The sequence below is a fragment of the Candoia aspera genome, chromosome 4 (genome assembly GCF_035149785.1).
Source record: "Candoia aspera isolate rCanAsp1 chromosome 4, rCanAsp1.hap2, whole genome shotgun sequence".
In the NCBI taxonomy this organism is placed as follows: domain Eukaryota; kingdom Metazoa; phylum Chordata; class Lepidosauria; order Squamata; family Boidae; genus Candoia; species Candoia aspera.
In genome coordinates, this window is record NC_086156.1 from 78737333 (window position 1) to 78809421 (window position 72089).

At 39.5% G+C, this 72089-nt stretch overlaps 1 protein-coding gene across 2 annotated transcripts; it reads left to right on the forward strand.

Moving 5' to 3' along the window:
• Positions 1 to 2987: 2987 nt before the first annotated feature.
• Positions 2988 to 58574, forward strand: JUP (junction plakoglobin). 2 transcript variants are annotated; one of them, XM_063300712.1, is made up of 15 exons: positions 2988 to 3088; positions 41687 to 41916; positions 43606 to 43859; positions 44889 to 45127; positions 48109 to 48310; positions 48665 to 48809; positions 49572 to 49675; positions 50000 to 50338; positions 51270 to 51425; positions 51622 to 51741; positions 52438 to 52588; positions 53787 to 53908; positions 55103 to 55142; positions 55673 to 55851; positions 57608 to 58574. In XM_063300712.1, exons 2-14 carry the CDS (start codon positions 41694 to 41696, stop codon positions 55816 to 55818), a joined length of 2241 nt encoding a protein of 746 aa, XP_063156782.1. In that variant the 5' UTR covers positions 2988 to 3088; positions 41687 to 41693; the 3' UTR covers positions 55819 to 55851; positions 57608 to 58574. The 2 variants fall into 2 exon arrangements, with proteins under 2 accessions (XP_063156782.1, XP_063156781.1); XM_063300711.1 differs by having other exon boundaries at positions 3011 to 3088; positions 57611 to 58574.
• Positions 58575 to 72089: the final 13515 nt, after the last annotated feature.

Consider the following 72089-nt stretch of genomic DNA (forward strand, 5'->3'; position numbering starts at 1 on the left):
AGGAAGTGCTATGTAGGCTGCCTTAGGCTTGTGGAGGAAAGGTGGGATCTGAATCTGAATCTGAATAATAATAATAATAATAATAATAATAATAATAATAATAATAATAATAATAATAGTAGTAGTAGTAGTAGTAGTAGTACTTGCTGCCATGGTAAAGCTCATAGCTGACCTTATAGAGAACAAAGTTCTAAATGGGAGGGTGGCATCATGTAAAAGGAAATGATCACTCTGGTAGTCTAGATCAAGCTGTTAATTTCACAATAGCAATTGAAAAAGGAGAGGTGCAATATGTTTCAAATAATTGACCTCCGATCTTATTTTGGCAGCAGCATTTTATACCAGATGCAGTTTCCAAAGATTTTTAAAGACAGCACTGTTATTACAGTACACTAATTTGTAAAACATGGCCAGGTCCACCATCTGCAGGAGAGGCTGAGCTTAAAGCCCCTATCAGAGTAACATAACCACAGTCCAAGCTATTGTTATCACCATCACATCAGGGGTAAAGGGGGACTCCCAAATTGTGCATCTGATTCTTCAAAGGAAGTGAAAGTTCAGAAGGACTCTGGTAGCACATTTTCAGATTAACACATACTACTAAAGCAGTGTTTCTCAGCCTTGGCAACTTTAAGCTGTATGGACTTCAACTCCCAGAATTCCCCAGCAGGCTGGCTTGGGAATTCTGGGAGTTGAAGTCCATACAGCTTAAAGTTGCCAAGGTTGAAAAACACTGTACTAAGGTGTAAGCTCTCGTGAGCTATGTCTCACCTCATCAGCATCTGATCTTGTCCCAGCAGGATATATATGGTATAAAGTTAAAACGTGACTCCCTAAAGGTATGTTTGGGCATCAGGCAGATCCCAGGACTGAAAAATATAAGGATTGCTAATCAAGTAGTAGCTTTTACAATGAAGTTGTAAAGATCATGGGCAGCAGGAAAGATCTTTGAAAAATCCCAGAGGAATCAAACACTAGCCTTCCATTTTAACTGTACAGAACTTAGCTTCCACATTGGACCAGGATCAATACAAGATGGTGTCAAGTCATCCAGCCTTAATCCCCCAAAGTGGTCCAGAACAGTGTCATGGTCAATATGCCTCAACTGCCACTATGAGACTTGTGAAACCATTGAGGTCTCACTCCTCTTCTCCAATTTAAGTGCTGATTATTAACCAGGGCAGTTTCCGTCCTTATGCAACCAATTGGGAAAGTTATAATTCCATTTCATCCTGAGATATTCTTATTAAATTTTACTAAACCATATATTTCCTCAAAATACACTGAACCAGCATTGTATATATTGATAGCTGTAAGGATTCTATTCACTTTCTAGTGGAAAACATATTTTGCCTTCCTTGATGGAAAGAATAACCACCTGCTTTAAAGGGGAAGGAATCAAGGAGAGCTTTTATCTTGGGGGTGGGGGGGGGGGGAAGAACAAAACGAAATGCAGGAGGAGATTGAGCAGGAATTTCCCTAGTGAGGAATATCATATCATTAGAATATTTGCGGAGTAAATTGTAGAGAGATAATTTAAAGGGGGAGGAAAATTTGGGAGTGTTGCTTTTTATTACATTAAAATGGTGCTTTTATGACTGTTCTTTTAGGAATAGATAAGTGCTGTCTGTATTCTTATATATTAAACAATCATTTTTGTTTGTCACTTTTGAGTTCTTTCTGGAAATAAATCAGGGTATAAGCATTTAAATAAGGAGAAAGCCATGAGGTGGAAAAGATTGTGGTGGAGGACAAAATGTGAAATGTACTGAACAATGAAGAGCCAGTTTGGTGTAGTAGTTAAGGCATCAGGCTAAAAACCGGGAGACCCTGAGTTCTAGTCCTGCCTTAGGCACAAAGTCAGCCGGGTGACCCTGGGCCAGTCACTCTCTCCCAGGAGCAGGCAATGGCAAACCACTTCCAAAATCTTGCCCCAAAAACTGCAGGGACTTGTCCAGGCAGTCGCCAGGAGTCAACGCTAACTCAAAGGCGCACGCACATAAACTGAAGGATGAAGATAACAGTTTTAGAGCTGAGCCGCAGACTAAAGAAAAATGGGAAGCAAAGTTGTAGGGGGAAATTTATGTACAAGAAGAAACGGAACAATGGAGGGAAACCAGTGAAAGGGCTGGAGTCAGCAGGACTTATTCAAAGAAGGACGGGGCATAAAAATAAAGGGTAAATCACGATGGCTACAGATTACCAAGAAAGCCAACGTGCATCCGAATACCCGTAGTTGGGTAACAGGAAGAGGAGGCGCGATTGCTTTCACGTCCTGCCCAGGTGTTTCCAGAAGCACCAGGATGGTCACTGTTAGAGCAACATTCGGGACTGGATGTTTGTTTGATCCAGCGACTTTGTAGAAGGAACTTTGGAGGGCGATATTTATGACGTTGGATTGAGAATCCAATAGGAGAATTTAAGGGGACTATTTATTGAAAGCGTTGTTTATTGAAAGGAATTCGTAAGGAAAGGAGCGCACAAACTTGCGGAGAGGCAAAGGTGACGAACGATCGTTTTGCTATTTCCAATTTTATAATTTTATTTGCAAGATGTCAGGTTACTCAGCCCAATGTCATTTCTGGAGTCCCACAGGATTTCAAGCAGAGGTCTTCGACATCGCTTGCTACCTGAGACTGAATTTGGGACTCTCCTTCCGCTAAGCACGTGCACTGCTTCTCTTCAAAACCAGCTTCCCTACCCCGTGCGGTCACTAAACCCGCCCACCTTGCATCAGGCCCCGCCCACACCTGCCGGTCGCTGAATCCTCAGCTCGCCTTTCTAGTTCGCGCGAGAGCTCCTTCCGGCCTCTTATCGCCACCTGCTCTTCGCCTCTAATCAGGAGACTTGGGTGGTAAACACCATTCCAGGGCAGGGAGAAGCTGGGCGTGGCGGCGAAGAGGTGACCGCGCCCGCTCACGACAGAATCGGCCAGTCAGAGAACTGGGGGCGTGGCCTGTGTCCATGGGGACCAGGGCTGGGCTCTGCCAAGCTCTCTGTTCACCCTCATTGTTCGGTGGAGCGAGTCGCTCGGAGCGGGGCGGAGTGGAGCGAGAGGCGAGCAAGGCGGTGGCGACGGGGCCTTCAGGTGGGTCTGGAGGGGGAGGGTCAGGGAAGGGACCCCCGGGCAGGCCGGAGAGGTCGCTTTGGGGGCGTGTGGCGGCAAGCGAGGCTTCTGGGGAAGTGGGTTGGGAAGGCAGTCCCGAGCGAAGCAGCACGCCTAGAGGGGAATGGCGAGGGAGCACCCCTCCCGCTGAAGGAAGCTTCGGGCGCTGCCCCACAGCCATAAAGTGACATGCAGGGGGAAAACTGGATTCGTGCTAGGGAAGGGAATAAGGGGCGAGTTGAGCTCCACATCCAAAACTTATCCTCCCCTTTCCACCATATGTCGGGGGGGGGTTACCCTGCTCTCAGAGGGATCTTGGGGGAAAGTGGAGCCCCTTGAGGTGGGTTGGGAGAAATGGAGGGATGGGTAAAAAGGAAGCGGCCGTGGGGCGAGGGGTTGAAAATACGGCTGTGGCTGAATGAAATTCAGTGGGGCTTTCTCTGGAGTCTGAAGGGAAACGAAGGAACTTAGTGTGAGGACGTGGTAGGGAGGCCTGCTGGATAAATGGAGGGTAACTGATAGGATGGGGCTGCGAATCATCTGAAGATTCGCTTATTGGAGGAGGAGGAGGTTTGTCCTTTTAAGATTTGGGGAACTGTTCTTGGGTCCAAGATGGTTTTGAAATGGTAGGAGGGTGGAGTGGGAAGCTCATACCAGTTGAGGTAGTTTTCCGATGAGCCGGGACAGAGCTGAAAGAAACAGGACTTTTGCCCAAGGGAATAGGGAGAAGGTGCTGGAAAAGAGCTATAGTACTGTATGGAAATAGTGGGACTAGGTAGCACAAGGACAATTTGAAGCAGAAAGGTGTGGGATAAGATTGAGCGGGGCATTGATTCTAGCACTGCGGAGGAAACCTTGGAGGTGAGGTTTTGTCAGTGGTGTTTGTGATGGTGATATACAATCCAGGAATTGTAGAGAGAAGCAGGGCAAGGGATTGTAGAGTAAGGTTAAGAGAATGGAGAAATGAAGACAGTAGAGGAGGCCATTCTGATTAATGGAGGAGAAAGATAACTTGGGGGGAATTTGGCATCGATCTAAAAAGATTTCTAGTTGTCAGCTGTTCTGGTTCTGTTTCAAGGTCAGTGTTTTAAAAGATGTCATGTGTATGTTTTGGCCCAAGAATAATATCAGATATTGGCGGTATAGGGACTGAAACCCTATAAGATGGTTTATTATCTTACGGATTCAGGTTTCCTAACCGTAGTATGTGTCTACTGTCAGAGGGGTTGAGTATGTCTGCTCTTTTGTTTAGTTTTGGATTGCAGGAATCTGTTTTCATTAAATTGTGGATCTTTGTGTACATTTTAAAAGATAGCTAAAATAGTTAATATGTATTAATTATAGATGAAAAGCAGTCTCCTTCTCTAGCAATGATAGGAGAAAGCACTGTGTATGAATGCTGGTTCATAGTAAAGTATGCTGTATGCTCAGTTATGTGACTGGTTTGTGAACAAAGGGAGGCATACTCCTTGGCTTTTTCATACTTTGATTTCTGAAGTGTGCTAATTAAATTTGGCTCTTGTTTTCTCAATTTGAGCTATTGTATTTAAAAGTCTCATAATCCAGTTTCTCTCCCAGACGACCCTTCAATCTGTGTTGTCCCAGAAGTGAATTGTTCATTATCCTTCAGCCATTTTAATAGTCCTCTATTAAAGTAATGTTGTGACCTCCTAAAGTGTAAATAATGAGTGGAATGAAGATCATGGCAAGTGGGGTTTCCAGCATATTTGTATTCACTGAAATTCTCTTTAATCTGCAGATGTGTTCTTAGATGTTTTTTTGGTTATTGTTATTATTAGTAACTTGGTATAAACAAAGTAAAAATAAAACTGATACACTTCCTGATTTTGGTTGATGTGTATAGATGTGTAAGGAGTCTCTATTCCTTTAAAAGTTGCCTTTTAAAGAATCTCTACCCACTTCACCAACAATAAGATAAATTTGATTTTTAAAAACCCTTTGCTAGCCTCTCTGTAAAAAGCTGTTAATTGACTTATAGTGATTGCTTGGAAGTGTATTGTTTATTATGATAATACATATTGTACAGTATGTTAGAATAGTTAATTGCAGAGTGCTTTTTTTGCATTCAATATGCATATTTGTGATAACAGCCAACACAACAAACTCCCCTTACAAATTAACTGGGTTCTGTGGCTTGGAACAAACCTGAACATGCCCCTTATGGGCAACATGGGGGTGGGGAGAAGAAGGCAATGAGTTCTTATTGCTGTGGAAATCTGCATTACCAATTAAAACGCAAGGGAAGTTACTAGGAATAGTCATACTGATTAGTCATTGCAACTTGATTTACACTTGGTCACTACAAACTCAGAAGAATAATTAGCTAATTCTTGAAATTTTCTGTTTCTGGAGGTTGGGTCTGATTATGTTTCTGTTCTTTTTTGTCTTAAAAGTTTATGAAGAAAGAACTGTACCTCTTCAATAACCACATAGTAACTGTTATAGGAGGAGATACAGTTTTAAGAGTATGAACCCATCTCTCCCCATACTAACCAATTTGTAGATACTCTAAACAACATGGTTTTTGTAGCCGATGGAATTGTGGATCATTGTATATTTAACTTTGTGTTCATTGCTAATACTTAAAGTCTTAATGTGTTTGGTTTCTGAAGCAGCTCCATTATTACTTCATAAAAGATCCAGAATGCCAGACATTTTGCTGCTTTGTCTGTGTACTGAATGAGTCATATGGGAATCTTGGTGAGTTTCACAAGAGGGGGATGGTATTCTGAGGAAGCAAAACTCTCTTATGTCTGCATTTTGTCATGTCTCTTCCAGTTCCCTGCATCCCAACCTCTTTCTCCAGTTTAATAACAACTTTTCCTTTTTATATGATCAGTAGTGTCTTTGTGGAAGTAGGAAGCACAACTTTGTGCTTAGAAAAAAGGAAGTGGAGCATTTGCAACTAAGATTTTCTCTTGTTGGTTCTGCAGTAGAACTTCTGAATGACCTTGGAAGAAACCACTGTATTGTGCTAGGATGATTACTGTACCTTTAGCTTATAAATATGTGATAAAAGCTAAGCATTAAAAGGAAGTTGTATTTTTTTAGTGCAGAAATGAAACCTTATTTTAAATAAATTATGCCAAACCAGCAGTTATATAAGCTTTCTTTTTCCATGTATGAATTTTATTGCCCTGCGGGATCCTTGCTAAAATCAAAATTGGGAACCTGAAACTATAGAACCCTTTGAGTAGAATACTGGACTGAGGAATATGGAAATTAGCCTCACCTTTACCCAGTTGCTGTGGACAACAAGTTGTACTGTATATATTTTTTGTTTTTCCAGAGGAAGTTATTTACAATTTTCCTGTTTTCCCTCATGTAGTATATCAGAAGTGCTCTGTTAATGACACAAAATTGTATGGAACAAATATTTAAAGTTAAGATTCATTTTTTATGCTTCTGATGCCCTGATTTTATGCATGGAGGTCTTCATTATATGCAACTGAAAAACTCCCTCTTTCTGAGGAACTGCAGGTGGAACATGTTCTCTCCATTCTGGAGTCTGCAAAAAGAGAGCTGCTGGGCAGCATCATTTGTCCTAGGTGGCTTGAGTGAGAAGTCTGTAAAAATGGATTCTGATTGCTACCTGAATGCATGGTTGTATAACTCAACTTGAAGCTTGCTTTTTAGCTTGCTCACATATCTTGACTGTTTTTTTAAATAAAAACTTATTTCCTTAAAAAAATAAAGAAGCTTCTCCCAAATATTTTCATGAAAGTCATTATGTTTGCATTTGATACACATGTTTAGCTGTTCTTTGCTTGGCAGAAGTTGGTGAATTTGAGTTGAGGATTCTTTTCTTTTTCAGCTGCCTTTTCATCTTAGCAGAGGGTGAGGCAAAGGGTGTTCTGGTTACATTAGCCAAATGATTCGCTTAATTAATCAGCCTTGCAGCATAGATGAAAGGATAAATGTGGGGAGTTGGCCTGGGAAAGAAGAAGCTGCTTCTAATAAGGTGCTGGAAAAAAGAAGAGCATGTGAGAGATCCAGTTCTGATGGAAAATCAGTATAATAAAATGTGTGTGGACATGTATATTCAAGCATTACACTATAGTTTCTTCTATAAACTATGTCTTGACTCCAAGATCACACCAAGCCAGTACATAAAAATAGTTGCTTGTATTTAAGTTCTGCCTAGAGTGCTATGATTATATTTAGTCCAGAATGGGAAAGAAACTTGGGTGGGTTCTTCCTGCTTTTCCTTTCCTTCTTCCTTGAATGTTCCATCTGGTGTCACTGAATTAGATTGTTTGCCTGAGCACTGCTAAGGTCCTTCTCCCTTTTTTTGTCCTTGTCCACCACCTTTTAATACCTATTTGAAGGATGCTCTTCAGAGCTTTAAGATGAAGGTGAAAAATATGTGGTAAAATGCATTGTATCAAACCTGGTTATGCATATTTGCTCTGTTTCTAAGACAGATCAATGAACCAGCCTATCATTTTGCTCATGAAGAGTTTTTGTATCTTGTGAATGTTCCATAATTGAGACTCTAGAGTTCTCATTTATGAATTTCTATTTCAATTTGATTTTTTTGCAGGAAAAAGATTACAGAGATTACATTATGGTTCTGATGGGATATGCTTGAATACACATTTACTTGATTTAGTATCAGTTACTCTTCAACTCAGTTAAGTTTTTTTCTGTAAGCAAAAAACTGTCAGAAGTTAGTGGTGGTATGGTTACCCTTGCTAAATTATTTTTATGTGTATAGGAAAGCTTTACTGTCCCTTCATTCCTGTTGATTCCATTCATACCAGAGGTTCTCGGATCATTCACATATGAGCAGATTAACTTTTATTGCATTCAGGAAAGTACACTTAAAATAAACTTGCTGCTTGCTGTTTTTTTTTTTTTTGGTTGTTTTATTTTCTTGAGAAGACGTTGAAACAACTAGATTAGCCTTTAAAATAAGTATGATTATCTAAATTGGTTGGATGAAATAGAGAAGATGAAGTTCTGTAGGTATAACTATAAAAGCTTTGTTTCCCAAGGTGTGGCTCTCTTAATGTACATTACCCCTGCTATTTCTTTTGAAGTAATGATGATGGAAGCAATTCTTATTTTAAGTTCCAGAAATAGATTGAATTGGTTCTGAAGGAATAGTCTGTAATAGCCTTCCACACTGTGAGCGGCATTCAGACATATGGAGTTAGATTCTTGGAATTCTCCAGCCAGCATAGGCATTATTGATTATTATGAGAGTTGAAATGCACACATGTTAGGAGGGCACCTAACTTGGGGAAGACTGGTCTGTAGATGGCAAGCTATATACCTGAAATAATTCTAGGTAATCTAGCTGAAATGGGGGATACTCCTGCCTTAGAGTAAACATTATTTAGAATGCATTTCTCCAAACCACCTGTGGAAGGTTCATGTCAGGTACACTTGGGACTGAAATTTAGAAGAACAGCTATCCAAGTGGATGGGATAGGTCTATGGTGGCAAGAAAGATGTTGGTAACTGAGAGCTAGAATGAAGTAATGCCAAAGCTTTCTTTCTCTAGGATGAAAGTTGATGCTCTTAAAAGGTCTGCCAGTAGCTGATTCTTCCATTTATACTATCTGCACTGGAATCATATCATTAAAATTTGTTTCCTGAAGTTTTATGACACACATCCTTATTCAGTTCTTGAGGCTAACATCAAAGATATATTACTGGTGTAATCAAGAAGATGCTCGCTGTTAATAAATGTCTTGTAACCTATCTGAATGGGTTAAAACTGGGCAGATAATTTTCAGTTGGAACACACAGATTTGTCAGCAAATACTTGTAAGATACAGCAAAATAATAAATTCAGTTATACAAGGCCAAACTTGATATCAGTTTCTAAATTAATAGAATATTAGATTTTCTTCCATCAATTTTTTGCATGTAACTTTCTGAAGGGTTAGTACTATGGTAATTTCCAATTTTTCTATTATTCAGTATTAATATGTGTTCTCTCTGTCTCTCTCTCTTTTGTGTGTTCTTTTTCCGTGTCCCTTAGTAGCAAGTTCTCTCAGGAAGATTCAGATATGTACTTGTCATAGACAAAAGGTCTCAAGTTTTCCTGTTTCACTGGTTCAGTAGGTAGGTTAAAAAGCAGCCTTGAGGCAAATACGCAAAAGCTGTAGGACTGGAACTAGGCCTAACCTTACAGGTGTTGTCCTTAATGAGAGTTTTTGCCATTTGGCTTCAAAAGCTGCCTGAGCAGCATTCAGGGATTGGGAAAGACATAAACATCCCTCTGTCGTTCAGCTGACAGTTCTATAAAGGTTAAACTTTTGTTAGTCTCATGTATTTAACTTTAATTGCTACGGGTATTTATACAGAGGATATTGAGTAAAGTTAAGCCCTTTCCCCAAATAGCCACACAAAATCACTTTGTTTAGCAAACCTGAACACAGCCCCTGAACTGAGATACATGGTATATCTAGAGCTATGGCCTTGATGCTCAAGATTCTGTTCAGGAAAGCAAAATGAAGAGGATCTCTAATGTTTTAAAATGCATGTATTGGTTCACACATAAATAGATTTAACAATGGATGAAATGAAAGCTTTTAGCCAGTCTTATTCTTTAGTGATATTTATCAAAGTCGGTCATAAAAGCTCCAACAACTCAATTAAGCTGTCCCTGGAAATGTGGACCCTATAATTCCTCAGTTTGGAAAGCTTCCAGACAATGTCATGAAAAATCAATTTCCCTACATATTTGGCTTAAATGAACTTGGATGCTTTTCTTTTCTAGGGAATGTAATAGCACTTTTTAGTCTAGTGATTGGTTCATCAGGTGTAAGAGATGGCAGGTTTCCTACCAAGCAAGGGGTCCAAAAATAGTGGGCCTTTATAGTAAAAGTTAACTTTCAGTGGAAGAGAATATATGTAACTCAGGGTTGAAATGTGGAGTTCTTGGTACTGTTTAAGCTTGGTTGTCTGCTTGCAGACGTTTCATTACCCAACTAGATAACATCAATGCGAGTTTGTTAAGTATGGCAGTTAAAGGCTGTTCTTACAAATATAATATTTGGAAGCCCCAAAACTTTGTGACAGTGCTGCACAGTAGCTATTTCTAAATAATTTTTATAGTTCATCCTTCCATGAAGAGTGTGTCCATAGTTGCAGGCTGCTACTAAGAGACATGTTAGTTAAGAGTGATAAGCAAATACATTGTCTTAAAATAATTAGAATTAGAATCTGAAGATTGAAATTCATGCATTGAAATTCTAAAATTTTGTAGTTGGAGTTTCTGGCTTTTCAAGGCTCATGTCTTCAAGATAATGTTTTAAGTTTAATAAATCTAATTTGACAGAATAACTGCCAGGGATTAGGATTTCGCAGAAACATGTTTGCTTTTATATTAATCTGTTAGACAATGCAATAGATGCTTGTTCCATTTCTATTACTATGCAGAGCATTTTAATGCTGTTCTTGTGATACTGTAGCATAAAATTGCTGTTCTTATATGTTAAAGAAGGAGTCTAGTAATTATTAGGCACTCTAGAGGAAGTGTTATTTAAAGGATCTTTTCAAATGCAATATGGCAAACATACTTTTTCAAAACAAAAGGCACATTGAGAGAAGCTAGGAACTACACTTCAGTAAAGTCCCGTATGTAAATCTTTAAAGTTATTAATGCTGAAATTACAATGGTAGAACAAGAAAATGTAAATACTATGTATAAAAGACTTGTATAGCAAAGTAATATTTCGACCACAGTGGCCTGATACTGAAGTGGTTTCAGAATATGTACTTAGTCTTTGACTGATTTTTGGTCCATCAGCAGTTTTTATTATGAGAACAGACATTATAACTTGCTATTCTCATTAGGTAGGTCTACCTATACCGCTGTATGTTAGATTAACCTCCTCTAATCTGATTCCTTCTGAAGATACTGAGAAGTTTACAGCTGAAGAAGACCCTAGGTTGTGGTAAACTGTGATAAATATTATAAATAGTGGATAGGTTTTTTACCCCAAATGGGCATTTATTAGTAGTGCTAGTATTCCGCTGTGACAGGACTGTGTTATATGGCAAATATGAGAGGGTCCTGTAATGTAATTTATAACATTTGGGGGCCATTTTTTAAAAGTACTTGGATGCTTTCATCTGATTGGAAGAACTTGTATCTTTCTAAATTAGTACGTTGGGTGAACTAAAAATATTTGTCATGCTCTGGGAGCTGGATCATATGCATTTTGGGTAAATTTCTTTCAGATAAAGCCCCCTTCTGCTTGCCTCAGGTTTTAGAGTTACACTGTAATATTTGGACTGGTCTTGCTAAACTGTATAGAAAGATTAAACTTGCTCAAAGCAGATTCCATAGCTACATCATGCCTGGCTATTAAAAAAAAAAAAAGTAAAATAACAGGTGATATTTCCACCTTCAAATAGCTACTGTGGGAGACTAAAAAAAAGTATTTCCTTCCCTCAGCAACTAGCCATAACATTAGATGTAATATTTCTGGAACTTTTGATACCATAAAGGGCTCGAGCTGAAACATGTTTTTCTCTGTGTTTTTCCTTGGGGGGGGATGGAAGAATTATATATGCAATATATATATGCAATATTTTTATACCACACTTTATTGACCTTAGGTTCCCTTTGCTAAAAGAAAATACCTAATTGCAGGAATTCTTTTACTCTTTCCCATTTTTTTCAGAGGATGGGACTGAACAAACTCATTTTTTCCTGATTCCTTTTTTCTGTTTTTCTTACAAGCCTTTCCATCTTTAACCATTAATGACGTTCAGTAAAGACTGCTGTTACCAGCGGCCAAGTTTGGAAAGCCAAATAAGCAGTTGGCCAGAAACCTCAAGGGCATCTCCAGATATATATGTGCTTGTATTTTTATTTACATATGTGTAATGTTTTCTTATATGTATGGTTCATTTCCTGTTATATAACTAGTTTTGGAAATGCCAGTGGTTCCATCAAGCTAGTTTGTATTGTGCTGAATATAGAGGAGGAAAAATCAGGTAATTAAAAATAGAATGCAGTACTTTGTTTTGCTTTCCCTTCTGTTTTTAAAGATGTCCTAAAAGCATGTCCTTATAACTCAACCCCCTCCCCCAACATTTGTTGTTTAGCAGGGATGGAGAACCTGTAGTGCTTCAGATGTTTCTGAATTTGAACTCTCGATATCTTTCACCATGGATCAGGCTAGCCATGGCTGCTTAATGTTGTAGTTTACTGGAATGTTTTCTATTCCTTATTTACTGACTTTGCGAATAGAAGCAGCTAAGCATTAATTTATGGAGCCAACTCTTTTCATATCATACCCCTGTTTGTAGACTGTCCTCCTTCCACCATTTAATCTTACTCTTTTCCCCAGTATTTCATTAACCGGAGGGTTCCTGGAATATTTAAATTTACCCCAAGGCTAGACTGGCTAACGTCCTTCTTGTGTCATTTGATATGGCTGTGTTCACACACAGCACCAAACTGAGTTTTTAAACACAGTAGTCAAAGTGGTAAGCAAGCTTTTTTGGCCTCAAGGCAGCAACATATTTTTTAAAATGATTTGAGCCTTCAAGAGCTACAGGTGGTTTGTGTGATGATGTGGCAAGGCAACCATTTTTTACTGTTCTTTCCCTCTCTGGGAGTTGTGGGAAAGTTTAAGGGTTTGGGTTTTAAATGACGAAACATTTTATTTGTAATTTGAACATGGTCTGAAGACCATAAAACAGGAACTGGGGACCCATGGGTTATGCTAAGCCAAAAAACCCACATTGTGACTTAGCAATATGTGTGATCCAGTTGCTTGCAAATTGGGTGCATTTTGCTTATGGCATCTTCAGTGTGTATGATATGGGCTTGTGGTGGTGTACTTGTTCAGATGAGCTTCTTTGAGACAAGTGCCTTGATCATGCTACTTTGGTCATGACTTCTTTTCCATTGGTTTCTTAAACTACATACATTCCTATACCGAAAATAATCATTATATTTAAGAGTAGGAAGGGATGTTGGAAATCATTGGGTCCAACCCCTGCCCAGGACAGGAAGGTGAACTGGTGAGACAACTGCCTAATGTTTTGAATTTAAACACAAAATCACCCTTGGGGTTTGAAATCTAGATATTGTTTGGTTTTAAAAAGAGAGCAACTTCACAAAGAGTTAGGAAGCAATAGCAGGATCTGGAGGTCTCATGCCTGAAGGCATATAATGCCATGATGACTGAGCTGCTTGCTGTGTGTCTTGCACTGAGCCACAGGATCATGTTGTTTGTAACTTATAGTAGGGAACAATGCACTTTCATAGCCCTTCAATTCACATTCATGGTTGAGATGATATGCATCAGTCCTATAAACCTTCCTGCTGCTTCAGTGCCCACATGCAGTGAGTAGCATTCCGGGAAATGTCATGCTGTCTTTTTGTTGAAACATTTACAGCATGTGAAGTGCAGAAGTGTTTGAGGCTTGTCGGCTGTGTTTACTTGAACAGCTAGATCACCTCTTTGTCTCCTTCAGTTGTGATGTGACAAGTTTCATTTGCAGAAATCCAAGTTAAGGAGGGGAGTTCACCTTGGCCATGATGATAGAATCACAGAATGTAAGAGTTAGAAGGGATGTTGGAAATCATTGGATCCAACCCCAGCCCAGGGCAGGAAGGTGAACTGGTGTTTTGGATTCATACTCTGTTTTTAACTCACATTCTATCTTGTTCTCTTAGTGAGGAATTCAAGATAGGACAGAGGAAATGAATTAATTTTTAAACTGGTTGTTGTTAGTGTATCTCTTTGTTCATAGGAACATTATCCAAACAGAACTCCTTTTGTTGGTCATGTCTTTTTTTCCCTTCCAATTATAAAGAGAGAACATGATGCTTGTCTGAAGGGAAGTGAGGTAGCCTATCAATGTGTGATCTTCCTTGCCAGAACCGAGAGGTATAAAGGAGGTTTACCAAGCATTCAGAGTTAATGCTTGTCCTTCTCTCTAAGAAGACTTCCAAAATTCTTAGTGACTGTTGACTCAGACTCAGACATTATAATTTTTGAAAGTAAACTGCAATGCTTTTTATTTAGTATCAACACATAGAGTTTGAGAGTCATAGTCGCCTGCTCTCTAGTCAGTCCTTTAGTTTGGATAGTATTTTGTTTGCATGTTATTCAGCTAACCATTTCAAGAATAACTTGTTCAACCATTTGTAATATTAGTAATTAACTTGGGTGTGTTGTTATTCTAGGAATTCTTCCCCCCCTCCCCATTTAGACAAGCCAGTTATGAATTAGATTTTGTAAAGGGTGGAAGTTCAGTATACGCATCATAACATGCAGATTTGCTTCTTGTGAACACATCTTGTAAGCAAACTGCAGGCTCCAGCTGTTCTCTCTCTTTATTTGATGGTTCCTTTCCCCTGAGACATAAATATTCCCAGGCACATTCATGCATGTTCTAATACATCTTTTATAAAGGTTTGGCATAATGTTAGTAATGGAAACATTTGCAGTGAGAAATAGCTGAAATCTCCAAACCAGTTGAAAGGCAAATTCAGCTGGTTTGCAGAGGGCAGGCTTCTGGTATCTCCTGGTAGCTCAGAAGGAAGAAAAAGCCATGCATTGTACTGCACTGGGATGGCATAAATATACAAATACAAATCTTCATCTCATCCATAGAACTAGTAGATCCTAGTAACCTGTGGTTGAGAATTTTGTAAGATTAAGGCTGCATTCCTTTTATTTATGCACATGCTAGAGACCCAGTCCCATAGACTTCAGCAGGACTTTTTTTTCCAAATTAAGTAGATTGAATTGCCTGAAAACATCCAGCACATTTTATCTTGCACATCAAGTGAGTGCAAGATAAAATAAAGCAATTGTTCTCTGCATTTTTGTTTTGTTTTCTATTAATAAACTCCAACAACTAGGATCCAGCTTCAACTAATTCATAGATTTTGGGAAGTCAGTTGTTAGTTGTGGTCTAAAAGTTGAAACTATTTTTGCCTAATATGTTGAAATCATTTTAAGATTGTGTATTACTGTAATGGGGAATGAAGAAATATGATTAAAGATGGGTCTGATCACTACAGATAATTAGGATTGTTTTTTGGTTAGGAAATTTTGGTTATATATGTAGTTTATAATTGGTCCCATCTTGAAGACTTGATAGGTAACAAAACCTATCATGATAAATGAACCTGCAAAAGAATCTGAGCACATACTCAGCTGCACTTGTGTCTTACTAGTTTTCTAAGGAAATTTCAGATAATTTGTTTAGCATTGAGAGCTAATTATTTTCCTCGGAATAACCCTGGTTTTGTCTGAAATAATCTGACAAATACCACCCCTCCCCCAATATTTTGGGGTCATATATATTTCATGAAATGACTCTGCTGGGGGAAAAAATGAAACACATTGGGAGATGCCAAGGTTTTCTAATCAGATAAAGGTTTGAAAGATCTGATTTAAATCTGCCATCTTTGATTGGGTCATGTGTCCTCCCCTCCCCCATCCATGAGCCTGTAGGCATTTCATAACACTGTACTTTAGTTGTTTCATTTTTAAATACCTTTCAATGCAAAAGACAGGAGGTATTTTAAAAGTTCAAACTCTGTAGTACAGACCCAATTGCATAGAAACATGTGGGCATCAGTTAACTAGCGCTGTGTTGGGATTATGCTCTACTCCAATGCAAAGAATGAATCTAAAGGCTCTGTTGCTAAGTATCAGCCAAGACACCTGGATTCTAGCCATGCAAATCTCCTGACATTTAATTGACAGCTTTTTGGTATACTTTACACTCGGATGACCCAGACTCAGCTGTCTGTGAAGATTTGAAAGCTCACTTTCTCAGTGTCCTTTCCTGTGGAGAGTTTGGATGCGAGTTGCTCTTAACTGTTACAATAGAACTGACTTTACTTAAGGCCAAGAATCCTGGTGATACCATGACCATATTTTGGAAAAAAGGCAAGCACCTAAGAATGTGCAGGAAGAAGACTGAAATTGTCCAGGCATAAAATAGTGAGCAAAATGGATCCTGTGTTACAAGTTGAAGATAGCCCTTCCAATCTGAAAGATAATTTCTGTGTTGGAGAGAGTATTAGTTGAAAAGTTGGCTCATATTGTAAGCCCACAAAAAGTACTATAATATTATTTTGTATTGGCTTGCTGGTGCTTTGCATAAGCAAAAGTGTACAGATCTCTACAGTATGAAGGTTTACAGTAGAGAACAAGATTGGGAAGGCATAAATGTGAACAAATATCACTATGAATTATAGTGAATTATTGTTGTTAGTGTTCGTCTGAGGTTAGCTCCAGCCTTCCAGGATTGAGATAGAACTAATGGAAGGGATGGTACCATGTAGATATACTAGAAAGGGAGGAACAAAGGGCAAAATGGACAGTGAGGGGATCAAAAAGTGATGGAAAAAAGTTTCGAAGGAAAGAAACAAGGACTTTGTAGACAAGTGTTAGAACCCAGTATAAATGTTTGAGATGTTTGTCACATGATTAAGGAAGTGTAGTAATATGATCAACTATCTGTTTGCTTTAGATAAGCTGCATCCCTTTAATTGGCCTTTCCTTTATTTTGCATGCCTTCCTTGTAAATCATAGTGGTGGAATTCTGCACTTGGCTACTTTGCTTTTCAATCTTTTATGACCAACTCTCGCCTTAGTAGCAACATTTCTGAGCAAAGTAAGATCTTATGAAGAAGGTGAAAGAAAGTGCAAAAGCTGGGTTGCAGTTAAACCTCAAAAAAACCAAGATTTATGGTAACCAGCTTGATTGATAATTGGCAAATAGAGGGAGAAAATGTAGAGGCAGTGACAGACTTTGTATTTCTAGGTGCAAAGATTACTGCAGACGCTGACTGCAGCCAGGAAATCAAAAGACGTTTAATTCTTGGGAGGAGTGCAATGACAAATCTCCATAAAATAGTTAAGAGCAGAGACATCACACTGACAACAAAGGTCTGCATACGTAAAGCAATGGTGTTCCCCATAGTAACGTATGGCTGCAAGAGCTGGACCATAGGGAAGGCTGAGCGAAGGAAAATCGATGCTTTGGAACTGTGGTGTTGGAGGAAAATTCTGAGAGTGCCTTGGACTGCAAGAAGATCAAAGCAGTCCATCCTCCAGGAAATAAAGCCAGACTGCTCACTTGAGGGAATGATATTCAAGGCAAAACTGAAATACTTTGGCCACATAATGAGAAGACAGGACACCCTGGAGAAGGTGCTGATGCTAGGGAGAGTGGAAGGCAAAAGGAAGAGGGGCCAACCAAGGGCAAGGTGGATGGATGGATGATATTCTAGAGGTGATGGACTTGACCTTGGGGTAGCTGGCGGTGGTGAAGACTGACAGGAAGCTCTGGCGTGGGCTGGTCCATGAAGTCACAGAGTCGGAAGCAACTGAATGAATAAACAAGCAAAAATATTACCTATGTGCTTCAATGCCTTTAAGCTACCAGCAAACTTGAGAAGCAAACAAATTGTAGCAGTAAAGTTTTTCTCCAACAGGGATATACAATGAGGTTGATTTTAATGGAATACAGTACAGTAGCTATCCTGGTAACCATACAAAATTAGATTTAGCGCTCTCTGTATGTGTGAGGTATTAGCAAAAGCAATACTTAATTTACAATTTAATTGTTATAAAATTAAACAATTAAAGGTAATTAAACATTCATCAGCAAATTCCTGGTTTGCTATATAGAATCTTCCAGCATACTGTTGTCCACTTGCTTCCATATGTTCCTTAGAAAGATTGTGGCCCTGGATCTGCACAGTAATCTGACTTTTGTCAGTACCCTTTTTTGAGTTGTGTTGGATTCCACATAGATTCTCATGTAAACTGCTTCCATTCACTCTTAATATCCTTCTCAAGGTGTTGCGATCAAACTTTAATTTTAATCTGATAAATAATTTATTAAATATATGTTTTAGCATGTTTATTTAATATAAATGAATGTATGAATTTTAATTGAACATACATTTAAATAATTTGGCTCCACCTATTACTTGGGCTCTTAGTACAGCACTGAAAGGCCAGATGTAGCCTTAACCCTCCAAAATTGCATCTCTGTGACTTAGTCCATTCTCTAATACTCTACATTCATTGGACTGGAAACCAGTAGATGTAATATACAGTCTGGCTCAATTATAAATTAAGCACCATTGGTCAAGTCTCCACATCTTTGTAGAACTACATTTTTTAGATTTCCAAAAATTCTAGGCTAATACCCGAGTTTATTTGGTTGAACAACTGAATTAGATGACGGTAATAAAAGGCTTTGAGGATTTGTAAAAATAACCACCTGATTCGTAATCTACTGTACTCTCTTTCCTGATCCTAATTCTTTATAGTTGTAGATGTTTCCTACATTCAAGGTGGATTTGCACTATAGTAAAGTTCATTGTTTCAATGAATTGGGGTGTGATAAACAGAGATTTTGATCCTGGCCACAGATTTAAGCAAATATCCATATATTGCTTTCACATTACTGTACACAGTTGTGCTTCAGTTATTCAAAAGTACTTCAGAGACAGACTAGATGGTGAGGAAGTCAGTAAACTTTCTTGATTAGGACATATGCTTTTTGAGTATAACAACTGAGATTTTGTAGAAGCTAAATTGAATCAGTAGACTAAGCATTTCTATAGCAAAGTACCAGTGTGGTATGCAACCAGCCAAGTTCTTAATTCATTCTGGTATGGCTCCTTTTGTCTATAAAATACTTGCTGATGATTAGAAGAGATGTCCAACTCATTTGCAATTTTCATATATTCAGTATGTGTGTTTTTCTGTCAAAGTAGCCAAGATGCCTGAATAATAAAGTTTCTGATGATGATAATGACTTCATTGTTCTATTGTAACAAACACAGTATATGACACCAATGGAAATAGGCAGATGTCCACACACTCCTCTGTACTCATTCTTCCATTCAAAGCATATTGCATAATGGTATTAGGCAGATTAAAGAATTCTCTTTCTTCATCAGTAAATAGAGAAGGCTCGCAGAGCTTCATGTTAAGCTAAGAGTACTGCAGTTAATCACAAAACTCCATCTGGATTTAAGATGAAAAGTTTTGTTAAAGAAATAGTCTCTTAAAAACACAAATTGTGTGCTCTACATTTTGAGACTGAGGCGGGTTTTATTCTATTTCTGTCAAGGAAAAAAGAAACCCACAACATACTCTCCTTTCAAGACTGTGTAAAGTTGGTTATCTTGTCTTTCTTACTTTGTTCTGTTCCATGATGCTTGAGGTCAGGAAACACAAAGGTGGAGTCATGCAACAGAAGACTAAGGTCAGATCACAGGAACAATAGCAAATCAGTCTAAGGGATAAAGAACAAAGGCAATCTAAAGTTCAACAACAAAGGCCAAAAATTGAACAGCAGTATTCGGGTATGAACAAGAAATATAATCCAGGAGGTCCAAGATTTCAGCCATGTAGCAATATAACAGGAAATGGACAACCAGGATGCAGCAGTGAGTCTGATTCAGTCATTTTTCTTCCAGACCTTCCAGATCTTTTCTTTTGAGGAGCCTTTTCTTGCAGCCAAACATTATCACCTGTTTCAGCTTTATAGCTCTGAATCAACAGGATCGCTGTTTCTTCTGAGACCTCTGCTTCATCCTTGGTCAGGGATTCCAGGGTTGCCATAATATTCTTTCCCCTTCCAGTAATTTTGTAATGATATGGGAACAGCATTAACAATTTAGCATATGTCCCATGCTCTGTAGGTTTACTGAGGCGATAGGTTTGCCTTTGTGATGCCAGCTTAAGAAACTTAACATGTGTAACAGCATAGTATTCACTGATGTCCACAGCAGAGGTGAGATTTGAACAAAGTTTTCATGGGTGATATTGAGCAAGGGAAAATCCTTCAATCCCCTTCTTGTTTATTGTCTATAAATCAACAGTAACATTGATCTTCGGTACAGAATTACAAGGATGGTTATCAGTGTGTGCAAAACACTTTTGTGTGCTTAAGCGTAAAATGCATATTGGCAGTACATTTTAATATTGCAGTAAAACTATAATGGAGAACTCTAGTTTTATGTCTTTTGTAGCTTGCCCATCTCCCTTTCCCTTCCCTTCATTTCCCTTCCCAGCGTTTCCTTGTACAAAGTTGGAGGTAGAATATAATTTATTTACTAAATTTATTCCATATGCAAATATTTAAATTACAGGATTCACATTTTGGACATTTTCAACAGAGTATATGGCTTCTGATGAAAGCAAGAGAAATAAATGCAAGCTGATTCGTTTGCATGGCTTTGTGTTCTGACTTAATTTCTACTTCGAGCCAAATTACATCTGGAAAGTTCAAGTGCTTTACAAGGAATTAAAAGCAACACCCATCAGTGTCTGGCCTGTTGCAGCAAGTTAATAATTTGTCACTAGGGCCTATCCCACATGTCTTGCTGATTACTGTGAGGTTGTGTAAAAGGACCAAAGGTCCTTTTTCTTTTACTAGCTTGTAGAAAAGAGTTAGAACCCTTTGCTCTATAGTATCCAAATGCAGAATTCACTCATGCATTCCTGAAATAGCAGTTGCTTGAACAGATGCAATGCTGTTCTCAGGCAGCTAGACTCCCAAGGCATATTTCATTGGAGTGGGATGTCCACTCCTTGTGCTGATGCGACCTGCACATGTGTTTCCTATTTATATCATCCCAAGCCCTTCCTGTAAGGCAACAGTGAGGAAAGCATCTGAAGCAGCCCTATCCCCAGGGCCTGCCAGTTGTTTTAGGGTGCAGGAAATGAATTTCATGGTTGGCCATTTAATTGTGCAGTCACATTGGGACAGAATCGTTGACTCTTACATGCTAAGTCCTTTAAGTAGAACTTACATCACCTGCAATCACATGTAACAAAGTTGACTATTATTTTGATGCTATCTTTTGGAAAGTAAACTTTCAAAGCAAAAAAATTTAGGGGAAGTGCTTAATTCTTACTTGGTGTAGTGGTTAAGACACCAGGCTAGAAACAGGAGGTTGTGAGTTCTAGTTCCACCGTGAGTTCTAGTTCTAGGCACAAAGCCATCTGGGTGACCTTGGGCCAGTCACACTCTCAGCCATAAGAAGGCAATGGCAAACCACTTCTGAAAATCTTGCCAAGCAAACTAGGACTTGCCAGGAATCAACACTTACTTGAAGTGCATACACACACAATCCCTGCCAACCCCCCCACCCCCGCACACAAGCACCCCGTTCTTACCATAATGTGATTGTTTTCCTTATTTGTTGTCATAAATATGTGAGAGAGGGTGAATATGTATTAAAAATTTCAGACAGGATTTGCAGTGAGAATGTGACTTGGCAGGAATAAAGCTAATTATTTCTAATGTAATGAAAATCACTCCTCTCCATTTACCATTTTTTTAAACACAGCTATATGTGATCCGAGTATACGATTTTAGGTCCCTAGCAATACAAAGATTGGATCTTTGAAAAATTATTCTGGTACGAAAACAGTTCTCCCAGGTCACTTGACCTTTCTGACTACTTGAATAGGAAAGTGACTAAGAAGGCCAAATTATTCTCAGCTGTTAATAATTTTTGCATGAGCTAATTTTTGAATTAAATTGATTGGTACTATCAGTGAGACCCTTGACTGATAGATCTTTTGGTTGTAGTTTCATCTACGTAGCTTGCCTTCTGCAAATAATTACTGAGAATCTGTTGCTTTTTCTCATCACTTATAGGAGCTGTAAATATCTATTTTATTGTTATAAGTGATGGGAGAAAGTATCCAGGTTTTAGAATATTGCTTTGAGTTGGGTGAGATACCTAGATCCCCTTCTGTTTCATTTTCTTCCCTCCATCCCCATCCCAGTTTTTTTCCTCCTGGAACCTTTTAAGGCATGCTCAAAATTCTAGAATTCTTAAAATATGCTGCCTTCAGTTAACTGTAAAATATTTTATATGCTTGTGGGAAAAATATTTCAAGAAATTTTGTAGCTGAAATGAACTATACAGATGTTTCATTTTGGCTAACATATTACAGTTGATTTAATATATCTATATTTGCAGAGTTCCAGTCCTATGCCAGTTTTTAAATCCATTTTCTCTGTCTCTTGCTTGTTATTTTCATCTCACAATTAGTCTGCCTTGTAAGGAACTACTTTCCCTCAATATTTATTTCCATTGTTTCCTGTTGAAGAAAGTGTAAAGGAACTATTGGCTTTCTGGCACAAAATGGCACTCCAGCTAGTAATTAAAATGAACTGTTTGTAACTGAAGCAAGAGCCACTAATAATTTTGGAGACTGATCTCATGGGTATTTTAAAAAAAAATCTGTAGGGATGTTTAAGGAGCCAAAATCCATCAACAGAGTCTATAATATCAAACATCTCCTTTGTAAAATACTAATTTATGGAGAGCTTAGTGTTCTTTAAGAAGTATAGAAATAAACTTTGGAATGAGCTTTTAAAAGTTGGAGAAATAATATTATATAGAGCAGGAACATTGTAAAGCAACTGCATAATTGTTGAAAAGTATAGACTAGAGGAATTTTACTGTAGACTAGCCATCTGACATCAGCAAAAGAACAGGAATACTGTTTATACTTACATAAGCATGCATAAGGTGTAGGACAAGGCAACCTACTTCTTAGATTTTAGTGGGTCATTTTCTTCTGATTTCTCAGCCTAGATGCATGCTTGCCAATACTTTTTGTCTCTTGCTCATGTATCTATCTCTTGGCCTAGAATTTCAAGATTGAGCCAAATGCTACAGCTTGTATCCTTTAGATAAAAAGTGAGCATGCAGGAGCTGAAAGCAGCTATTGCTAATTTCTACAAGAAGCACAAAATGGCACAGGGGAAATGGCAAGTCCTGCACTATTGTGAAAGTGATGCTGTCCTGTTCCAAAACAGCTGTTTTTCCCTGCAGAAGATCTGGTATTCTTTGCCAAAAGAAGAGCTTCATCTGCTTTTGAGAGGCATGCCATTAATTAAAACAACAATTAATTAAAAACAACCGCCTTAAATGCTCTTCCTGTCTTGTTCCACAGGTGGTGGTTGGTGACACCTTCCTACAAAAAGAGTAGGGTTGAGAGGCTCTGGGTTGTGCTCATCTGGCTTTTCTGGCAGGCTGATAAACTCCAAGATAAAATCGCCCTTCATCTGCAAAGTTAGTCCAGTAAAAAGATATAATGTGGCTTGAATGTATACCTGGAAAAAATATCTCAAATGTTTCCTTAGAGTTTGACTTAAATGCAAGGCTATATAGTTGATATGCTGTGCTAGAATGAGCTCATTCTTTGTCAGGGAGTTCCAAACATGTAAACTGAAACCTGGGCTTGAATTTAGTTTGAGCTAAACTGCTTAATCAGCATTGTTTTGCTCAGTTTCAGAAGTTGATAAAAGTGAGTTAGGGTGAATGATGAAGTTCAAGCTGGGAAAAGATGAACATATGAAAGACAGTCGTGGGATAGGAATCCAGTGGCTAATGGCTGTGTGGACTGGTACGATAGGTGTACTGTAGTTCAGCATGTCTGAAGAGCACCAGGTTGGAGAAGGCTGAGTATGGAAATAGTCTGCAGAAGGTACTGACACGTTTGCCCAAACATCAGAGCTTGAAATATAATCTTTTCACAATTTGGGACATTTATGAATAGCAGGATACTGATTTCTATATAGGGAACTGTGGAAATGATGCATGCTTGTGATTTGTGGGTTTTGTTTTTTTCTATACAGCAAGCTTAGTATAGTACATCCTGTCAGAGCTGATCTGTTTTTGCAAACAAATTTCATTTTCTGGTTTTGGCTTGAGATACAAGTGGCTGTTACATCAGGAGTGTCTCTAGGAAGTCAAAAATCTAAAACCCCTTTCTGCACTAGGTATGCAATAGCACAAGGAATCCTAGTTTATGCCCTAATGAAATATGCATGAAATAATAGTAATAAAAATTTTGCCTGAAGTATAATCCAGTTTCTACAGATTATATGTTGATAAACAGACAATAAATAGTTTTACTAATGTATTTTCCTCTTTTCTAGTTCATTGTCCTTTCCTTAAGAGAGGAAGATAGTTGTGTACATGCTTTTCAGCAAGCTGGATGGGATATCCAAGAGGTCACTGCCAAGTTATAGCTGGTTGTATTCCAGCAACCACTTATGTTAAACCAAACCATTCTTTTCCTCATAAGTAATTCTCTGTAATAAAGGAAACCAGATCAGAAGCTAGGCAGATACTTTAGGCATATTTTCATCCATAATTTTATATCTGAATTGCGTTTAGTAATTACCCAATCCCTCAGATTAAGTCCTTGGTCAGAAAATGTTTACAAAAATTATATTGGATTGAAGATTGGAGGCTATTACTTTCCCATACATATCTCAAGATTTGGAAGCCTTTCATTTAACAACAGGCATTATTCTGTGCAATCAGTAGACTCAAGTGGTAAAGCTTTTCCAGTATTCTGCTACTTCAGGATATAGATGTTTAAATAAAGACAAATAAACCAGGAAAAGAGATTGACTATGTGCCATCAAGTTGGTGTCGACTCTTAGCAACCACACAGATTTTCTCCATGACAATCTGTCCCTGACCTGGCCCTTCAGGTCTTCCAGTGGTACATCCATCACCACTGTAACTGAGTCCATCCACCTGGCTGCTCGTCGTCCTCTTCTTATTTTTCCTTCCACCCTTCCCAGCATTAGAACTTTCTCCAGAGAGCTAGGCCTTCACAAAATGTGTGTAAAGTAGGATAATTTGAATTTGATCATTTGCGCCTCAAGAGAGACTTCTGGGTTGATTTTTTTTTTCAGTGATCCATTTGTTGTTTTCCTGGCTGTCCATGGTATCGGAGTCTTCTCCAATACCAACATTCAAAAATGTCAATACTCTTCCTATCCTGCTTCTTCAGAGTCCAACTTTCACCTTCATAGAGTTTCACAGGAAATACCATTGCTTGTACTATTCTGTCTATACCAATGCAAGCGATGGTACTCCCTGTGACACCCAATGGAAGCAAAAGTTGGACTTCATCCTGCTCTACAAGTGCAAGTCTGCTGTGTTTCTTGACTGCTTGTTCTTTTACTATTGAAGAAAAACAGAGCTTTCCTGATATTTTTCTCCTATTCTTGTAAGTCTTGTATTTTTACTCTAATTTGATGTTATCTAGAGCCATGTATAAAATTGGAGGAGGAAAGGGAAATCTTTATACACACTAGGAAAAGTCCTCTTGTGTTCATAAAGATTACCCTTTCCTGGCTCTAGAAAACATCAGATAGAGTAAAAAGGTAATTTTTTAAAACACTCTAATGTACATATCTTTCACACCTGAACTGTGTGCTACCATGCCAGAATTTTTTTACTTTTTAATTTTCTGATCTTTCTTTAACAATTATGTTATACATTGCTTACTGCAAAGAAATAAGAAATATGAGCCTTTCCAGTTCTTGGTGGTGCATTGTAGTGTTTGAAGATCTGTGTCTTCCAAAAAGAGAAGTGTGGGCTCCAGAGGCAAGTGTGGGGAATTTTGAGTTGCACAGAGGAATTGGAAAGACTTGCAGAAGGTAGGAAGCTCAAAAACTAGTGGCTTCGTGTAATAGAATTCAATAGGAGAGAATCCCAATGCACCTGCACCCACTGTTACCAACCCAGAAAAGATGAAAAAAATAATGCCATTTGTGACCACAAAACTAGCCAACTGCCTTTTAAAAATGAACACCAGCAAAACTAGTACTGCCTCAGTCTGTACAAAAATCACCCAACAGTGTTACCTCCATATTAAAGATGCTTAGTAATTTAACCACATCAAATAAATAAATTGAGTGTCCTCTTTTAGCAACATCTTGGCATTCAGTGCCAAATACTTCAAAGGGTTTGTTTTTCTAAATGGTTGGTGTGAAGACTGCTAGCTTGGAATGCCAATGCCACAGTATCTGTTCTAGTGGCTGAAGCATCAAGCAGACTGAACTTTCCTCTACAGGGACCTTACAAAATGGTGAGCACTTGGCACATAAAGAACTTCTAGAAAATTGTATGTTGGTGTTTGCTTTCTTTGATTTTTTTATTGTCAAATTAAGCACAGAGTACTTTTGAGTTTTTTTGGTAGGGGAAAAATGCACATTTCCTTCTTTTGACAGAGATGCTGGCTTGACTGGACTTCCTTGGCTTTTGAATGGGAAGGAAGGTTGGGGGCTTTCTAAAAATCCTTCTGATTCTGAACTGATTTGACTGAAATCCCAGGCAAACAAGTTCCATGCTTCTGTTTTCCACCTATTCTGAATTCTCCTCTCTCCCCCACCCCCCAGTTTTCCTCATGAGAATTCTTAGGATAAAGCTTCAAGAAAGCAGTTTGGTATATCTGTGGTGGAAGGAGAATGGCAGGGAAAAGAAAAACTAAGTTATTCTGCAAACCAGAATAGTCCAGTTCTAAACAGAGGAAGCGAATAATGAAGTTATGCAGTACCTGTGTTTGTGCTTAGAATTTCATTGATGCACTCTTTGAGAGAGCTGCAAATTGAGAAAAGCAGACAGCTGTTAGAAGGGTCATGTCTTCTGGATGGATAGGAAACAGGGTTTTTAATACCTGGGGAAAGCTAGTCTTTGGGGCTGATTTTAGCCTTGCTTTCAGCAAGGGCTATGGATGTCCTTATTGTCTGTGTATTCTATTAGGGCTGAAGGGTCTTGATATCTAATGAAACATGTTAACAAGTTTAATTCCTTGTTTCCTAAAAAGGGACTCATAACTAAAGGAGCTACTTTACAGGTGTAATAATTATTTCACAGTATTTAGGCACCATGCAAAGATGCAGAACTACACAAATATTGAGGGTTTATCAGGGCTTATGTTGCAACAGACATTAGGAAGCTTTTCTTCTAATCTCAGAAGTTGGAACAAGATATAATGAGTTTAACGTTTTTGAATTGCACAAGAGGATGTATTTTGATTAAACAACAAGAGCAGCTTCCTGATTGTAATAGTAACTTAACAGTGGAACAAGTGTGGTGAAGAAGATTGTGGAATTGCATTTATTTCAGAATGTTTTTAGATCTATTTTACAGATAGGGGTTGGACCAGATAGGTCCATTGGTCATTTTAAGTTATAGATTAACAAAACCACTCAAAGGCTTAACTCACCCATTCATGATGTTAAGTTAATTTACCAGTTATGTCACCCCAGTCCCTTGTTAAACATTTTTCTTTCCAAATGTGTTTTAGGTACTGTAGATACATTGTAGTGGCAAGTGATTCTAAGGGTGATTTCTGAGTCATTTTTGCCATTGATTTGCAGGATGGCATTAGACATGCCACTGGATTTGTAACCTTAACCCCCCCCCCTCTGCAATAGGGTAATAGCAATACCAGCTCATCCTTAAAGGGGTGGATGTAAATATTACCTTAAAAATACTTTGAAAGCTTAAACTGCATCGTGAGTTTCATTACTGCTTGTTACTTTCTTTCTCACACAATCTTATCTTTCATGCTGAAGAAATTCCATGGGTTTTTGGCTTCTTGCCTTGTCTCCACCCTGTCCTACTAAGACAAGGACCAACCCTGAAAAATAAGAAATTGATGAGAGAATAAGCTTTTATGAAGTGTGTGGTACCTTTTTCGGAATCATAGGTCTAAGCATTTGGGGATAGGCCTGGACTCTGCAGCTTGGAATGTGATATCCAAATAGGTTTGATTGTTATTGCCACTCTTAACAATTTTAATTAAGCCTTGCCTGATTACAGACAGAAATAATAAATGGATTTGGTTGTTGATATCCATATTTGTATACAGTATCCCTACTCACTTGATGTGTACATCTAAAACTTTTTGTCTGAAAACTATTTTAGTCTACTGAGCAAATATTTTTGTCTCCTAGTGTTTAAGGACCTCTTTGCTAGGACTATTTCAGTACTGTAACACCAAACACCAGGCAGGCAAGCAAAAGATTTAACCTGCCTTTTGCTTGGATGGATTGCAAGGCCAGAACAGGGTATGGATTAAAACTGTATTATGCTATCATTCACTTTTCCAAAAATCTAGTGACCCTTAGTTTATTTAGTTATTGAGGGAAAGAGTACTCAAAAATCCTTTTAATTGTCTTTTCAATTTGCAGCCTCCCATTCTATTCACTTACCAAAAACTGAAACATCTTGATTCTCATTTTACAGAGGGATAAACTCCTTTTAGTAGAAATTCTCATCTTGCGTGTTTGGATTTTGTGTATATCTGCATGTTTCAAATAAGAGAGATTCAGCTTCTCAACCTTGGCAAATTTCAGTTGTGTTGACTTCAACTCCCAGTATTTCCCAGTATGCTGGCTAGGGACTTCTGGGAGTTGAAGTCCATACATCTTAATGTTGCTAAGGTTGAGAAACACTGCTATTAAATTACACAATTAGATGAAATATTAATATAATACCCATGGCACTAGGCAATCATAGGCATTTTCAGCTCCAGCTTTCACAATGGACACATGTCCCTATTCAATAAACTGCCCTTGTCAGCAGTATTAAATACATCTATTATAAGAAAAGGATCTAGGTATATACCTTTTACTACAGGATTTTTCATGAGAAACTGGGAGCGGGAGGATTGCAGTCAATTTTCTATCACTGGAATTTTGTCCCTTGATCAGGGTTTCTGGAAGTTATTTTTTTTAAACTAACAGGTTCTGCATCCTGAGACCGTTTGAAAACCTCTGTCTTTGAGGATGGAACCCTGTAAATAACAGGATCATTATACAAAGAAGGAAAATATTTTAAGGAGCCAATATGAATGTCAATATACATACATGTAACTAATCTAATGGAAAAAAGGATAGACTAAGTGAAGGATTTCAAGACAGTGGAGATAACCCTGGCAGTGTAAAGAAGCTCAACAAAACTGATGGAGCGTGCCCTTTCTATACATCCAAAAATTGTAATTGCCTTCGTAAAAAATGAGCACATATAAAAATTGGATTGAACAAATAAAACTGTTAGAATGGGTCTGTGCTAGCAAACGTATGAAGTTAGAAACATTCATTTTGGAATATCATTTCTATCCCACAATTCCCATGATGAAATGGTCTTTTTGCACTCTACCATTTTTTTTCAGTCTATAAACAACACAGATCTATATGCGTAACTTATTTGTGAATTTCAGACTCCTTCTCTGGGTGTCCGAATTTTTCTTTCTTCTTAACTGCTTTCTCTGTAAAATGGCATAAAGTGGTATATAGGAGCTGGTTGTATATTATAATTCATGGCTTGGTGCTTTAAAAAGCACTTTGTGTATGTCCCCATTTTTTGACCTGAGAATTGTAAATGATCCCTTACGACCTGTAGACTTCATAAGACTCTTTGTGTTAGGAGCTATCTCTGTTTCAGATCATTAGCTCTAAGTTTCACAGGAGTCCTCAAGTGAGGAAAAGTGCATTGTGGTTCACTTCAGGAGCTGTTTTCTGCAGAGGAAATGGAATATGCATGAAAGAAGGAACACGTACAGAGTCACTCTTCCCTGAACCTTTGTATCAGGGATGTTCAAGTTGCATATCTTCCATATGAACTGAGAAATTAATGGAGTGCCTACACCACTGACCTGACTATTTCAGTTTTAATTAAAAATAGAGAAATGGCTGTTTCAAACTAAGTCTGAAATTGTGGGATGGGGTCAGAAGACTTAAAGAGACCAATTTTGTTAAAAGTGCCTTTGTGCTTCATAGAACTCTTTGTTTCTTCATAGTTAGGACCTGTAGAGTAGATTTATATCTGTGTCATTAAAATAAATCATACAGTGGTCCTTTCATGGCAAAGAATTTTAAAAGACATTTAGGTCTTAATAGGATCAGCCGGTGTTCAGGAAAATAGTGTCCATCTAGGGCAAACCTGGAACTACAATTAGGCAAGGAGTAGATGCTAATCAGGTATTCGTTGGCAACAATCAGATAGTGAACTAATACAAGGAAGGAGCTGGAGAAGGAGAAGATAAAAATAAAGTCCATCAAAGTAACTCATTGCAAAAAGGAGGTGAGGGGAACACCCTCTAAGGCAATACCATCAACATGTAGATAGCCTGACTCACTGTTGACAAGTAAAAGTAATCTGCTGTAATATGAGGGCCAGGAACCTCACCATGTATATATGAAATGCAGTTTGCTGGAGTTCTGTGGAAATTGTTGTTTTCCCTATTATTCCAAGTTTTATGGTATGATTATAAACATGCATCCCTCTGTTTAATTTATGCTTTAGTCAGGGTGGTGATGGAAATGCTGATATCCTTCCACAGAGCTCCCTTTTGTGCTATTTTTGTTTGGCCAGCTTGAAATGGTTACAGCGTATATGCGTGTACAGTATATGGGAGAGAACAATGGATTGCTTGCAGTCCTCAGTCAACATATTAGTATTAGTGAGCCCTTTGTCTAGTTAAACTAGAAAAACAGATTTGTGTTCTGATCTATGCAACTCTTTTCCAACCGAATAAATCATTGTCCTTTCAACTTGCAATGTATCTTCCAGAGGAAGAATGTGAAAACCTAACACTTGCTAGACTTTGATTTGGCCAAGAAAACTGCATGGACATATCTATGAAGTCACCAGGAGTCAAACTCAACTCAAAGGAGACTTTAGATTTTATTCTTTCTTCCTTCATAATGCATAATTGAACTTTTTAGCTATAAGAGCTTTATATCTGAGAGATTATGTCTAGACAAGCCATTTGTAGACTTCCTATTGACTTCATAAATGTAACATATATATCTTGGCTGGTTTTGAAAACCTGAGCCTGGTTGGAGCTGGTTAATATTTGGACAGGGGATTACCAGGACTGTAGGCTAAACTAGGAAGTAAAGAAAAAATATTGGATGAAGGCAATGGCAAATTATTTATTGTTTCAAAAACAATACACCACCTACATGGATGTGTCCATGCAGTCCCCAGGAGCTGAGTTCAATTTGAAGGAAAGGTTACCTTTATTTTTTAGAGTTTTAGAAGTCTTTTTTTGCTTTTTTTTGCCCATTTTTAATTTTATGCATGTGAGAGTGGAGTTGTTGCACAGGTCTTCTCTGCAACAACCCTTTTGTTTTTTTTAAACTGATTGTTTTACCCAATGGGAACATCATGTGTATCTTGTCCAGCCAGATGGCAATCCCTCTGAGCAAGGAACTCCTGGTTTTCTTTGGCAGGGTCTACTGTCAGCAGCTGCTTCCTCCCTGCATGTCTAGCCAGCATTTGTGCAGGCACTGGGTGTCAAAAAGCTTGAACCTTTTAAAAATATTTACTGACATACTTAACAACTGTTGCCTTCTTTGGACATATATATATCAGCCTATTTGCCATCTTGTTAAAGTGGACTTAAGAAATATCTTCCTGTAAACATTAAGATCAGTATTTTAACTGTCATCTCTGTGCATGAATTCAGGAAGGGAAAGTTCTACAGCATATATTCTTAATGTAGACATTTAAGCTGGTGCCTGGCTGATCAGGTGTCCAGGATTTTCCCCATGTGCCAATTTAAAAAAAAACACCACTGTGTTCATTTACACTGTATATTAACCTCCCTGTACACATTTCAGAATTGTCAAGGGCAGCTCCAGGCCCCATTAGGTGCCAGTGGGTTGAATGGAAGCAAATATTGCAGGATGGGTAATAGCAGTTCATGAAATGTTTGGAGTAGTCTTGGACTATTTTAGACAGTAATAATATAGTAGAAGGAATAATGGTGGGAATGGAGGAAAAAAACGGGCTAGGTATTAGGTGAGCTTATGTGCAGAATTGTATATACTATACTATACAATTCTGAAGCAGGAAAAGCTTGATGTTAATAATGTTGTAAATTAGAAGTAGGCAGCTTTGTGCCCTGCAGTTACTTTGGACTATTCCCCATCACCACTACCACCACCACATTCTCCTTTGCATAGGTCACGCTGGCTGAAACTGATGGGAGTTGAAAACCAAACCATATGGAGCACACTAGTTTGCCTGTACCTACAAAAAAATTGCATATTGCTTGGTAGGCTTTTTATTTGTTAGTTGTTGTCATACTTTTTCATTAATAATTCCACTGTTTTATATGACGTATTCTAGTTTTGTGTTCATGACGAGTGCCAAAAATACTTATGCAGCACTGAAGCTTCTTTGTAAAGCATTTTAAGTCTTACTAATTTATTTGTCTATTACACAGTGCTTTTTTTGCATACTATTATATCATGGGGGTTGACATCTCTCATTTTAAATGAAAGCCAACGTTTTCCTCAGTACAACTCTGCATCCAGTTCTGCAGTGTGTGGTGCTCTTGCAGCTCTAGAACACACACACAACATGGAATGGAACATGAGGAAAACGTAGCAATGGTGAAAAATAAAAGTCTTCTGCTTAAAAAAAAATAAAGATAAGACTGCAGTTGTCGTACCGAAGACTGTGTATTAATTACATTCATAACCAATTAATTACATTTCCCAGAAGGGAAGCCATGTTAACTGTTGCAGCAAAATTATGAGGGGAAGAAAGTAATCATTGAATAGGGGTGGCTATCGATTTGGATTTGTGAATTCCCCTGCACTAAGGGAATAGGATAAAGAGTCATCCGTGGTTCTTTAAACTGGACCATGTTGGGTCTGAACAGTGAGTGAAATCCATGCCCTGGGTATTGCAGAAATTCTGCTAGCTGGTTTAGTAATCTGTGGGAGGAAAAACCCAAGGTATCTATATCTGTTTGGAACTAGATGCTGTCACCTCTTAGTATTTTCTCTCTGCAAGGTCTGGATTTCTGATTTAGCCTCGTTTGTTAGAGATGAGTGGGAGGAGGAGGAAGGAAGGCAGCTGGAATGTGCTGCTTTCTACAAAGCAGGAGCAAACGCTGTGTTCAGCTGTCTCAGCGTGTCCATAAAAGGAAACTCTCTGGCTCTATCCAGTTGTGGGAGTTTTTTCTCTCCTCTCACCTCTCACAGACGCCAGCTCCCATCACTAAACTGGTTAGTCAGGACCCCCACTGGAATTCACAGAGACAGAACATAAATTCCTGAGAGGTTCTGAAACTTGTTCTCTCTGCACCACCAGCCCCTTAACCACCAAAAGGAGTCTCACTATCTTACAGCTCAGACTTGGACAAGAAGCAAGCCGTTTTCCTCAGCTGTAGATGCTTGAAGAGAATTGCAGAATCAGCAAACTTATGCAAACTTGTATTTATTTTATACAGCAATAGAATGGAGGATGAAGCAAATATAATTCAAAGCACACTCCTGCTCTGCTTGAGCTGATCTAGGCCAGGGATGGGCAGATCTATTTTATGTTTTACATAATCTCCATTTCACTCCAACTAGGTCCACATGTACAAATAATGGCAGCATTACTAATAATGATGGCTGGGTTGATGTGCAATTTCAGCCTACGCTGAATGCGTGAACCTAGTCATACGCTTAAAACTAAAGAGTTGAATCTCTGAGTATCTCCACCCCCTTTTTTAATTAGCCAAACAAGTCTGAGTTCAGAATCTTTTCAGATACTTTCTTCGTTTTCACATAAATTAGGCATCTGCGAAGATCATATTGCCATGGCAATTAAGAATTGGTAACCCTGTTGGTTTACTGCAGATCACTCAGAGATATTTCAGGCAATCCTGCACCACCATGTGCCCATTCCTGATAGGTAACTGTCCGAACTATACTGTTCGATCAGAGCAAAGATTAATCCATTCTACTATTCTGTCTTGATGTTCTTGACATCCTAACTTTAAAATCTATTTTGGGTTTGCTGCTTTATTTTTCTTTTTAAAATCTGTTGAAGTTGTTATGAAAGGTCACCCTTTCTTCCAACAGTAAATACTAGCTCTTATATGTAAGCTATTGCATACTCAGAAAAAAAGTCACAATAATAGCCCAATGACCAATCAGAATTGATTCTGGTATATCTGATAGAGAAGAGAGTGGATCTGTAATGTACCACAAATGGTCAGAGAAGCAGTGGGCAAACAGGCCACTAAATAATTCGTAAGCTGCTTTTGTGGATTTATTATAAGACTGCTTAATAGTGTCTCTTTCAAGAATCTCATAAAAGTACTTACAGTATTTGAAATTTAAAATGCAATTAATAAAAGCTTAAACTGCAGTGATTTTTTAAAAGAAGTATATGGATCCATAAACATACTTTGGAATTGTCAGCGCTTGAAAAATATTACCCGGGGTGAATCAAAAGTGTGTGTTGAATGCCTTTCTCTTCTCAAAATACTTTACACTGTATTTCAGCATTCCTTATCCTGCGTTTTTGACTCGGGTTCTTATTTGTGTTTTGTATACTAGATATTAAAATGTTAAAAAGAGCTGCATGTAAACATATTTTATTTATTTATTTATTAATCAAATTTATCACCCCCCCATCTCCTGAAAGGGACTCGAGTATTGCAAAGGAATGGAAATATCAGAAGCTATTTTTTAAAATAAATTTTATTAAAAGTTTTACAAAGAACGTAAAAGCTAACACAAACTAATAAAGAGTAAAAGGAGCAAAGAAAGAAAGAGAAAATAAAAGTGCAGAAAGAGAAAATAAAAAGAAATCGAAGAAGCTTCCAATTTCTTTTGCAGCAAATATAAGTATAAAAAGGTTCACTTTTTTCTATTCACGTTTTTTTTTTCTAATCATCAAAAGCTCAAATCATAAGTGCATTTTTTTCCATTTCATGCAAAAAGTCTATAAGGGGTTTTCAGTCAGCTGTAGGAAATATCAGAAACTATTGACTGACTTAAACATAAGACAGTAAATTGAACATCTGGAATATTGTTTGTATGTCAAGGCTAGAAGAAAAATACCAATTCCAGACACAATGTTCTCTAACCTTTTAAAAGAAAAAAAGTATTAAACTTTCCCTATGCGCTTGAAACAAATTGGTGTGAAATTCATATGATTTAAGACAGTTGAGTACCTAGACTTTATCTGTATTTGATTTTACTTCCTTTTCTTTTGTGAACTATGCAAGTTTTAAAAATAAATTGAATAGAAACTTGAAGTTGTACCCAACAACATAGTTACTTTATGCTCAGTGTACATTTTGAAGAACACCCAAAATTAATGATTTCTATATATTTCTTTGCTGAGGTTCGCTCCTTATACAGGAGATCTAGTTGGTTAACCAGGAGCCATATGGTTTCAGTCCCCAGCAAGAAAAGTAGTACCTGCAGTAAGAGACCATAACGCTTTATGCAGCTCCAGTTTTATTAAACTGTACATTGGAGAGCTGGCTGACTTAATTAACATCATTTGGCTCAATTTTCTTGTTACTTTTGTGTTGTGTTAACTACCATAGCCATCATGTTTAACTATGCAGGAAGGACCTTCAAAATGCAGTGATTTTAAATGTGTCAGCACAACTGCTTGAAAACGAATGAAATGAATTTCCTTCCTTGCAGTAATGCAACAATTCATATATGCTCCCAACTCACCACATAGTTTGGGCCATTCATTCTGGAAGCAGCAGTTCTGCCACAGAAGCAGTGGTCCTTTTGAACCTGAAAAGAGAATGAATTAGAAAGATTGCCTTCCCTCTCCCCTCTTTTTTTTTTTTAATGAGTGCCATGTCATCTCTTAGAAAAAGCAGGGTTTGCCCTTCCCATTTTTGATTGCAGAAAGAAACATTGGGGCACTGGATATTCAAACTAGTTTCTAATTTAAAACAGAAATAAAAGTCTTTGAATTAAATTCGGTTCCTAGTGATTTTATGGACACATCCGTGTCCACCTTCCTGCCATGTGACAGAACTGGGTTTGTCACTGCCTTCTTCCAGGATGATTTTCAATTTCCCAGTCAAACCTGCTGTTCTATGTTTCCCATCCCAGTACCAAACAGGTATGGCCCTCCTTAGCTTTTTGAGATCACCCAAGATTAACCAAGTGCTGACACCTAACTAGCCGACAGTATCAACAAATCAACAATACAGCCATTACAAATTTTTGGAGTGTGATACGTGTCCTCCTTGAGACCAGTGGCCATGGTTGTTTGACAGTCAGAGTCTACTTTCAGGATTGAGTGAAACTTTCTAATGACTCAAAATCAGAAAGCAGCATCTTGTTGCTTACCTTTCTCTTTTCCTTTGCATGTTCCATTACTCAACCTACCAGATATTCATTCTTTGAGCAAAATCTCCCTCATGTGTCTTTTTGAAGTAATTATTCATGCACAGATAACTTTTGTTGGATGAGCCTGGTAACCTAAGATTGGAATCTCCTAAATGCATTCAAAAATCCCACCTCATCTATCTACATTTGTTAGGATATTTCAAAGTAGAATTTCATAAACTGTTTATATAATGTATGTAGGTAGGAGGAAAGTGTGATAGCTACATACTTGTCATGAGCACTGATGGTGAACAGGAGGGTGCCCCTATCCAGGGGGGAAAATGCATGCGTAGTAGTGAGGAGTTGAGCAGCCATTCAAAGAGACACAGAACAGACCCGCCTTAACTTTTGGGGTTTATCTCTCTGGGTTTTCTCACGCTTTTTCAGTTTGTTAGGATTTTCTGTTTAACGTAGCAGTAATAAAACACTAGAGACTTATTCCTCGTCTCAGCATGGTTCCTGGGACAATACTCTTCATTTTAAGTACACAGTTCTTGAAGCATCCCAGAAGTACATGGCAAAAGACCATCTGGTTCAAGCAGATATTTAAATCTGTGCTGGGCAGTTATTTGCATGGAGCAAGCACATTGATAATTACATTGCATTGGTTTGCATGATATGCTAGCAATGGGAATGTCAAGCTGGGAAGCCATTTTCTTGAGGATACATCCTCCTTCACAAACTTCAATTTACTTTCATCTGGCAGAAGAAACCTGTCTAACTGCCCTACCTGGGGAATAGAAAGGAGGGGCAACTTACTGCCATTCCTAGCTTGGGAGTGGCAGATGTTCTCCTTTTGCCTGAAGGATGCTTTCCCTAATCGCAAAAGTAGCTGATGCGTCCTTTGTTAGTGCTTGGCACAGTTCCCCTGACATCAGAGAACCACTTTACTTTAACACCAGAGTGATGATGTTCCCAGTGTAATCTGCCTAGTGTTTGACTGTGTTTGTCTCCCAGTCAATACTCTCTGGGCAGGTCAACACTGTGAATCTAGGTACAATCTTCCTGAATGTGATATCATCAGGTTTATAGAAATTACAGCTCCTGATCAATGGGTTTTGCTCCCAACCTAACTGGGAAGGGTGGCATCTGGATAGATAAGACAGAAGGAAGTTGTAGTCATTAGACTGAGCCACTATGGTTGTTATACTCACACCATTGCAAAACTAAAAAAAAAAACAGCTTAATGATACATTTGGCTCAAAAACTTTTGAAACCAGTGAGTTTTTATCTAGGTCACTTTATGTTCTCAGGAATTTTTTTTAATTATACATTTTTTCAGCCATTAAATATAGAGAGGATGGTCTTTGAAAACACTGAACATAAAAGATATATGGGCAAGCATGCTAATTTTCAAAATTTAGAGTAGCCTTTTGTTAAAGAATATTCATATAAGTATAATATGTATAATAGCCTTTGCCTAGAATTCTCTGCCAGACTTAGTCATGCTGAATGACAGATAGTCATAACTGAGTTCTCTTCATTTAAATAGGATTGTTGTACAACAACTGTTTCCAACTTCATGACTTGACTCACACATTGCTAAGCCATTTTTGTGACTATTCATAGCATATCAACAAATCATATTTAAACAAACTACGTTTTAGCTTCATGTGAGAACCAGGTGTATGTCAGTCAAAACTTTTCCATTCAGTTCTGCTAATTGTATAAGCTGACTCTTAGCAGTGTTAGAGTACTGCTTTGTTTTAGAAGTATTGTATGACTTTAGGCAGACAATTTTTAATTACAGTATACCTGAGCTATGACTTAAGCTACCTTGCCAAAATCACAAGGTTGTTGTGACTATAAAATGGGATAAGCCTATGTACATTGCACTGAATGCCTTGAAGGAAAACAGCCATACAAATATTGTGATGAAAATTATTGATGCAGTTTCATCACAGAAAAAAACTAGACAAAAAACTTTGGGATTGGTGGTATATGGTGACTTCTATCCCATGAGAGGGCAGGGGGTGAATTAAGATCCCTTCCATTCTGTTATAATATTCCAAAATAAAATGAACTCTGACATGCCAGTAACTATATTCCTATCATACTATTGATGCTTTAAAAAAGAAAAATCATTTGTACCACATAACCTCGTAAATTTTGGGAAATCTGGGAGTAGTGCCCACAAAATGCCTGGAGGAAGTCAGATTGGGGAAGGTTCTGTAGAAACAGCTGCAAAAACCTTCATCATATAGTATATAGAATGAAGCATAGATTTTCAACATGTTAGTTTAGTCAGCTGCTATTTAGAGCTACGCATTTTTAGCTGCTTGACTGCAGACAGCTGGTCAAGGTTTTGTGAGTAAGGTTTCTGTGATGTCCCCAGATGGGAATGAGGTGAGGGACTACATACTACTACATACTACTAGTTTTGACTGCTGTAGCATTTTGAACAATTTATTGTACTTGGAGAAAAAAGTTTTTCAAATATATATTTTAATGGCAGCTGTTGAAACTGCTGCCATTAAATTTACCCTACCTTCCTCGCATGCACACACCCTGTAAGTTGATTATGTCAGTGGTATCAGGCATCACTTCTTCCCAAGTTACAAGACTGCAGACCTAGCAGAGGGCAGTTCAGAGTACTATTCAGAGTACAAGGGCAATATAGCACTTAATTGGACTAGCACTTAATTGGTCCCTGTTATTGGTTTCTGCCATAGGAAAACAAACTAGCAACTTTAACTGGGACAGGAGGCTGCTTCCAAGCAACTCTTATGCTAGACTTCCATCTCCCAATGGACAGCCTTTATTTAAGAAGGACTGATGCCATCTCAGTAAGCACGGTCTCTTTCTTCTACCTCTTCTCTCAGCCCAGTCTTTCAAACCAAATGAAATAGTAAAAGCACATTCCATGGTGGGGATTGCAGCTGGTAGCATTTCTGTTAGGTTTCCTGATAATGCCCTAGAAAAAGTAAGGTCCTTTAAAAAAAAAAAGTGATTTGTTGTCCTGCCTTTCAAATCCTGGCTGTTCTTCTCTTAACTGTCACTGCGTTCTACGTTAATGAGAAATCATATTTAAAGGTCCTTCCCCAGTGTTCATGATAGCTGTTCTCTTCCTGTTCTGTAAAACAGCTGTTTCAAACAAGCAGCAGATATTTATCTTGCTGCCCTGGCAGAGAAAAGTAGAATAACATTTTTTTTTCTGAAACTATCCTTGTGGGATAAATGTTTGATTCATGCCTCAACATGAACTTCTGAAGTACTGAGCAATAGAGATTTGTCATATACATATGATCTTATTTCTGAAAAGGATTAAAGGAGATCATTTTTGGAAGAATTTTACTCTGAAAATGGGATGGGAGACAGTGAAATTCTGTTAAAGATTTATATCAAGAGAATGAATAATGATTTAGAATTAACAGGATTGAAAGTAGATTATCCCAGCAGAAAAGGGATAGGGAACCTATGGTTCACCCAGTGTTTCTGAACGATAGCTTTCACCATTGCCCATGCTGGCGAAGGCCATTCAGACTGTAGTTCAGCAACGTCTTCACCATCCCTGCAAAAAGTAAAGTCACCATGTGACTTTTCCCTTTTTCAAGATGAAATACAGATAACATAGTTTTACAGTATATGCTAAGGAGACAACAAAGGCATAGTGTTCTGGTCTATAAAAGGTTCATCATTACGCAATAACCTATCAAGCAGTTTTCAGATGGGGATACATGAAAACAATGAAATGCAAATAATTAAAATACTTCAAAGTATTTTAATAGGCATACACCTTTATTGTTGGAACTGTAATAAATATAGATGTTTTCCTTGATCCTTATTGCATGAAAATTTTTGAAGCCATACTACATTCCAATTTCTCTTAGGCCAACTTACATTACTGTTTTCTATTTTTTTTAAGGCTTTAGATTAGTTTTTTTTAGCTTAAATTTGTTTTCCTGCCTCTATTATTTTTATAAATAACTCAAGGCAGTGAACATACCTAATACTCCTTCCTCCTCCTGTTTTCCCCACAACAACTCTGGGACATGAGTTGGGTGGAGAGAGAGTGACTGGCCCAAAGTCACCAAACTGGCTTTCGTGCCTGTTAGTCAGCCTACATGTAACTTGCTCTCTTACAGCCTAATAACTCTGTTAAATGTGTAAACTTGCAAAGTATTGTATGGCAGTTGTCATCTGATGCTAACAATAGTTCTTCCTTTGCTGATGTTATAGAGCTGGTTTCCATATACATGTGAGATAGACTTGACAAGAGATAAATATGTTTGAATGTATATCATTTAAATCCTGGGCTTTAAAATAGAGAAGGGGCCACCGTTCTAACTATGGGCTCATCCACACAGCCCCCTTGCCCTGGCTCTAAGGTAGCTGGCTAACTATCACTGGGGACATGTCTTCGTATTGGAGCCTCTGTATCAGGAGCAGCCTGCTGCTGAAGTAGTCTGGCAGAAAACTAACTTGTTCCACAGGAAAAACAGAACAAGCCCTTCTCTTTGCAAATGTTCTGTGATGCATGGACAAGGAATCTGAGCCCAGTCAGTGACCAACCATTCCCTCATTCCTCTCCTACCTGCCTGCTTTCTCTGCATCCCACCTCCAACGAAGCACCGATCCTTTGCCTTTCCTGTTCCTCTCACCTTTGCTGCTCCTTCTCTTAACTCTGCACTTGCTGGAGAGTACTGCTGCCATCTCCAGCAGCAGCAGCCACACCCAACCCTTGGAAGGACCTGTGCTTGGACTAGGTACAGTGGTGACCTGCTGCTGCTGGGGCCAGCAGCTGTGCTCTCCAGCAAGTGTGGATGTAGTGGGAAGGTTAGCATAGGGAAGCGGAACAGGGGAGGTAGAGAATCTTAATCAGCATCATGGCCATGTTCTCACAGGGTTGCAGCTCTTCTGTAGTTTTCCTGTAACACCCAGTTCAGACGCAGTTTAGAAGGAAACTCACCACCATTTCAATGTGCTTTTTAAATCAAGGAGCTCTCCCCTCCTTCCTTGCTGAATTCAAAGCGGCACAGGGTCTTACTTCCATTTCATTTTGCTTCTTAAGTAAGTGACCAGGGTTTTTTTTCTCTTGCTGCAAAAAGAGTGAGACAATAAGAGCAGGGTGCAAACTGGACACTGAATGTTGCATTCAGTTGTTGGTCAGCTGAAAGGAGCACTGGTTGGTTCACTGGGGGTACTGTGTATTGTGAGCATGGCAACAGTGGGGCTCAAACATTTTTCTGAGCTTTTGGGAGCTGAAACTGGTAGTTGTATAGAAGTGCCATAATCAGTTCATTGGGCCACATGGCTAGCTCAGGAATTCTGGAAGTTGAAGTCCACACATCTTAAAGTTGACAAGGTTGAGAAACACTGCTACAGAGCAACAACAGATTTTGTACATTATGAATTCTATTAACTTACAGCTTGGTGGGAGTCCATGCGCGAGACAAGAAAAACAAATAGGCTGAATGGCTTTAGTTTTGAGGTGTTAGATGCAAATGGTAGGAAGTAGCAGACTTCGTTAGCAAACTGCATTTTGAAAAGTTTCCTAGAGCAATGTGGGTTTATTGAGAATTGAACATTGGGAAGATTGACTATTGGTGGCATGCATTATGTTTGAGGGTCTAATCCTGCTGGGTGTTTTTACAGAATAGCCATGGAGGTGATGAACATAATAGAACAACCCATCAAGGTGACAGAATGGCAGCAGACGTACACCTATGACTCAGGCATCCATTCTGGAATGAACACCCAGGTGCCATCAGTCAGCAGCAAGGGCTTGATGGATGAGGATGACCTCTATGGCAAACAGTACACCATTAAGAAAACTACTACTTACAGCCAAGCTGGATCAGGGCAGGCCCAGGCCCAGGCCCAAGGTAAACATTTGCTTTTATTTGTTTAAATGTATAATTCGCCTTTATTCCATAAAGAAATTAAAGGTAGTGTCTATCCTCAACCATGTACCTTTCTAATGCACTGGGATTATAAGGTCCAGAAATTCCCAACTACCTAGATCATGTAGTCCTCTCACAACTAAAGAGTATTAGTCTTGAAAAAAGCCGTTTTAAAGTAATGTAGGCTTTAATCACATCACAATATGCTTAGATTGCTGCAGCAAGATTGCTACACTGTGAATTCTGAGTTCATAAGCTGATCTAAAGTTATGTGAGATAACAATTTTACATTTTATTCAATTAGATACTCTAAAGTTGTTATTAATATGAATGTAAGGTATAGTATTAAATCCACATCTGCATTAAAATAGGCACAGATATTATAGACTGCAAGCTCTCTGGTACCCAGGCCTATCTTTTGCTTATTTTTGTTTTTCAGGCCTATTTCCACTACTAATTTTTTAAATAGACTTGAACTGTAATGTTGAATTGTTATGACCGACCATTGGTCTGTTGGTCTGTAACTTAATAGTGGTTTTCAGCCAGATGGATAAAGACAATTGTCTAACAGTTAATAATTCCTGAATCCAGACTGTGTAGACCTTGTTAAACTAGTGTCTTTGAAATTACCAACACATACCTAGGGGTTAACAGTTTGCTTTGGCCAGTTTTTAATTTTAAACAAAGGACATATATCTACATCTGTGCGATCACTTCATTTAATGCTAGAAGCTATTGATGTAGCTTGATGTAACCACACTGCTATTGGCTTGGAAAGGAATCACATCAGCCTCTCTGGTAACTTTTCGGACTGACCATCTGTTTTATGAATTGGGAGATCTAGGCTCAAGTCCAAATATGATCATGACAGTTTTCCTAAGACTTAGCTCTCTATCTGTAAAGTGAAAAAAGCCCAGCCAAACAGGTTATTTCAAAATAAAGTATACAAAAACAAAAGTCCTCTAAGTGCATTTTAAAACTGATGCAGAGAAGTTCAGGGTTTTTTTACTGCTGCATCTTCAGGTGTAAGCAGAACATCTTGGCTGTCGAAAGAACAAAAGGATTATGTTTTTGTGTTTGTGTAAAGGGATATGCTCATGTGCAGCCACATTTCGGAAGATAGAGGAAGGCTGAGTTAGCATAAAAATGATTTGCTGTAAGGAATCCATATTGCACAGGACTAAGGATACCACAGAGAAGAGCAAAGTTTGCAAACTTATTTCATATTACATATTGAAAGAGCAGGGAATGGGGCAGAGAAACCATTTAATGAGAAACAGTAAAATTCTTTCAGGCTTCAGAGGCACCAGAAATAGGCAAGTAGAGGCAGCAAGCTTCTTTATAACAACTCTCAGAACAGCACAGCAATCTAGATACTTCACCCCCAGTCTGTGTGTGTGTGCGCGTGCGTGCATGTATAAAGATTTCCAGGTCCTTATGCATGCCAGTTCCCATTTCCCATCTCACTTTCATGTTTTTAATTAAGCAGCTTTGTGTTACAGCTGCCTAATCATGCTGGTTAATTAACTCCAGCCTTATCTCTTCGCTCACATGTGAAGTCGCCTGCACTTTGTAGAGCTGAAGCAGCTGCAGGAACCTCCTAACATGGATGTTAAAATTCTGATTAGAGTTTCGCCTTTGTTAATCCTGTCTTGTCAATCATCCTTGCAGCAGAATTGGAGTCCCAGCTTGCAATGACCCGTGCTCAGCGTATCCGGGCGGCCGTGTATCCAGAGACAGTGGAAGACCACTCTTTTCTTCTGACTACCCAAGTGGAGGGGCAGCAGACAAATGTACAGCGGTTGGCTGAACCCTCTCAAATGCTCAAGTCAGCCATTGTGCACCTCATCAACTACCAAGATGATGCTGAACTAGCCACTCGCGCTATCCCTGAACTCACCAAACTTCTGAATGACGAAGATCCGGTAAGGCAATACAGTTAGACCCTTGGTGCCTTGAAGCTGTCCTGGGTGATTTAATAGAGCCAATTTCCTTGATTCAGTATGATTTGCTATATGTAATAATCGTATATGTAAAATGATACTTTCCATGAAAATGCAGAGACGCTACGGAATGTGTTATTATCAGCCCAAGAGAACTTTGATTTTTCTTCTTATTTATCATGTACACTCAAATGAAAGCTCTGGCTTTTATCTTATAGAGGTAGGCTTTTGAGGGGTGTAGACAATTTTTTCTTCTTACTTCTAATGAGTAAGATTTTCTGTAGAGATTGAATTTTGAATCTTTGTGTACCTCTTGATTTCTTCCTTAGGACTCAAAAAACTTTATCCAGCTCATGAAACAGTGTTCAGCTATTCATAATAGGCGAAACCACATGGACTTGATAATTAATTCGGAGTCAGAATTTGGCTGCACAGAGTACAATGGACTTTTTAATGCAGAATGCTCACAAAAGTATTTTTGTATTAGTTTATTGTGGTACATTTGAATTGGCAAATTCCAGATGCTGATCATTGCCTATGAAGTCCTACATGGCTGCAGGTAGGGGTATCTAAGATAACAGCTTTCCTGGAGAGACTCTATGCAGCCTAGATAATCAGGGAGTGCCTTCCAAAGTGAGATGCAATGTGAGGGAGCTGGACAGCTGCCATCTGTGAAGGGGCTCCCCTTCTCTGGAACATTCCCCCCCACCAAATGAAGGTGACTTCCACTCTCATGACCTTCCAAAGTCTAGTAAAACCTCATCTCTTTCTGAAGACTTCAGCAATTGTGTGGAATCATTGGCACCAAAATGTTTGTTGCTGTTTTATAGTAATATTAATAATACTAACTACCTTGTACACCATGTAGAATTCCTTGGCATGAAGTGATAAATCAATCTTATAAGTAACAGTTAAATACAGAATCTGGCATTTAATAGAACTCGATGCTCTGAAGAGAGCCGTGATAATTGTTCCATCCTACAACTTCCATTCCTCCCCTTTTCCCTCCAGGTGGTGGTCAGCAAAGCCGCCATGATTGTGAACCAGCTATCTAAGAAAGAAGCCTCGCGCCGGGCTCTTATGCAATCTGCTCAAATTGTTGCTGCTGTGGTGCGCACCATGCAGAACACCAGTGACCTGGATACAGCCCGCTGCACTACCAGCATCCTCCACAACCTATCTCACCACCGCGAAGGGCTGCTGTCCATCTTTAAGTCTGGGGGCATCCCAGCTCTTGTGCGCATGCTTAGGTAATTTCCTAGGTGTTATGTCATGGAGAGAGAGATAAGCTGCTTTTAAGATCAGTTTTCTTTGTTACTGGAAGTATTGTGAGAGCAATTCTGTCTGTGGACTCCTCCCATCCGTTTTATTCAATATTATTATTCACATGGGGCTTGGTGTGGTTTGCCTTTCTCCCTTAGAACTTGTTTTTTGTTTTGTTTTTTAATTAGAATTTTTCAATACAATAAAAGTATACAAAATTAAAAGATTAATAAAAAAATATAGAAATGAAGAAATGAAAAGAAATGAAAAAAGAAAGGAAGATGTAGAATTATTACTTCCGCCCTTCTTTCTATTGAGTAATTGCCATCTTATTCTTTCCCCTTCCTCTCTGACCCTTTTTAATCCCCAAATCCATAGATCATCAATGCAGTCTTTCCTTCTTTCAATAAAAAACCATGTATGGCTTCCAGTTTTTAAAGTCTTAATCATTTTTTTCTGACCAAACTGGTTAGCTTTGCCATTTCCGTGAGCTCCAGTCCTCACCCCTTAGAGTTTTGGACAAAATAAGTGCCTTAAACTCTTAAACTTTCCTGAAGAGCGTACTTTTTGCATTGTCCCAAGCAGCCTTTACATGTGACACAGCTTTGGAATAAATAAAGAAAACATCCATGTATTGAAACTGCACCATTTTCAGTCCTCTACAAGCATTCTCCACAACCTGTCCCACCACAACCTGTCCCACCAAGGGCTGCTGTCCATCTTTAAGTCTGGGGGATATCATATACTTCAGAACATTCCTAACTATTACTTCACCTATTGCAATATTAAAAGTATATGCCTTAAAATGAGATTTTTGAACTGTGCTTTGATATGCCATAACTCATTTGACTGATTTTCCCAAAACATTGTAACTACTATTACTGCTACTTTATCTGATCCTTTCCGCTTTCCTAGTTCTATTGGTTTTATTAAGAATGATCATCTGGCAGCCATTTCATCTTTGATGTTGGGCTCCTCAAAGCCTTTTCATCTGGGTTCTTGGGACCAAAAAAAAAGAGGGAATTGGTTACCATAATTTTCAACTGATCATAGCACTTTAACATTTATTTATTTACTACATTTCTACAGTGCCATACTTCTGGAGGACTAATGGCAATTTACAACATAAAATAGCACAACAAATGCACTGAGTAAACAATATAATAAACGTAAGACTATGATGATAGAACTATTCAAATAATTAAAATCCTTACTCTCATTGTCATTATATTTATAATTTGGCATTCCGGTGACCATGATCTTAACATTAAAACCTCTTCTGGACAGCTTTCAGCTCACCTGAACATCAGAAAATGGGCACCATACAGATTTCCATGGGAAAACTCTTCCAGAGAGTTGGTGCCACAACTGCAAAGCAGTTTTCCAGTTCTTCCCCTGTATCTCGTACTCGTTATGGAGGGCTGGGGAATGCTTAGCATTCCTACATGGTATTTACAGACTGGATGGTTACATCATACCTAATGTAGAGAGTCTTGCAGGTACCTAAGTGCCAAGCTATACAGGGCTCTATAGGTCAAAAACAGCACTTTGAATTGTACCTGGCCCTCCTACTGGTAACCAGTGCAGAACCTGCTACACTGCTATTATGTGTGAATAGCATCTCTTACTTTGGAAGTATTGACCAAATTCAGTATCTAATACACACGAACAACATTTGTTTAAAGTATGCTGACACTAGCTATTCAACTCAGGTCCAGCGAGAACTTAATCCATGCAAGATTTCTGCCAGCTGCTCCCACATCTCTTCTGTCTCTCCTGTTCCTTTGCTAGGCAAATCTTGCGGCAAGTCCACACCCAGCTGACACAAAATGGAGCTGATGAGCAGCTGCTTTGACATGGAGGAGTTGGCTTTGTTGTGGAAACACAAGTCTCAGCAAGCTGGCTGAGTCATGCTCACTTTCTGTTGCTTTTTCCTTGCAATGGGAAAAGTCTTACAAATTCCAGATAACTGCCTCTGACACCACCATATTGGAACCACCAGAAAACAAAAATGCATTCTTAGTGGCTGGCCCATAACTGGATTGACACTTTTAACAGTAGACTATCACCTCTTCCAGCCTCAGTTTGTCTTGACAAAGGGAAGGAAAAATATATTAGGGCTGCAGGAAGGCATAATTAAATATGCAGACAAGCGTTATGGTTGTAGTAAACTATTCATGCCATTTCTTGTTTAGTAGCTTCCTATACTGCTTCAGGGCCAGGGAAAATCTCTGTGTGAAACTTTGGAGTAGTAGTATTATGGAAGACAAACAGCAAGGATTTCAGGACTTCACTGTTTTAGAATATAATAACAGAATCTTGAAAGCCTGCCAGAGAATCTCTCTGACCCCTCTTACATCAAACAGAATCAAGGTGGGGTTCTTTGGGTTCTTATGCCTTCTCCTTTCCCAAGTTGTCATTTTCTTTCTCTTAACAGTTCTTGCATTCCTTCAACAAGGTTATCTCCATATTCTTCTACAGTATAAAAGCTCAACTTGGAGACTACTTTTACACAGTTTTAGCGGAACAACAATTTTACACTCACTCCCAGATTTATATGATCTGTAGCGCAAAAAAAAAAAAGCATTAGCAGACCTCTGCTCTGAGTTAGTATAGATTGGAGTAGTTAATTTTAGAGAATAATTTTCATGATCCTTAAACATGTTGGCTAGGCTTATGAGGGGTACCATATTGCTTTCTGATATAGACATTATTAGATTAAAAGAATTATTTTTTTCCTGTTATCTGTGCAAAATGCCCTCTTGTTTAGCCTCTTTACTGGGGGCGATTTGCATCAGGATGGGTAGTAGCTAAACAAGATAATTTTATTTTAAACTCCATAGTGTTCAGCTGTTTCTCAGTTTTAACTCATTTTGGCTGCAACACTTACATTCATACAATGTGTTGTCTGTCTTAAGTGACAGAAATTTATGTCTTCTCTGTTGTCCTCCCACCTCTCAACCCATAGCTCTCCAGTGGAGTCAGTCTTGTTTTATGCCATCACTACTCTTCACAACCTACTGCTGTACCAGGAAGGTGCCAAGATGGCTGTTCGCCTTGCTGATGGTCTTCAGAAGATGGTCCCCTTGCTAACAAAGAATAATCCTAAATTCTTGGCCATTACCACTGACTGCTTGCAGCTGCTTGCCTATGGGAACCAAGAAAGTAAGGTAAGGACTTGTATTCTAACCTTGAAGTACTTCAGTGAGGTGATGAGGGGGGAGACTCTGGTTCAGTAACTTAAACCCACCCTTGTTCATAGAATACAGGCAACCACCCCAGTATAGGCAATCACCACTGTGAGATCCATCATAGCTTCTGTGTTAAGTTAGGCATTTAGGCAATTTGTATGCACATTTCTGAGGAGCTGGTCTCCTTGTTTCCCCAAGAAAGGGCTTTATTTGGGGGGGCAGTGGCTGAAGCCAGGAGTGGGGAAAAGGTACATGATTAAGATAATGAATTGCAATTACCTGCCTTTGCCTAGAGAAATGAAAGAATGCTGTTCTCTGTGTTTGTGCCTGCAGCTCATAATTTTGGCCAATGGAGGCCCCCAAGCTCTTGTTCAAATTATGCGAAGTTACACATATGAGAAACTTCTGTGGACTACTAGCCGTGTCCTCAAGGTCCTGTCTGTCTGCCCCAGCAACAAGCCAGCCATTGTGGAAACCGGTGAGTGGTGAGAATTGAGACAGAACAGGGATGCAATCTGATGATGATGTCTGTGACTAGCTTATTATATCATCTGCTTTCCTTACCCTAGATATGTAGGCCTGTTCCCAGAATTCCCTAGTCAACAAAACTCTTACTGAGAATTCTGGGAGTGCAGATCTGGCAAATGGCCAGGTAGGGGAAAGCTAAAATTCTGCTGTTTTGAGGCATCATGTACAATAGTTTACCAATACTGGGTGGTGAATATTCTTTAACATGTAAAGCATTCCTTCCCCAATGTTACACTTACTTATTATGTATTGATTTAAATACTGTCTCACAATAAAACTAAACACTGATTAAAAGAATAGAAAACAATATGCATGAGTTGGGTTGAGTTGTATGTTTTAAAAGAGGATTAACTTTCATTACAATCAAAAGAAGACAATTTGTTACGTTGTGCTCTTTCTTAAAAGCAAAGAGCCCTAACTTACCTGAGTTAGGAGTCTCAGCTAGGAATTTATATAAATGCACACTTCTTTAGCTGTACTAGTGTAGAAATGGACTAATGTCTAAGCATATAGCTCTTGCTGGTTACAGAAGAATATGTCCACAGTCAAGCTTTGCCTTGCCTTGCCTTTAAAAGCAAGAAATACGCAATATAAAGTTATCGTAATGGTGTTAAATACTCTGAGGAAATTTTTCAGATCATTTAAATTCAATCTTTCCCATTTTTTTCTTTTAGTTCAACCATGGTTCATTTTCTGTACTTTTTTCCAATAGGTGGTATGCAAGCCCTGGGAAAGCACCTGACTAGCTCCAGTCCAAGGCTTGTGCAGAACTGTCTATGGACTCTGAGGAACCTCTCAGATGTGGCCACAAAGCAGGTGAGCAATGCTTTTTTCTACAGTCCCCTTTATTTAAACTGTTCATAAGTCCCACCCAGCATTTTGTCAAGTTACATGACTATTCAATAACTGGTTCCTTGGAGACCTGCTTTAAGAAGGGTTGGTGAAAGTATGTTCTGGCACATCCTGGTATTGAGCCTTCCCTGACTCTTCCGGTGTACTGTTGAACTAAAATTTAAGGATTGACTGATATGATAACCCTGTACTGGTACTGTCCCAGTGAGTCAGTCTGGTGACCTCCTTATGTTGGCCTAGCTTCTGATTGAGGCAGGTAATTCTGTATGCTATTTGTTGTCTTTAAAGGAGGGTCTTGATGGTGTCCTGAAGATTCTGGTCAACCAGTTGAGTTCAGATGACATCAATGTGCTGACCTGTGCCACTGGCACCCTCTCCAACTTGACTTGCAACAATAGCAAGAACAAAACCCTGGTGACTCAGTCGAATGGAGTTGAGGCCCTCATCCACACTATCCTCCGAGCAGGAGACAAAGAAGACATCACTGAACCAGCTGTCTGTGCTCTGAGGCACCTCACCAGTCGGCATCCAGAGGCTGAGATGGCACAGAACTCTGTGCGGCTTAACTATGGAATTCCTGCCATTGTTAAGCTGCTTAATCAGCCCAATCAGTGGCCACTGATCAAGGTACAGGCATAGGGAGACAATAGCTAAATACTTATCGGCAGACACATGCACTTCTACTCTTCGTTTTCAATAGCAGGCTCATATTTCTAGCATGGATGCATTTTGGGGTGTGATCACTGTGTTCAGGAGAGTGTGTCATAATCCTGGGAAGCTATACCCCATCAGAATGCTTATTGGGGGAGTGAGGATTGTAGGGGAATACTTCTCCAGTCAAGCTCCCAGAACGTGGGACAAAGATTATAGTTATTTTTTTCCCCATAAATTTCTCTATGAGAGAAGAATCTTACTAGCACCAGTTGTAGAAGATTTATTACCATGTTGGGTAATTGTGATGTGTAGTGGCTAAGTGCCTAAGCTGCAAGCCAGGATAGCTTTACTTTCAAATCACAGCTCAGTGGTGTAGATTAGGTAGCCTTAGGCAAATTGTCTTTTACTTTCACCCAGCCACTCATCTTTAATAGGAATTTATGATAATACTGGTCAAGATCACATGCATGGAATAAAAATTGCTTACACAATTTATGTAAAATACTCTAAGCATATAATTGCATTTTTCCCATAAAATGTTTAGGAGACACTATTAATGAGAATAGTATCTGAGAGGCATGGAATGCCAAAATGAAGATAGGCGTTTGAAAATCAAGTTTCTCCTGTGGAGGAAGTGAGAAAGCCAGTGTATGAATGAGCCAGGAGTGGAAAGTGGGGAGAGGATAATTTTGTTTGCTAGTCAGAGATGGAATTCTGCAGTGTTGCTCTTGTATTTTAGGTTTAATTTAGTGTAAAGTAGCCTGGGTTGAACTGATCACTGTCTTTCTTTGGTAGACCCAAATGGCAAAAATCACACACCACAACTTATTAAACTACTTGAAAGCTTGTCTAGTTTTGCATCTACCAATGTTCTGAAGGCATGCCATCTCCTTCCTGCTCACAGGCTACTATTGGTCTCATCCGTAACCTGGCTTTATGTCCAGCCAACCATGCCCCGCTACAGGAAGCTGCTGTCATCCCACGCCTTGTTCAGCTACTGGTGAAGGCTCACCAAGATGCTCAACGTCATGCAGCTGCAGGCACGCAACAGCCATACACGGTAAGAGGGCAGGATCATACCAGCTGGATAAAAGCAGCCTGTATTTACAATCTTAATTAGCTTTTGAAGTTATCTATTTAGGATCTCTGGAGGGTTAGTCATCCAAGTATAACTTTCAACTTGATGCCTTCTGGGGTTAGCCCAGGAATGAGCAGCACTGTTTTTCCATTCTTTAACGGCTGCCTTATTTCTGCAGGATGGGGTAAAGATGGAAGAAATTGTGGAAGGCTGCACAGGCGCGCTGCATATTTTAGCCCGTGACCCCATGAACAGAATGGAAATCTTCCGCCTAAACACCATTCCTCTCTTTGTGCAGGTGGGAATTTCTGAATGGAGGAGCATTCAAGGTTAAGTGGGTAGAAACAGTTTGCTTTCTGCAAAAGTAAAATAGCAAAAAGCAGTAATGATTGGCTAAGCACAACATGTGAATTCAACTACTGTTTTTTTTGTAAACCAAGGATTGTGGCAGAGATGGGAAGCCCATGGGCTCCATGTGACCTTCAAGATTGTAATATCTAAATTAGTTGGATAATTCCCAAACAGCAAATTTTATTTCTTTGCTGTCCCAAGTTTTTAAGGTAGCAAGGCTTATTGTGCCCATGAAAAAGTTACCCATTTTTGTTTCTGATTTAGCTTTAGTGAGAATTCAGCTGTAATGAGTTAGATTGACACCCATAACTTAATGCAGCGGGTGAATACTCCTTGCATAGCAGCCTAACATTCCTCACATGTGATGGTAAAATATCGCAGTGCCTGTGTAATAAATGTAATCACAATCTGCAAGCTCATTCCTTAATAGCTTTGCTAAAATTTTCAAGGTATTGCTTACCCTCCTCTCAATTTGCATTCGTTCCTAATAACTTTGGCATATTCTAATTAATACTGATCTCCTGCAGGAGCCAAGCACTGCCAATAGAACCCAACTTTTGTGGACTTAAAATTGAGAATAGTTTCCCAGGAGGGAACTATTCCTTTGCTTATTTTTATTTCTTCTGTTCATTTTGGGGAACAGCTCCTATATTCTCCAGTGGAAAACATCCAGCGTGTGGCAGCCGGTGTACTGTGCGAGTTGGCTCAGGATAAAGAGGCAGCTGATGCCATTGATGCAGAGGGTGCCTCAGCCCCCCTGATGGAGCTTCTGCATTCCAGGAACGAAGGCACAGGTGGGGATTGTGGGCATATAACTAGGTATACCTGACTTATCACCACATTGAAGAGCTTAACTTAGCCATTGGGTTTACCGTATGCATATTCCCACAGTACACCAGTGAAACCTCCTTACATTTTCTGATCCACAAATTCCTAGTATTAAAAAAAGTCTTAGAGCAAATGTTAAAAGAGTGATATAAAAGATGAGGTGGGTGGAATGATAAAATAATATGTGGCTATTAAGTTGACTACTGTTTAAAGGAAATGGATTAGCTGTATTGTAGTTGAACCATTTGGTAATAACAGAATATCACTGATTAGGAGTAAGATTGCAACTTAGTCCCAGTCTTTTTAAATTCAGACATCAAGTGTATAGGTAGTCCTCACTTAACCATTTGTTTAGTGACAGTTCAGACAACGGTGCTGAAAAAACTGACTTAACGACTGGTCCTCACACTTATGGCCGTTGCAGTGTCCCCACAGTCACATGATTATAGTTTGGGCACTTGGCAAGTGATTTGCATTTATGACCACAGCATCATGTGGTCACGTGATTGCCATTTTCGACCTTCTTGCCCGGCTTCTGGCAAGCAAAATCAATGGGGAACTGTGCAATTTGCTTAACAACCACATGGTTCACGTAACACCCACAGTGATTTGTTTAACAACCACCGCAAAAAGGTCATAAAATTGGGTTGGATTCACTTAATGACCACTTCGCATAGCAACCAAAATTCCAGTCCGGATTTTGGTTGTTAAGTGAAGACTACCTGTAGTACTCCTTTATATATATACTTTTGGTAATGTTGGAGCTTGGAGATAATGATTACTGTAGCAAAGGACTTGGTTATGTAAGAATTAACTGGATAATCTCATGATCACAGTAACATTAAAGTTCTGGATAGTTTCCATTACCAGAGATTCACTGGTGTGTGTCCTCCAGTGGAGGAGTATTCTAACATACAACTCTTCTTTTAAAACCTAGAATGATACAGGCCAGAAATAATTGTATCATATAACTGGCTCCTAACAGTGTTTGCAGAAATGGAAAGTTTGTTTTATTACCAGAAATCAGTGGATTTTGTCATAGTATGGAAAAGAAAACTGGGAGATAAATGTTGCACGCATACTTCTCAAGGTAGTCAATGCAACAGCTGACCAAGTGGGAGCTTTTTTTAGCTCACTGCTAAAGGCCCTTTTATATTTCTCCAGCGACATATGCAGCTGCTGTGCTTTTCCGCATCTCTGAAGACAAGAACCCAGACTATCGGAAACGCGTCTCTGTGGAGCTCACCAACTCACTCTTTAAACATGATCCTGCTGCTTGGGAAGCTGTGAGTTTTTCTGTTATTTAGATGGCAAGGGATGAGTGTGCAAGTTCTAAGCCTCTGAGCTCAACCTGAATCCATTTCATTTCAAAAGCAGAATTTTGAAAATATTTGGGAAGTCAGACGTTTCTGGAGTAAAAATTCAAATATGCCAAAGAGAATTCTTTCCAGTTATGATAGTAGTACTTTCTCAGATTTTGTCTATTACCACCCTCGAGTCTAGGCCTTTTAGGTACTAAAAAAGTAGAAAGAGGGATCCTGATCCTCCAGGTCTTGCTCCCCAGTTCTCTGTCAAAGCAGCTTATTCCTTTGATTATAAGGGAACTGGTCGTAACTGGAAGGGGGTCTTGTGTGTCATGAGAACAACTGCAGATATCTGGACTCCTGTCTGAAGTAATTCGGTGACAGAAAATTGCAGCCCTGCCAGGATGAAACAAGATTTGTGGACGTGATTTCAAATTTATCTTAGAGTCTGTCTAAATCACTGCTGCCTGATAGGTCAATTTGCTTTAAAGTGGTGACTCTTCAACAAGGTGCTGGGGAAACCATTATGAGTTCTGTATCTCATACTTGCAAGCAAATGCACGTCACACAGGAGATTGTAATCTGACATCTCTTTTTAATTAAATGCAGCACTACTACTAGTAGTGGTGGGGAATATTTAACACGTACACAATTTTGCCAACTGATGAATGATAACTACGGAAGGACTTTCGAAAAAAAATAATGCCCTCCCCTCATTTACTCATTTCTCTGGCAGCACCACTATTGGGAAAGACAGCAAAGGAGTTGCCTATTGGGATGGGCTAATTATGCATAAAAGAAGACTGAAGCCTTCTGTTGCAAATCCCTGGCTTAGTAAGCCTAATTAGTTTCTAAACCATTGGCTCTGGGGGCAGGCTTAGCCATTCCCCAGGGATGGAGTTAGCAGAGGGGATGTCTCTTGAATCCCTTGGTCAAGCATTTGGGCTTGCTTGGCTGAGCTCTGGGATCCCTGCTATCCTGCTTACAGGAAATCAGAGTTGATCAGGTAATTAGGTTGCCCTGGGAAACCAGAGCTCAGTTGCATAGGCAGCAGCCTTCAGCAGATTTGTGAAATGTTGTGAAAGGAAATTTTCTCTTGTGGAGGTTTGGTTTAACATGCAGCCACTGAAAGTTTCTCTCTCTGTGTTCTGAGAACAATTGGTTTTCTTTCCACAGGCCCAGAGTATGATACCTGTTCATGAACCATATGCAGATGGTGAGTATGGCAGGCTTGTGGTTTCAGGTGAGAGGGAGAATAGTGACGTATAACCAGGTTGCTTTGCTAGAATTCCCATTCGTACTGACACTCTTGGCTATTGTTTCTCCTCTGAGGCTGTTTATGGGAACATGCATGATAGTTAAACAGCCATTAGTACTTAAATTAAATGTCTGAAGCCTTGGTTCCTGCATATTCCTGTATCTTACAAGAATTGCTCAAATTCTTAAGTTCTTTCCCAAATCAAGCAGACTTAAATCAGTTATGGCTGTATGATGAATATTCCAGACTGTTTTAATTATTTTGGGACAGACAGCATGCAGTGGAGGATGATGCTCTGGAGCGGGCTTCGCCAACCTGGTGCCATTCTGATATGTTGGGACTGCAGTTCCCAGCATGACAGGGGCATTCCGAATGATATAGTCCAAGCACAGCTGGAAGGGTTCATAATGGGGAAGATTCTGGAGTGATACTGCTTGTCTTGCCAAACATGAGCAACATATCCCTCTCTTCTTTTTATGCATCAATAGAATTGGATGGAGGATATCGTGGCATGTACTCTGGGGAAATCCCTATGGACCCCATGGACATGCACATGGACATGGACGGCGACTACCCCATGGATACATACAGTGATGGTGTGCGAGCACCTTACCCAGACCACATGCTCGCCTAATATGTCCCTTGGACATATTGGGCAGGATTCAAGGTAAAAGCATCTCGTTTAGTGCATTTGGGAATTGGCCAGTTAATGGAAACGAAACCCAAAGGAAGATAAAATGGGTGTTCTTGTTCTTTATAACCAAGCATCCTTCACCCTTTCATTTACCTGCAGAATGTATCACTGCTTCCCATTCCAGAGGAAAATAGATTTCTGTCCTGCATCTTCTTTAGCAAAAGAATTAAATCTCTGTAGTGATTATGCAGTAAATGAAGGGCAACTTGTAGATTAGTCTTAGGTAAAGGTAAAGGTTTCCCTTGACGTTAAGTCCAGTCGAGTCCGACTCTAGGGGGTGGTGCTCATCTCCGTTTCTAAGCCTTGGAGCCGGCGTTGTCCGTAAGGACCCGTCTGTGGTCATGTGGCCGGCATGACTGCACGGAACGCCGTTACCTTCCTGCCGAAGCGGTACCAATTAATCTACTCACGTTGGCATGTTTTCGAACTGCTTGGTGTGCAGGAGCTGGGACGAGCAACGGGAGCTCACCCCGCCGCGCGGATTCGAACTGCCGACCTTTCGATCGGCAAGCTCAGCAGCTCATAAAACTCATGCAGGTTTATCACAAGCAGAACTCAGTTGTTGTGTTTGGTCAGACCAAATGTCCCTCTGTTCCAGCTTTCTGCATCTGACAGTCTCCAATCACATGCCCCATGATTTGTCTGTAGCCACCTGGTAAAAGAGATGGGGGAGAGATGTTATTCTGAAATGGAACCTCCATTTTCAAGGCAGATAATGCCTTTTGTGCATTGTTCTAAATATTACTTCTCTCTTTTATTAGTAAGTTGCTTCTAGTAGCTGTGAGGTCCTTGAAGCTGTTTTCCGCTTCTGGGTGGAAAGAAAAAAGAAAACTTACACACCAATGCATAATGTCTAGAAACTTGCCGATGCTTAAGAAAAAAAAGGGGGGGGGTATTCTATGTTACTGAGCGCCCAGGCTGGCTGCACTGTTATGCTCTTGGCTAAAATAAACATGTAAGTTCTGTTCATGGGAAAAGATGAAGGTAGGAGCTTCCCCAATCTTGTCTCTTACATTACAGGTAATCCTTGCTTAACAATCGCAATAGGGACTGGAATTTTGGTCGCTAAGCAATGTGGTTAAGCGAGGCATCATGTAACTAGATCTGATTTTATGACCATTTTTACCACAGTCATTAAGCAAATCAATGGTTCCCTATTGATTTGGCTTGTCGGAAGCCGGCTGGGAATGTCGCAAATCATGATCACATGACCACAGGATGCTGCAACCAGTTGTAAATGTGAGCTGGCTGCCAAGCTCCCAAATCACAATCATGTGACCATGAGGGTGGTGCAATGGTCATAACTTTGAGGATGGGTCTTAAGTAACTTTTTTTAGCCCCATCGTATCTCCAAACCATTGTTAAACAAATGGTTGTTAAGCAACGGCTAGCTGTATGTATGATTACAACTTTCATCGTCCTCTGCTAACATAACAAGTATGGCCTATCATATCTTGGAGGCCTGAGATTGGAGAAATCGGAAGTGTTTGCTTCCTTCGCAGGGACCAGGCAGTCCCCCAGATTGGTGCCATAAAAGTAGACAGGGTTTTATTTAGTTAGTTATTTGATTTCTATAGCCGCCCATCTCAGCAAGTGACTCTAGCGGGTTGTTAGATGGGCAAATGGTCTGACCTGATGCATTCAAAGCAGCTTCCTCCATCCTAAAGGGAAATCTTGCTTTCCCCCTATATGATGTAAATCTAATTTTCCCTTTTCTTGTCTTAATCAGCAGATGCTTCCTTAACACAGAAGAGGGCAGCCCCAGTGCTCAGGTTCTGGGCATTCAGGAGACAGAAGTGCCTGAGAAAGATGATGACAAAACTGTTCCTTTCCCTGTGAGGAGGTTTTATTTTCATGTTTCCCTCCTGTGGGCCTATGGGAAAGATCCCCACTCCATAATCTGTGCTGCATCTAACAACATTGTAATCCTAGCAGTCTTTCTGCCCTTCCCCACAGTATTCTTCGTTAACAACTGCTCCCTCTTCTCATTCCGTATCAATTTTTTTCTGCAAATTGGAGCACCATCCTTAAACTGCCATTGGATCCTGATATGTACTTTTAAATACACTAAAACTAACACATACTGAAAATACAATGTAATAGAATAAATATATACATAGATTGTGTGTTTGGTGCAGAACCAGAATTTTCCATTTGATAGGATTTCCTTTGCTTCTTTGCACTTCTAGTACTAATCAGAACTAAATCAAAGGAGAAGAAAATGGAAATATTTCTATTCCACCACTACCCCCGCTTTTAACAATAAAAACAAGAGCAGCCATTGGGTATAAGTTCACCAAGAAATCAACAGCTTTACACTTCTCCAGTTTCTTCCAACCCAATCGATTTCTTAAGCTGCCCTACAAACTGGAACGACTAACAATTTTAGGCAAACTCTCCTCCTGCTCACCAGACCACCTTTTGCATATTTTTAACCCAATCCCCCTTCTCCTTCCCTCCCTCCCTCTCTCACACTCTTCCTGGTGATTGGCGTGCTCTCCTCCTCCTCCTCCCTGGCTCCTTCTAATGCATTTTTAAAAGCAGCTCTCTCAATGTGATGGCTTGAAGCTTCCACTGGAAAAGGGATTGATGTAGCTGCAATTGAAGATTTTATTATTATTTCTCTAAGGGATTTTTTTGTATAGACCAAAGCTAAAAAAATAAAACAACAAAAACAAATAAAATTTTAAACCCAACCTTGCAATGCAAATGAACTACTTTTTTGTGTTTAATTAGTTAAAATTCTGTGAATGGAAAAAATGGGGAGATGGACAGGTTTGTAAAAAGGGTACATTCAAATTAGGTTACAGACATTTAAACCTAGGGAGGAAGGACATTTTTTTTCCTTGACCCAGGGAGATATGCCCAATTAAATGCAAAATTCCAGAGGTTAGCCAGAAGAGATAAGGAATTATTTTTAAACAAGCAATGCACGGAAGTGGAAGAAGACAATAGAATAGGAAGGACAAGAGACCTCTTCCAGAAAATTAGAAACATTGGAGGTAAATTCCAGGCAAAAATGGTTATGATCAAAAACAAAGATGGCAAGGACCTAACAGAAGAAGAAGAGATCAAGAAAAGGTGGCAAGAATATACAAAAGACCTGTATAGGAAGGATAACAATATCAGAGATAGCTTTGATGGTGTGGTCAGTGAGCTAGAGCCAGACATCCTGAAGAGTGAGGTTGAGTGGGCCTTAAGAAGCATTGCTAATAACAAGGCAGCAGGAGACGACGGCATCCCAGCTGAACTGTTCAAAATCTTGCAAGATGATGCTGTCAAGGTAATGCATGCTTTATGCCAGCAAATTTGGAAAACACAATGGCCATCAGATTGGAAAAAAATCAACTTATATCCTCATACCAAAAAAGGGGAACACTAAAGAATGTTCAAACTATCGAACAATGGCACTCATTTCACATGCCAGTAAGGTAAAGTTCAAGATCCTGCAAGGTAGACTTCAGCAATTCATGGAGCGAGAATTGCCAGATGTACAAGCTGGGTTTAGAAAAGGCAGAGGAACTAGAGACCAAATTGCCAATATCCGCTGGATAATGGAAAAAGCCAGGGAGTTTCAGAAAAACATCTATTTCTGTTTTATTGACTATTCTAAAGCCTTTGACTGTGTGGACCATAACAAATTGTGGCAAGTTCTTAGCGGTATGGGGATACCAAGTCAACTTGTCTGCCTCCTGAAGAATCTCTCTAATGACCAAGTAGCAACAGTAAGAACAGACCACGGAACAACGGACTAGTTTAACATTGGGAAAGGAGTACGGCAGGGCTGTATACTCTCACCCTACCTATTCATCTTGTACGCAGAACATACCATGCGACATGCTGGGCTTGAGGAATCCAAGGCTGGAGTTAAAATCGCTGGAAGAAACATTATCAATCTCATATGCAGATGATACCACTTTGATGGCTGAAAGCGAGGAGGAACTGAGGAGCCTTATGATGAAGGTGAAAGAAGAAAGTGCAAAAGCTGGCTTGCAGCTAAACCTCAAAAAAACCAAGATTATGGCAACCAGCTTGATTGATAACTGGCAAATAGAGGGAGAAAATGTAGAAGCAGTGAAAGACTTTGTATTTCTAGGTGCGAAGATTACTGCAGATGCTGACTGCAGTCAGGAAATCAGAAGACGCTTAATCCTTGGGAGAAGAGCAATGACAAATCTTGATAAAATAGCTAAGAGCAGAGACATTACACTGACAACAAAGGTCCACATAGTTAAAGCAATGGTGTTCCCCGTAGTAACATATGGCTGCGAGAGCTGGACCATAAGGAAGGCTGAGAGAAGGAAGATAGATGCTTTTGAACTGTGGTGTTGGAGGAAAATTCTGAGAGTGCCTTGGACTGCAAGAAGATCAAACCAGTCCATCCTCCAGGAAATAAAGCCAGACTGCTCACTTGAGGGAATGATATTAAAGGCAAAACTGAAATACTTTGGCTACATAATGAGAGGACAGGACACCCTGGAGAAGATGCTGATGCTAGGGAGAGTGGAGGGCAAAAGGAAGAGGGGCCGACCAAGGGCAAGATGGATGGATGATATTCTAGAGGTGACGGACTCGTCCCTGGGGGAGCTGGGGGTGGTGACCACCGACAGGAAGCTCTGGTGTGGGCTGGTCCATGAAGTCACGAAGAGTCAGAAGCAACTAGATGAATAAACAAAGTTTTCATGGAAGTGGTGGGCCTTCAGAGAGAACATTGTTTGGGTTTGTGGTGTTTAAGACCAAGCTGTTACATGTTTGAATTGGCATGTTAAATTTTAATCAGGGAGACTGAAAACAGAGAGTACACAATTTTTTAAGGCTGATCTGGACTGCAGATGGGAGAAGAAGGAAGAGAATAAAAAAGAAACTATACATTCCTGTGTCACACTGTTCAGATTTCTTTGAATTCTATACTTTGATCTTTCCAAAAGCAGCTTTTATTGAAGTTCTGGTACTAGGCAGCTTTCAGCAATGCTTTGGAGGCATTCACATATTTCTTGATCGAACCCTTTGAACTGAGGACAAAGTTCAAGAGCTTGGCTCTTAGTGAAATCCTTCATTACAGATATCTATCCGCATAATGGAAAGGCTATACCCAGCTGTATGTTGCAGCTGTGTTGCTGAACATTAACTAGTATACTGATGTGTTGCCAACATGTGAAATCATATATTTGCTCTTGAAGTCAGGTGTGTTTGTTGCCATGTGATTAGTCGGTCCTATAGGAGGAGATAGCTAGTCTTACATTCTCCTAATTCTTCCAATTTCAGTTCCCATCAGTAAGTCCCAGTGAGCATGACCAATGGCGAGAGACAGAGTTATAGCCCAAAATGTCTGCAGAGCCCTGGCTTTCCTATGAGGTGAACCCCACACTTTCTACCATCTTAATCCTTCAAGTAGTGGGAGGGGAGCTATGACTCCAAGGCCACATGTATCCTTTTTGCAGCCCTCAGAGCCTCCTTATGACCATGAATGCTAAAACCCAACAGCATAATTTCCTGTTATTTTGCGGTGGGAAATGAAAGCTGCAGTAGGAGATAGATATATTACAGATGATAACTTCTCCCAAAGCCCAGCCTCACATCATGTGATTGGCCCTAGCCATTTTGTAACTCTCAGCCCCATCCCCAAATATTAAGAGAGGCCCTTGGCCACCAAATGACTGCTGCCTTGTATTCACTCTTCCATGGTACAGAAGCATGGGACTGCACATAACTATACACCAGAACTCTGAATCAATTCAGATGTTGTACCACATATAGGTGAATGCTACAAAATTTGTATGAAAGATGGAAATGAAACTACGTGGACAAGTTTCCCTTGTATAACTTTTCTTTGCTGTTTATCTCTTCTCCACAAGCAGTAGCCTCTCATACCCTATCTTCCTGAAATCTGGGTCTGGATTTCTGCTTTGGTTCCTGAAACTAAGCAAGTGGTTGCCCCCATTCCCTGATGACCAGAGATCTGTCTCCCAGTGACAGTGAAAACATCATTGAGAGTGGGGAAAAAGTCAGCGTGCTTGTGGCAAGTGTTAAGGACGTAGATCTTGCATGTTACAAATCCCAGTGAATGTGCATTGAATGGGAGTCAGAGGTATTTAAGACCATGTCGTGCCATGGTCATTTGTGTTTGCTGCTGGAAACTCCCTGCAATATCAGTTTCCTACAGCACACATGATTATTTAAAACAAACTTTTCCAACATGGTACCTTCCAGAAGTTTGGGACTAAATTCATAACTAGCATTGCCAAACACTTTGGTGGCTGGAAATTCTGATTTTTTTCTAGCCCTCACCCTATATGGCTGATGTAAAGTATGGAATTACTATGACGTATAAGCGAAACAGCTATTTATACCTAATGGTATTTACATCTTTCTCTGATGTAATGGGATAGGAAGGTAATCTCTTTCCTTCTCCGGATCCTTTGATTTTCTCTGCATTTAGCATAACTGCCAGTGTTAGAACAGGTAATGTTTTCCCCAAGTTCTTATTCCCCCTGCCCCAGTGAGATTCATTATTTGGGCCTACTGAAGCAAACTGTATTTTTAATATCATCCTGTGAGCCACTAATCCTTCTAGAATGACACATGGAAAGAGTCAAGATCAAAGGGATCTGGGAAGCAAAATTGCTTCTGTATATTCATTGCCATCTAACGTCTGGCCATATTTGCTGCCTTCCAACTTCAAGCTACTTTCTCTCTCCTGCCAGCTTACTGGTGTGCATTAAATTTGATTTTCCAGCATTAGACATGGTATAAGACATGGTATAATCGAAGGGTAGGAGGAGAATGACAAGATGGGTAACAGAAGTAGAGGGGAGATTAGCAGGACTCCAGGGTTTTCCTTTCCAGCTATGGAAAAACTACTTAAAAGAGATCATAATGCTGATTGGGGTCTTTTCTTAATTTCTATCTATCATGCTCCACAAGTAACAATTTTAAGAAAAACAAGCAGCAATATAGTAGATCTGAAGGTGATAATATTTTCCACGATTTTTTTTGCCTGCTTGAAGAATCATGCTGACATCCTGGCTGCAGAATTATTAATGCCCATTTTAATTCTGACATAACAGCTGGCTTCTACTTTTATGACTGCCTGTAAAAATTAAATGCCGGAAAGACAATTGGCAGATCGTTCGCTAAGATTTTGGAGGGGAACACTTTTGTGTTATTTTTGGCTCCTCTTTGGATATATAAAATCCACCCAGTGAATGTACACAGGGAGGGTTACAAAATATCAAACCTAAATCTTAATTACATGACAGTTACAGTATTATTGCATTCAAGTTAGCTTGCTGTAACTGGCTTGTGAGTACTAACTGAACTACTGAAAATCCATAATTGAGGTATTTGAATGGCACATGGGAGACTTCAACTATTTACAGTTTGCTTGTTCTCAACTAAGTTTCAATTAAAAGGGGTGGAAAACCCCCCCAAAGCCGTGACCATGCCAACATGTTGGCGCTCTCTCAATGTGGCAGGGGTTGGTGTTTTGTTTTTGTTTTTTAGACAGAAACATCAGTGGCTTTTTTCTTTGAACTAGCAGACTTTTCTCTGCCACGGTGAAACTTTTTTATTTCTTCAGATGATAAGGCCTGAAGTTAACTATATTCACCTGAAGTTAGCTTCAGCATGGGTTTAAGCTTATGTTAGGTGTGTGCTTTTGCATCTGCAACTATTTTATTGTTGCTAATAGGCAATATGTTATATCTCTATATTTGCATACCAAAAAAAAGAAAGAAAATAAGGTCTTCCTTTCCCATATTACCAATAACACAAGTTGATATGAGAAATTTGAACATTCTAGAACATTCTACTTATGGAGAAAATAATCCACAAATTTATAAAAACTGGAAGTTGTAAAAGTCAGTTTTACAATTATGTGATATTTAATATGAACAGGGAAGGTAGTGAATATGAATGAAGATTCTTGATATAAATGTTTTGGGAGTATAATTTTAATTGTGTTGATTTGAATATCATAGTATTCCACCTTCAGTGTACAGTGGGTGATTCAACATTAAGAGGCTGTTTTTATATAATGGAACGTTTTCTAGAAAATAATCAATGTTCAAATGCCATTAACAGCTGTATTTTATCTAATACCCTTCAGTTGTGTTAGATGACAGATCTTACAATTCTGTAATAGCACTGAGTTTATTGTAGGTATATCTAACTGGGGTAAATTGTCCCAAGGCCTTTGGATTTGCTGGCTGGAAATTATGAGGGCTGTAATCCAACACCTCTGAAACGATGCTAAAAGAAGCTGTTTTAGTACAAGTGAAAGCTGTTGTTAAATCATGAGTTTTCTTACATTTTAAAGGAAATATCTTGTCAGCACAGTCTTATTTGACAATCCAATTTTGTTGACCAAGTGCACAAAAAAAAGTTCTTACATGCATGATGTTAATCAAATAACGCCAAGTTGAACATACGAACTAACTACTGAACAGCATTGTGTCTATAATTGTTGGAAAGTTCTATTTGTTGTGACCATCTCTTGATGAGGTATCTGTTAATGAAATTCATGGTGATACATTGTTGCCATCAAGTGAAGAAGGTGCAAGTGCAAATGAGTTGTACACTAGGGCTATGATTTGTGAAGGAACATGCTACAGCAACTTTGCTAAAGCCAAAAAGCTTTGTGTCATCATTAGATGATATCTCCATCAGCTATTCTGGGGAAAATCCTGGTTCCTGGCACCCACAGAGCTGATTGGAGCTGATACCTGCCCTGTGCATCTTGCTCCCCACGGCAGACATACAGCCTCACCTCACAATTCTTCACCATTCTCCGGAATCCCCAGTGTAGCATAGCTTTGCTGTACAGTAAATGGTTCTGTATAACCCTGATTCTGAAGGCTGCTGCAGCCCAACACCAAGGAGATGGGCTGAGCGGCAAGAGGGCATCATGCCAAGTTCCCCCATAAGCCTTGAGCTAGCCCTGATTTCATCAGTAGCTGGATGGAACAACTGGAAGATAAGTATTTTTCATAGTCAGAATATTCTGTGATACAATGTATTCCATAAACACCATTTAGATCAGCAAGAACGCACAGATCCATTTGTTGACTTTTCCACTGCTGTCCTCACTCTGGCAGCAGTAATTTATAGCTTTATTCAGAACTGTCCCGTGTGCACATCAGTACATATCTCTGCCTCTTGTTCTGTCTTGACCTGCCAGTTATTACCTTCATGTTCTCACCTGAGCAACAGGCCTTGTCAGTTTCATTTAATAAGGCAGCAGCAAGAGAAAGAATTCTTCCTGGTGCCATCAGCAATATATTGTCTTGATGCATCAAGACGCTTCTAGCTTCTAGGCAAAATGTGTTGAAATGGGCAGTTCTAACATTCCTGCATCTGGCTCAGCCTTCTTGTTTGTGTCCCTGCTCCTATGGGCAGACTGGAAATTAAACGTTGCTGGGAGATCCCGTTGAGCTATGTGTTCATTTCCCACTTGGACAGGTGTGTTGTTCCTACAATTTTTCTCATATTTTCCAGATCTCTCTGTCTGCAAGTACCACCCATAACCTAACTATTTGCATTACTTGTTTTGTTTCTTCTTAGGGGAAATTGAAACCATTCTACCTTTTTTTAAGTGTAACTTTTGTTTTTATTTTGTTCTTTTCTTTTTTATCAACAGTGACTGGCCTATAAAAGAAGGACTGGCCACTGTATATTTAAGCATGATTCAGCTGGTATGTAAAATGTGGCATGTGAGGCGTAGCTACCCATCAGCTTTCAAAGCATTGTTCAAACTTGCCCAGGTATTACAATAACCTCAAAAGACACAGAACTAGCAGGAACCTGAGCTGCAGTTTCCCTCTCTGAAGCACGAAGCAATTGAAATAATTCCATTTTTTCAGAATTTTAACTTACTGTGATATGGATCTGATAGACCTACAGATAACCTCTCACTTATGCTGCAGCTGATTATTTTGATAATGTTCTTTTCCAGTTATGTTTGCTTTACTTATGAAATGGTAGAGTCAACACATAGTCAGGAGAGCCATACAGTAGGTGAGAAAAACCTAATTTTAGAAGGATAAGTGTCTTTTTCCAATGTTGTCTTTAGGAATGCCACCACTCCTCCATGAATACAGCCATTTTATTGTAGGATATACAAGACTCGGCCTTCCATCCTTCTGAGGTCAGTAAAATGAGTACCCAGCTTGCTGGGGAAGGTGACGACTGGGGAAGGCCAGGGCCACAACTGCCGGGGGGGCAAGTGGGGCATGTGCCCCAGGCACCACGCTGGGGGGGCGCCAAAATGAGCACTGGGGAGGCACCAAATGGGTGCGGAATCCATGTTTGCCCCAGGTGACACAGACCCTAGTTGTGAGCCTGGGGAAGGCAATGGCAAACCACCCCGCTATAGTCTGCCAAGAAAATGTCACAAAAGCGGCGTCCTCCCAAAGGGTCAGACAGGACTTGGTGCTTGCACAGGGGACCTTTCACACCACAGGACTATAGTGTATGTTGTAGGATATACAAGCCATCCCTATCTTGATGTGGTGTCTTAGCCACTGGCTAAGAATATTTTATGGTTCCCAAGTGTGATTTTAGGCAAGCCATTCTTATTCCAAACTGACCCTCATGTGTCCAGCAATGGGATAATATGGACAGGGTTCTTGTATTTTCATACAGCCATCCCCCCACCCCCCACCCCCCGCTGATCTGGCATTAGTTTGATCATCCGGGCCAGCCAGAAACATGTTGCTAAGCTGGCTTAGAACAGCAAGTGACACCTGTCCCCATCCCCAAACTCGTGAAGGTACCTATTTTTGGAAAAATCCCACAAAGATATTTCACAAGTAGACTTCTGATTCACCGTACTTAGGTGCTCTGGAATTTGTTCTACTAAGTGTGATGACATTATTTTTACCTACCTGGTAGGTGAGCCTTTCTCAGCCTGGTGCGCCCCATGCACATGGGATTTCAAATCCCATAATCACTAACACAGGCACCATCCTTGGTGGTTGGGAATGATAGGAGTTGCAGCCAACCCCTCTGGAGAGTGCCAAAGTCCTGACACTTTCATGAAATTATTGTTTTGGGGTTTTTTACTTGGGAATTCTTAGAATTGGATTCACCGGCAGTTGACTGATAGTATATAGATAAATTGGCTCTCGGGATATAGTCCTGTAATGGCTGCTTTTAACAAACCCCTTGAGAAAGGCAAAAAAAGTCTTTCTTTGAAATACTGGTTCATCTATAGCATGCTGTTGCCACACAGTGGGGATTTTGGAACATAGCAGTAAAAATATATCAAATTCTGGAGTCTGATCTTGGAAGATTTGTGGGAAGGATCTAAACGCCATTGCATAAGGGGAGCAACGGAGTCCCAGCCCACTTAGCCATTGTAAGGTAAGTAGGAGAATACTGTATAGGAGCAAATCCAGGCTTATTCAGACCCAATTGGGATATAAGTGACTTAAATCATGAAGAATGTAATTAATCTGTGAGTAAGGTCCTTCCACACAACACTCTTTCCATATCCAATCTCTCCAAAGGATTTTCAAGCCAGCAATGATGATGATCAATCAATTGTTCTCCTTCCTGGTGTGCTAGGGGTGTTGGGAATAAGCAGGGAGCATCATAAACTTGTCAGTGCCTCCTTCATCTGACCAATAAGAGAAGGCAGAAATTGGCAGTCACTTCCCTCTGCCTAAGGAAGCAGCGCCTGGAAAAACACAGTCTCCCTTGCCCATGCTCTACCCAGAAAAGAATAAAAATAACCTGATAGCCCCCTTCTCCTTTTTTTTGCTGGTAAATATTGTGTGCATTTGTTTGGGCACTTTGCAAAAATTCTGAACTTGTGAGTACAAGAACAATCTCCCTGGCCATCAAGAATTCACACTTCCTGTGTATAAATTCTCACTGAAAGCTGTGATGATGGTAGGACATTGCAGTTTTGCAACTGGGAATTTCCTCAACAGCTTCACCACACCACCACTATCTGTACTTGGAAAGGTGCAGAGAGAGAAATGGCTCACTTAAGACCAAAGGCTGGGAGATGGGGTGAAGCAAAATTTGGGGGAGGCTGCCGATAGGATAATCAAACCAGTTTCTTACCAAATGGTGAATATTGCTAGAAGAATAAGATTGAATTTGCTGATAAGCTGCCTATAAAACCTACTGAAGAACTCCATGGAAGATGGGGTAAAGCAAGAACACCCTGAAATGGGAAAACAGTTGCACCATCACTTGCAGAACACCAGCAGCATCACAGATCTAAAAGCATGTTTTGTCACTGGCAAAAGCTGTGCTATTACTGAACCAAAAGAAACCATCTTGGATGTCAAAAGGGGACAATATGGGAATGCAGAAGTTCAGTGCCAGTGTTGGATTAGCAGAAATGTTGTGGGTAGAAGGCCCTAAATCCAATCCGGCCCATTTTCATTTGGGTCGGTATTGTTTTCTATAATAAATCCACTAGCCATGGACATCAGTAAGGGGAGGTCTGAGATTTGATTCCAACCAAAATGGAGTCATTACGAAGTGTGAGGTTCAGCTGAATACTCAGGTCTGTCAATTTTTTTTTTCTTATTTTGGTTCTGATTCAGTAACACATTTTTTAAAACTTGGATAACTAGTTTGGACAGAAACATATCCAGTCCTGCGTAAAATATTGGCTCCTTTGGAATTTTCTGAATTTTTGAATTATGTTGCCACTGAATGTTATAAGAATTTCATGTGGGTCCCAATGGTTATTGTATTTTTCTAAATGAAAAATTGGGAACCCCCTGTTTATTCATTTTTTGGTCTTCTGAAAAATGAAGAATAATACATTGTAATTAGTGCTGCCACATTTAGAATACTTTTCAGTTCTGATTACCTGTTTCCCCCAAAAATGCATCTAATTCAAAAATCTGTGCAAAGGCAAATTGAAATGGCACCAATGTCTCCATTCAGAAATTGAGAAACAAATTCTGTTCTCAATGAGATTTTCTCCCAAAGTAAAACAAATAGTGCAGGATAGATCCTTGATGCTAGGATGGCATGAGTCCCACTTTATAATTGTCTATTTAAAAGCTGCCTAGCCAAGTTTAAAGACTAAAAAAACAGAGAAAGCAGAGATTTGGGAGCTGCCTATGAATAGAGAACATCCAGGCATCATTTTGTAATGGCAGCAAGCATCATTATTTTAAATTTGCATCTATACATATCAATCAGCAAATGGAATTTTTCCTACAAATGTGCACTTTCTTTTGTCCTTTCTCTCAGTCACTTGATAACCAGTAACCTGTTGGGTCATCCTTTCAGAGATATTTCCTCATCTAAATAGACAAACAGAATGGCCATGGGTGGGCAAAAAAGCAGTGGGAGTGGGAGCAACTTCTGACTTCCTGCTGGCTTCCCCATTGACTTTGCTTATGGGAAGCCGGCAGGGAGCGTTGGAAATCACTCCTCCTCCTCCGTGGCTGACCTGCAGAACTGCCTGTCACTTTTCTGGTGGGAGGGGGAACAAAGGGAGCGGTGGACTGCAAGGAAAACTGCACCCCTGCTCCCCCTCCCAGCAGGTCCCCAAGGGCTCCCTTCCTCCAGGGAGGAAGAGGGCTCACCCATCAACTGCCAGCGCCCCCCAGCCAGCCCTACCTCACCAGCAGGCATCCGAGTCACTCCTTTGTCCTTCCCTAGCCGCCCACCACCATTAAAAGATTTCAAATTTCAGCCTCAGTTCCAAAGCAGCCAATTGCTGCTCACCCATTGGGCCTTGCCACCAGTCGATTGGGTGCAGGGGCCAGAGGGAGGTGGGAAAGAGGGCAGGGATACATCCCTCCCATCTTCCCTTGTGCCACACAACCTGTGGGTTTCTGGGAGGTGTAGTCAGAAGATGTGATGGAGCTGAAGTGGCCACAACTTTGCCAGATTTCATTCCCATGGGAGTAATGGGTACTGGATTTGGGACATATTCTGTAAGTTAGTCCATCTGAGGTACCTTGGTTCAAAAATTGTTGCCCTATGATGCACTATTTTGCCCAATTGAAGGTTACAAGCAGACACAAGTTTTTTAGTAGTACATAGATGTGTAAGTGGCTGCCCTACAGGTAAATCTATCAAAGGCTCTGGCAGTTTAATGGATGATTCCCACTGAGAAGATAGTATATATGAAATTTGATTGCAGTTGACAGAAACTAAAAACTGAACCTTGGTAGCCTTGTGATGAAAAGGCATTTGCTTTCACTTTTACCAAGATGACCCTGATGGATAAAAAAACAAAAAACCAGCTAAATGTCAATATTTATATGTCTGTTCAAGTCTTGCTCCCTGTAAATGAGTGACATCTGAATAAAATTCAAGATCACCATCTGAATCAGGCAGACACTCCTGATTTCAATAAGTAGGTAGATACATGACCAGTCACTCTTTGTGTCACCTGAAATTGATATTTTTTAATCATTCAATTCAACCCACAGTTATCATGTTAGCTTCACTACTTTATCTGAGAAAAAAACATCTGGACTTGAGGTCAAGTGAATGGAGGTAGCAAGATTATTACTGGCTCCAAAACACTTCTCTTCTACCTCTCTGATCTTCAGCATCTCATGGCCTTGCTTCAATATGAACTGCATGTTTAGGGAAAATGGGAAATAATATTCCCCATGTTTCTGCCAGCTGTTACTTACCTGTGAAGGTGAAAGGTCCCTTGTGCAAGCATCTAGTCATGTCTGACCCTTTGTGGGGATGCCGCTTTCATGATGATTTCCTTCTTTATTTGTAGTGTAAGAACAGTGTGAATGCATATATACAGGCCTACACATGAAACAAATATAAACGTATATAAACAAATATAAACTATATTTGAGCCTGAATGTGCAGGGGTTCCACAAGGCCTAAAAATACTTCAAGGGTTCCTCCAGGATCAAAGCATTGAGAAAGGCTGATTAAGATGGACCAATCATATTTTAAGAGATAAATCCATTGTCTTTTTTAATATAATAAAAGGATTAAAAAAAATTGTTTAGAAAAGTGTAATAATCAGTAGGACCCACATGAAACTCTTAGTAACTTTCAGTGGCGATATTTTGCAAAAAGTTGGAAAATCCTACAGGGGCAAATACTTTTTCACAGAACTGGATATGTTTCTGTCTGAACTAGTTATCAAACTTAAAAATCAAATCAAATCAAAACAAATCTTGTTACTAAATAAGAACCAAAATAGAGAATTAGAAAAGAAAGACCTGAGTACCCAGCTAAACCCCAAACTTCGTAATGAGTGGAATCTAATTTCAGACCTCCCCTTATGATGTCCATGGCTAGGGCATTTATTACAGAAAACAATCAGGGCCAAATTAAAATGGGCTGGAGGCCAATTAGGGTCCTTCACCCACAACATTTGTGCTGATTCAGCATTGTCACTGAACTGCTGTGTTCACACATTTCCCCCCTTTGTCATCTTGCAATAGGATTACTGTAATTCTTGCTACATTTTATTTTATTTATTTAAATTTTATTTATTTAAATTTATTTAAATTTATTTAAATTATTTAATTTAGCCAGTTTGGTCTAGTGGTTAAGGTGCTGGCCTAGAAACCAGGAGTCTGAGTTCTAGTCCTGCCTTAGGCATGAAAGCCGGCTGGGTGACCTTGGGCTAGTCACTGTCTCTCAGCCCAACTCACCTCACAGGGTTGTTGTTGTGGGGAAAATAGGAGGAGGAAGGAGTATTAGGTATGTTCACCACTTTGAGCTATTTATAAAAATAATAAAGGTGGGGTAAAAATACATACATACATACATTCAGCTGCCCTTGAAGACCATCCAAAACCTTCATCTGCAGCAGCCTACGTGTTTAATGGACTGTCCCATCACTGTCATATTATACCACTGCTATGGGAGCTGCGTTGGCTTCTGGTGTGTTTCTGAGTGCAATCCAAGATGCTTGTCACTACCTATGAAGCCTTATATGGCTTGATGCTAAGGCAGATTGTCTGCCTAACTTGGGTGACCAGAGAGCACCTGCTTGAAGGTTCCCCTCCTTTGAAACAGGTTCCCCCCCAGAAACAAATGTGGCCCCTACTCTTAAGACCTTCTGATGGATGGTGAAACCTGGCTCTCTTAAAAGGCTTTTGGAAGTGACTGTATATAAACATCAACACTAGAATGGTTGGTTTTTATGGTTACTGTTGTATCGTTATTATACTGTTCATACTACTTTGCAATTGTGTTTGCATTTTGTACCTTGTCCAAAGTCCTTCAGGATTACAGCAGTTAAT

Excerpts from the sequence above, each read along its gene's own strand:
- JUP (XM_063300712.1), top strand. The coding sequence starts at position 41,694 with ATGGAGGTGATGAACATAATAGAACAACCCATCAAGGTGACAGAATGG. Across the intron at positions 52,589-53,786 it reads TTCCAGGAACGAAGGCACAG|CGACATATGCAGCTGCTGTG; the intron begins GTGGGGATTGTG and ends ATATTTCTCCAG. Across the intron at positions 55,143-55,672 it reads TCATGAACCATATGCAGATG|AATTGGATGGAGGATATCGT; the intron begins GTGAGTATGGCA and ends ATGCATCAATAG.